Consider the following 72,089-nt stretch of genomic DNA (forward strand, 5'->3'; position numbering starts at 1 on the left):
TAGAAATCACTTGCGATTGTTATCAGATCGCATCAATAAAGGTTTTCCGTGAACATTTCACATTGTACGGTTGGTAACATTTTCTTAAGCCTGTACTCCTGACAGCTTACCATCAGTTTCGGCATATCACATTTAGAGAAATGTTGGGCATGGTGCCAACTGGACTAGTCAAAAAAGACGAATCTGTTTGAAGTAAATAGGGTTTTAGTTCCAAGTGTTCCTATTTTTTTAATGCTATTCGTTTTACCAAAATAAAATCGAGTTATTGTTTTTTTTTTTTTTTTTCAAAACGAGTGAAAATAAATTGGATGGAAAACGAAAGAGGAATCATTGCAGTCAAAGATTACAGTATGAAACTATAAATATGGTCAGCAATTGTTAGCCTCAAGAGTCAGAGAGAGAACTGATCTTCTTACAAAGCCTTCTATCTTTTCGTTTGGTTTTACGAAACGGCGAAAAGAGCAGAAATTTTATTTTTATCAAACAGTTCTAATGAATTTACTGCGGAAGAGATATTATAAGTTATCGTATTTTCTTTGCTCCGTACCTACGAAGTCCAATGTCTCATCTAATCTTCCGATACTTGATTACGCATACTATCTGAGCAAAAAACAAAAAAAAAAAAAAACAATATTTCGACAACACAAGGGAACACAATACTGTGAGATAATTCTACTGCCTCCATCGAAAATGCTGGGTGATCATAGCGAGAATAAGATTAGAAAATTATGAGCAGTCCGCAGCTCGTGGTCGTGCGGTAGCGTTCTCGCTTCCCGCGCCCGGGTTCCCGGGTTCGATTCCCGGCGGGGTCAGGGATTTTCTCTGCCTCGTGATGACTGGGTGTTGTGTGATGTCCTTAGGTAAGTTAGGTTTAAGTAGTTCTAAGTTCTAGGGGACTGATGACCATAGATGTTAAGTCCCATAGTGCTCAGAGCCACTTGAGCCATTTGAATTATGAGCATGTACATGCGCTCGTAGATAGTTGTATGCCCCTCGATTCACACGCACACGAAACAGTACAAACAATTGCTAATACTGGTACTAAATCAGAATGATTGTTATACACTGCAGTGGAGCGTGCGCTGGTTTGAAACTCTCTGACATACCAAAACAGTGTGTCGCACTGGGACTCGAACTCAGATACCCTTACGTTTCGCGGGAAATGTTTGACCAGGCACGACCGACGATCCGTCGCCACAGCGTCAGCTTCGCCAGTACGTCTTTCCTACTCTCCGAACTTCATACTGGTGCGAAGTACTCGCCACCACGCTCTGTACAGAGGTCATCGGGGCATGTAGACGTAGATTTCGTTGTAGGTTTAATTAGGTCAGGGAACTGCTTCTGAATATCTTACTAGCAATGAAAGGGAGGGCTCGTATTTGAAGTTCGACCGTTGTGGACACTGTTAACCGGTCTGTCTAAAAGCCACGCCACTTTCCCGAAGTGTAAGAAGGCTCTATGGTTCTCCTACCTTGCCCCTTCCCCTCCCTCACACACACACACACACTCACACTCACACTCACACACACACACACACACACACACACACACACACACACAGCTCAGCCGCTTCCTTAGTGGGTCCCGACGGCGTCGGTGGTTATACGAAGTAACGGCACAGGTGCAGAAGAAACATGTCATAAAAACGGTCTTTACTTGTGAGTACCGCTGCTTCCAGATCTGTGACGTCGCACAGACATATTACACCAACATTTTAAGTAATGACCTGACGACTTCCGCAGAGTCCCTTTTTACAGCCGTGGAGGAACTGTAACTGTATTTCTAACGTTAAGAGCCACTCACGGAAGGCACTGTAGTTTATGAAGGCACCACAGACGTACACAGCGAGCTGTTGTCTTTCGCAGGAACACGTGTTCGACATTCTGCGTCTCGTATTGGGTGTAGAGTGATAAGCTGACTGCAACGGGCCGTAGGCAGCAGTTAACCCACCCACTATGCTTTCGCCGGGTTGCTAATTACGCAACTTACGAGGGAGGGCCGCCGTGGAATTTGTTCGAGTTAGTGGCAGATAGCCGGTCTGTATTTTACAGTTGTGGCACAAGGTTTCTGGCGTTTAGGAACTGTGCCCGCGTGATGAAATAGCAACAAAAGTGTCGGAACTGTCGTTCTTGTGGAATGCAACTGTTCAAACTACTGTTTCTACGCCACAACAAGACTCTCTTGTCTCCAATAGGGATAACTTCCGTCGTCTACCATCAACGTACGAGGTTAAATTCAGTTGAGTTTCTTGAAGAGATCACGTACTTGACTGTGATTTTGACGTTGTTCTCTCTCGTGACAGATACAGATAATGAAACGTGATATGTTATACATATTTAACCAAGAACACACACATCTACAACGGCTAACACTATACAAACATTCAACGGTTCAGATTACACACGAATGTCTGAAGACTCAATCAAGTGGAGCGCCTCGTCACTCGTGTTACCACCAGGAAAACGTTTGCTACGGCACTCATTTACAATGTGTCTCATTGTCGGAATATCACCACAGTTGCACGTATTGTCGGTGCAGAAGACCCACTTCTGGGAAATGTATTTGCACATACCTTCTCCAGTCTGGGATCTGTTAAGCTGTGCCCACACATCTCTAGGACAATGGAAGCCTGCCACTCAGACATTCAGCATCCTGGTTGCACCCAGTGGAGAGCATTTGGGCTTCTTCATATGTGGATCTTCTACATCTACTGCTATGTGACTACTCTGCAGTTCACAAATGTCTGGCAGAGGGTTCGTCGAACCACCTTCAAACTATTTCTCTATCACTTCACTCTCGAACAGCTCGTGGGATAAACGAACAAAAAAATGGCTCAAATGGCTCTGAGCACTTTGGGACTTAACATCTTAGGTCATCAGTCCCCTAGAACTTAGAACTACTTAAACCTAACTAACCTAAGGACATCACACACATCCATGCCCGAGGCAGGATTGGAACCTGCGACCGTAGTGGACGCGCGGTTCCAGACTGCAGCGCCTAGAACCGCTGGGCCACACGGGCCGGCGATAAACGAACACTTAAATCTTCACGTGTGAGCTCTGATAATCATTTCGCCCTATGTAGGTGGGTGCCAACAAAGTATTTTCGTACTCAGAGGAGAAATTTGATGTTTGAGATTTCCTGAAAAGATCTCGCCGCAACCCACCCCTCCTCGCCTTATAATATCCGTGACACTCTCCCCGCTGTTTCTCAATAAATACAAAACATGCTGCCCTTCTCTGAACTTTTCCGGTGTCCTCCATCAAACTTATCTGATACAGGTACCACATCACACAGCAGTACTCCAGAAGAGGTGGAACATGCGTAATGTAGGCAGTCTCTTTAGTAGGTCTGTTGCATCTTCTGAGTGCTCTGCCAATAAATCGCAGTTATTTGTTCGCCTTTCCCACGTTATCTGTGTGATTGTCCCAATTTAAATTGTTCGCAGTTGTATTCCGTAAGTATTTAGCTGAACTGACAGCCTTTATATTTCTATGATTTATCATGTAAACGTGATTTAACGGATTCCTTTTAATACTCATGTGGATGACCTCACGACTTTTATTATTTAGGGTCAGTCGCCACTTTTTGCACTGTACAGTTATCTGGCGTAAATCATTTCGCCATTGGTTTTGAGCTTCTGATGACTATACTAGACGGTAAATAACAGCATCGCCTGCAGTCAATCTAACAGGGCTGCTCAGATTATCTTGCAAATCGTTTACACAGATATTAGGAACTGGAGGTAGCAATAATACTTTCATGGGGAACTCCAGACATCACTTCCGCACTTCCGTTTAACTCGATGACTTTCCGTCAGATACTGTGATCTGTGACATTTCTGTCACGAATGCAATCGCACAACTTTTCTTCGAGGTAATTCCTAATGTTGGAAAGCAGTATATGCTCGAAAGCCCTACTGTAAATCGTCGTCAGTTACAGTGTCCTGTAATTCAGCAGAGCACTCTTACTTTCTTTTTTCCCGCTGGTGTACTTTACATACGGCTAGATCTACATTTGAAGAGTTTCCTTGGCAGCGAGGGTAAATCTTCTTGAAGGGGGACTGATTCGCATTTAAAAACTTGTTGATAAGGGTAGTAGAGAGACGCCCTTCGACGAAGGTGAGCTGGACAGATGTTCGACAGTATTGGTAGCCAGCATTTGGGTACAGATCTGACTGTGCCACTAACTGTTCTCGTAACTGCATTCAGGTAAACATCAGCTTTCTTCATATGAGCGCTGCAGAAGCGAACTGATGCGCAGTATTCTGCTGTAGAGTATACCATTGCAATGGATGCTCCGCGCAGAAGTGTTCCTAACCCTGGTAGTAACTGCCAGCGTTCTCACCAGGTTCACTCGTGCTTGTACCTTCTAAGCTGTGTTGGAAAGGTGTTTATGGAATGTCAGCGATCTCTTTGATGTAATACCAAGGCATTTTGGCATGAAAAACTGGAGTCAAAGGAGTAATTGTGATTGTTGTGAGACTGGAATGTGTGTGAACAGGGCATTTAGAAAGGTGAATGGATGATAGCTGTTGGTAACCTGTACACTAATTTTCAATTGTCTAATATGTACTGAGCCGGTACTTGGGGCAAGGAGCTCCGAAAATGAACTCTTAATTAACTTTTCTAGTTCCCTTTGTGCTTTAAGAGCGAGCAGCTGCTTTACATAGGGGAAAATTCCCGTTATCACATATCAAGGCGCACAGAGATAAGACCACGCAGGCGGACTGATAGCTTTGGGAGAGGACATCTCTGGCGGAATATCACAGGGAATTCCGAGCTCTCTCGCGCTTGCTAAACTATCGAATTAGCGAATAAACCTTGACGTTGATAATGAGAAGATTTAATTAAAGGTTTCCAGAAATAACTGCAGCCAGTCGCCTTTTGTTTTAGTCTTTAATTTTTATTTTCCATTACCGGTTTCGAATGGCCTAGCCGATTCATCGTCAGATGGTACATATTTTTTGCACGTTTGCAGCGTTTGGGGGAGGAGGGGTGGGGGTGCGTACTGTGGCAAGAAGTAAAAATGAACGTGATGAGAATTAATTACATTATGAGATCGGTTTAACTTACAGTTATTAATATCTGTTGGTATGTTCCTCATTACTCTGGAAAACGTAATGTATGTTTCCCAGTGACATTAGTTTCGTAGCACTTCAGAAAGGTATTCACAGCTGACAACTTGCACGTGCTTCACAAAACGTAAAGAAATCAAAGAACATGACTGTAATTACGTAAAAAGATTTTGTTTTACGGCAGAGACATTCTTTGTTCAGCACTCGCATTGGGCACTGGCGATAGTACGTGTATACCTATTACCATTATATACAGTATTGCAAAAATAACATGTATTTAATTTGGAAAATTGATATATCCTACTTACAAAATCTATCAGGCAAAGAATTTAGGATGATATTTCATCCATAATTTTAGTACTGAAATTAGGTTTGACACTTATCTTTTTGCTTGATAAATATATAAAAATCATTATTTATGAATAAAACGTTACAGCACTGCATGAGTGTTTTTTTTAATGAAATGTTACGTGGGCATTTGGAAGGGTGGTATATGGGGATTGGGGGGGGGGGGGGGGGGGGAATGATGTGTGTGTGTGTGTACGTGTGTGTGTGTGTGTGTGTGTGTGTGTGTGTGTGTGAGAGAGAGAGAGAGAGAGAGAGAGAGAGAGAGAGAGAGAGAGAGAGAGAGAGAGAGCTTTTTGTCCTGGTTTGTTTTGTTTTGCAAGCCTAAAGATTCCTTGAAATTTTGAAAAATGGGTTACTTGCTACGTCATGATGTGGGGTGATTTATTGTTACGGATGAAGATTTGACTTCTTGAAGCTGTCCCAGTGACGTACATGCTACAATAAACGCTGTCTTACGCAGGACAGCTAAGTGATCCACAGATTCTTTTAAAAAAATCTCAGCTCAGGTGGCTGCGGATACTAAAATCCTTCTATGAAGTTGACGAAATGTAAGATCTTCTTTAATAATATCTAGGACAATGTGAGTGAGCCAGTTATTCTTATTAGAACTGGTAAGGATTGTCAGGCACTTATATAATTAAATAACTTTATTTATGTGTAGAAAATGCAATAAAAACAATGGATAGTAACACCATATGGATCAATATCAGTGGGAAACAAATACATTGTTTTCGATTTACTGATGATATAATAGTCTTATGGATGCTAAGAAGGACATGAACTATATATTAATTATTGTGTCCAGCGGTTTGTATAACTACAAACTGCAAATCAACACAAATAACACTAAAATAATGGTGATAGATGAACTGAATAGACTAGTGATGGCAAACATTAAGATAAGAAACAAAATTCTAATGCATATAAATAAATTGTGCTACTTGTGAACTACAAAAACAGATATGACAGAAATATAATGGATATTAAAAGGAAAATTGCAATGACCAAATAAGCATTCAATGTGTGTGTGTGTGTGTGTGTGTGTGTGTGTGTGTGTGTGTGTGTGTGTGTTTGGAGTTTATGGGCGACCAATGCTCAATTATCGGTACCCTTATATATATATTTTTTAAAAAAAGAAACAAATGTGTATAAAGTGGCTAATATTGTTGTCACACAGTGAAGAGGAAATGACACTCATTCACTCACACTGCCACTTAATTGGCGCTACTCTGCCTCACACGTCTTATATTCAGAGAATAATTTGTTAACAGACAATCACCATAATATGGAAACAACAAAGAAATTCATCTAGACATTTATTCTGAGGATTTCAGGTTATAGCTTTGGGAAAACGAGAAACGTAAATTTTTAAACCAACGCCGGTGTGGATATTGAGAACAGCCACAAAACATCCTGGACTGAATGGATATCTAATGCACAAATATTAAAAGAAATTAAAGAGAGGAGAGTATTAACATGATGTAGAGAAGAAAAACTAAATTAACTGGACGCCCAATTGGACGTAGTAGCTTCATAAAAAAATCTTGGAAGGAAAACTTCCGGGTAAAAAAAATAAGAGACAGGCCCAGAAAACCCATATTACAAAGTGTTGTTAGTGGAATGAACTGCAACAACTACAAGCAAATGGTACAGATGGCGACGGACAGAGAAATACGGCTACACCGACATGGTGTTGCCAGATATGAGACGACGGTCTGGCGAGGTGCTTAGAAAAACAGCCACCCCTCTGGTGACGAGACGCGCACGCCACGCGGAGAATTCGCAGGCGCCCCGCCGTCTGTTTCGTGCGTCAGCTCTGGTATCAACAGACGTTGCGCAAGAAGGCATCGCGCGCCGCCAGCTCGCCACATCACCTGATCTTAGCGACAATAGCTCCGTTGTGTTCCGCGGCTGTCCGATCTGATAACACGTCGAGCAAAGGAAACTACGTTCGGTAATCCCACCGTAAGCCGACACTTTGTCCCATTGTTGCGTTCGGTAGTGCCAACGAGTTTCCCCTGTCTCTCGTGTAACGGTCACCAGTCGGGCCCTGCTTGCTGCGCTGGACATGCACTAGGGGAGCTGTTGCGTTGAAATCCCGGGCCTTTTCGACACGACTTGCATCTTCTTAGCATACCCGCATGTATCTCATGTTGGCATCCCCTTTATGTATAGCCACCCGTCTGTGAGCTCGTTCTACTCAAAATCATCCCAAATGGACATTCTCATATATACAGTATTTGTTAAAAACAGTCTTGGTTGCAATTTTATTTTTTATTTTTGAACTACGCGTTTCGCCTTATTTAGGCATCTTTAGGTTATCTCAATTTGGTATTTCTTACAAGGATCCTTCAGTCAGTGTAGCCAAAGGGCATCGTCGAATATATCAGGCCAACAGCGCCTTCGTTAACCTCAGTAAAAACTTTTCTAGAAAGACGCGAGTGACACCAAGATCTGCATAACGCGTTCCCGTTCACGGGAGGATTGGAAGAAATTCTCACATATTTTTAATTTGTCAAAACAGAAACATGCTGCATTTATGTCCATGCTACACAGAGTACACTCCCTTGATTTAGAAGAAAACACTGTCAAGAATGACATAGATACAATAAAGAGCATTGCCATAAGCAGTGGCTACACAGCCAAAACAATTGACAATTTAAGCAAACAAATACACAAAAGCAAGACAACGAATGGACACGCTGTTAAGGGAGAGAAAATATTCGCCAGTATCCCATACCGGGGCCCCATATCACAAAAAATCGCCAACCTTTTCAGAAAAACAAATGTAACAGTTGCATTCTCAACCAATAATAAATTAGGAAACCTACTCACCCATAATGTAAAATCAAATACACAAACGTGCAACAACAGCGAAGTGTACAAAGTATCATGTCCCAGACGTCCTGCCTACTATGTAGGGAAAACAGGCAGAAACTTCAACACCTGTTTTCAAGGACATGTAAATGCTTTCAGGCTCAAGAATGTCGAAAAATCAGTCATTGCACAACATCCTTTGGAAACTAGACATGTCATCAACAGTCTAGAAAACAATTTGGTAATACTACATAACGAACCCAATGGTAAGACCCTAAGTCTGTTAGAACAACTGGAGATATACCTCCACAAAATAAAAAAAAAGCAGAATCTATGTTAAATGAACAAACAGATTTCGCAAGCCATAGTTATTTCAGTAATTTTAAAGAGCTATTCTAAAGTTATTCCTTGCATATGTCAATTGTTTATAGTTATATCTTTAGCACTACGAATAAATTCATCTTTGACAATACAAGGTACAAAAACCTCTGTGAAGTGTCTATAAATGTGTGTGTGCAAATGTACATCCTGAATGAAGTGGAAAATGCTTCCCTTGGACTATGTGGTAAGTTTACACTGTTCATTTTCTACTATTTTGCACATATTTTCTGCGTTCGACTTAACGAAATTCATAACCTAACATTAAAACTTTTCGTGACAGAAATTTGCATTTCACCTCATTCAGGAGAAGAAATAAAACATGTATTAAAACTAAGTACACCTGACGATGGACCCTCAGGGTCCGAAATGCATCGTGTAGTTAGTAAAACACGAAAAAGTTGTGACTGAAGGCGTTGTTTAATTCATGCCTCCAATGTTTTGAATACAGTCACGTTTTAAGTTGCAAAATATGGATAAAATTAAATAAAATTTGTTAGTATTACTAATTACATGTCGCCAATAGTGTAACAGAAGTGTAATGGATTTCTCCGGCTGTTTAGGCGCACTACATTACCTTTATTTATGGCGAGGGTAAACAGCCGGTTCCTGCATCAAGCTGTGATCCTCGGAAGGGCTTACTGATTTCGCTACGATTTCTAGCTTTGCCACTTTCCTATAAACAACAATATCATCCGTGAGGAGCCTCGCGGAGCTGACGACATTATGTTCTATATCATTTACATCTGCACTGCCTGTCAAAAAAGTCAGGAAGACATCGTAGGATGTCAATGTAATTCTGTACGCGTGTACTCCATCGGCAGGTATGGAAATGATGAGAGTTGCAGTTCTCTGCGAGAGGTAGAACGGCCACCGAAGTGCATTTGTGCCGCTTATGTTTATCGTTGTTACAAGACCTAACATGGTATGCGGAGGGGCCCAGAAAGATGTAGACGATCTTTGATAGTCAATATCTTTGGAACAAACTGACATATCGTTGGAAATTTGCGCGATAGCTTAGTCCATTGTCTGCTCAACAGATCTTGGCGCACGTTTTCTAGCAGGTGGCAGTAAAGCAATGAATGAAGCAAGCTTATCGTTTGAGCAACGCAAGACCGCATTGAAGTACTACTGCAAATACGAAAACAATGGCGCAAAGTGTACGGAACTCAGACACCAACACGTACAAAAATTTCTCGTATTTGGGGTAAATTTGAAGCCGATGGTATTGTTCAGGACGTGCAAAAGGAAAGATCTGGCCGACCAAAAAAAAAATCAACAAGTACAGCTGTGTTGCAACATTTTCCTAGGTCACTTCAAAAAGTTGTAAAGCAGAATGCACGTGAAAGCGGGGTAAGCCAATCAAGCGTACGACTAATTCTGAAGACTGCAAAGTGGAAAATGTACATTCCAAGATCGCTGCACACTATGAACGAGGACGACCCGGATCGAAGGATGGAGTACTGCGAGTGATTTTACGGCGTGCTTCGCGAGGATGAACGGTTTGCATGGATGGTTATCTGGTCTGACGAAGCGCAATTCAAACTGAAAAGTGGTGTAAACCACCACCACTGTCTGTACTGGGCCCTTGAAAATCCTCGTTCACGTGGACAAACTTGTTAATCAAAAACTCCGCCCGAGCAAGCCATGATGGCCCAACGGTACCGGCCTGCCGTCGTGACATCCTCAGCCCATATGCATCACTGGATGCGGATGTGGACGGGCATGTGGCCAGCACACCCCTCTACCGGCCGTTTTGTTAGTTTACGAGACCGGAGCCACTATTTCTCTATCAAGTAGCTCCTCAATTTGCCTCACAAGAGCTGAGGCACCTCGCTTTCCGACAGCGCTCGGCAGACTGGTCACCCATCCAAGTGCTAGCTCAGCCCGACAGTGCTTAATTTCTGTGATCTGACGGCAACCGGTCCTACAACTGCGGCAAGGCCGTTGGCGAACACGTTAATCTACTGGGTGTTGAGGTGTATCTTCATACACTGCAAGCATCGATTTTATCTGCCATCCGACAGGTGTTTGGAAATGAGAGCTTTTACTTTCAATAAGATGTGGCAGTAAGGCGTGGTAGTAATGCGTGGTAGTAAGTGCTTGGATGAAAATCTACACCTCTTGACTTCTACCCATGGGGAACCTTAAGAAATGAAGTTTTATGAACAGAAGCCAACTACACTGAACGAGCTACGAGAAAACATCGAAGCGTCCTATGCGGCTGTCACACCGGCAACACTGACAGCCGTAGTTTCGTCAACAGTTCAGTGGCATCGACTGCTAATGGGGGTCACTTTGAACATATAAAATAACCCCCCCCCCCCAAAGGTGCAGGAATTGTAACGGTATGTCATTTTGTTCCGTTATTATTGACTATCAAAGAGTGTCTACATTTTTCTGACCCTCTCTGAATAAGGGGCATGAACAGTGTTAGACGTTGGGTGACACTGTGAAGGTTGCAGAGCTGCCACATAGTCGTTTGAGATTACGTTATCAGCACCTGAGAGAGTTTGAAAGGTGCCTTATTGCAGGTCTCCAATTGGCCAGACTTGTGGGATATACAGATATGACGGTGACCCGATGGTGGACTGCGTGGGAACTTTAGGGCAGGCATACTCAGCGTCAGGGTTCCAGTAGACCACGGCTCAGCATCACAAGTTAGGATCGCCGTATCGTAACCCCTTCACATATGCGGCTGCCATCCGGGAACACACAATGGTCCCCCTGTGTCATTGTGCACGGGCTGGGCTGGGGAATTATCGTCCCATATTAGGCTACCATTAACGCCATAACAAAAACGGCTGCTTCTGGAAGGGTGCTATGACTGGGAAACATGGATTTTGATGAATAGTATTTCATTGTGCACGGCGATGAATTGTGGATCCCCAGATGACCATCATTGGCTAATATGAAGGCGACTTGGGGATAGGTCCCATTCTTCTAATGTTTTGCATTCGGGAGGACGACGGTTCAATCCCGTCTCCGGCCATCCTGATTTAGGTTTTCCGTGATTTCCCTAAATCGTTTCAGGCAAATGCCGGGATGGTTCCTTTGAAAGGGCACGGCCGATTTCCTTCCCACTCCTTCCCTAACCCGAGCTTGCGCTCCGTCTCTAATGACCTCGTTGTCGACGGGACGTTAAACACTAACCACCACATCTAATGTTTTGCAGAGGCACAGTGGTGGTACTCCTGGCATTACAGTACCGGGAACCAAAGGCTGCGTTTTATTGGCAGGACACTTAGAAAATGTAACAGACCTACTAAAGAGACTGCCTACACTACGCTTGGTTGTCCTCTTTTAGAATACTGCTGCGCGGTGCCGGGTCCTTACCAGGTAGGACTGACGGAGTACATCGAAAAAGTTCAAAGAAAGGCAGCACGTATTGTATTATCGCAAAATATGGGAGAGAGTGTCACAGAAATGATACGGGATTTGGGCTGGAAATCATTAAAAGAAAGGCGTTTTTGGTTGCGACGGAATCTTCTCACGAAATTCCAATTTTCTCCTCCGAATGCGAAAATATTTTGTTGACACCGACCTACATAGGCCGGAACGATCACCACGATAAAATAAGGGAAATCAGAGCTCGTACGGAAAGATATAGGTGTTCATTCTTTCCGCGCGCCGGCCGAGGTGGCCGAGCGGTTCTAAGCGCTTCAGTCTGGAACCGCGCGACCGCTATGGTCGCAGGTTCGAATCCTGCCTCGGGCATGGATGTGTGTGATGTCCTTAGGTTAGTTAGGTATAAGTAGTTCTAAGTTCTAGGGGACTGATGACCTCAGAAGTTAAGTCCCATAGTGCTCAGAGCCATTTGAACCTTTTTTTTTCTTTCCGCGCGCTATACGAGATTGGAATAATAGAGAATTGTGAAGGAGGTTCGATGAACCCTCTGCCAGGCACTTAAGTGTGATTTGCAGAGTATCCATGTAGATGTAGATGTAGATGTATGTAGGACTCGATTGGTAATCGTTGAGGGTACTCTTACGGCACAACGGTACGTCACATACAACCCGCGTCCTCATGTTTCACTTCGCATGTCACAGTATCATGGTGACATTTTTCAACAGCACAATGCTTGTCCATACGTGGCGCATATCTTTATGAACTGTCTGCGTGATGCTGAGGTGCCCAGCAAGATCGCCAGATCTGTCGTCTTTCGAACATACGTGTGACAAGCTGGGGCGTCAACTCCATCCCAGTGAAAGTATCCAGAATATCAAGGACCAGTTGCAACACTTTTTGTTTGTCCATCCTTTTGGTTGAAGGTCTGAGGGACTTTAGTTGTTCACTTATGTAATAAAATGGAACACTTAAACCGTTCTCTCGATGTTATTTATTATATAGCTACCAGTTTTGCTGCTTCAGTACACCATCTTCATCTTTCTATATCTACATCTACATGATACTCTGCAAATCACATTAAAGTGCCTGGCAGAGGGTTAATCGAACCACCTTCACAATTCTCTATTATTCCAATCTCGTATAGCGCGCGCAAAGAACGAACGCCGATGTCTTTCCGTACGAGCTCTGATTTCGCTTATTTTATAATGGTGATCGTTTCTATGTAGGTCGGTGTCAACAAAATATTTTCGCATTCGGAGGAGAAAGTTGGTAATTGGAATTTTGTGAGAAGATTCCGCTGCAACGAGAAACGCCTTTCTTTTAATGATGTCCACGCCAAATCCTGTATAACGTCAGTGACATTCTCTCCTCTATTTCGGGATACTATAAAACGACCTGCTCTTCTTTGAACTTTCTCGATCTACTCCGTTAATCCTATCCGGTAAGGATCCCACACCGCGCAGAAGTACTGCAAAAGAGGAAGGACAAGCGTAGTGTAGGCAGTCTCTTTAGTAGACGTGCTACATTTGTTATCTGTTTTGCCAATAAAACACAGTCTTTGGTTTGCCTTTCCCACAACGTTTTTTATGTGTTCTTTTTAATTCAGGTTGTTCGTAATTGTAATTCTTACAAGGGAACCTTCCCATCGCACCCCCCTCAGATTTAGTTATAAGTTGGCACAGTGGATAGGCCTTGAAAAACTGAACACAGATCAATAGAGAAAAGAGGAAGCAGTTGTATGGAACCGTGAAAAAAATTAGTAAAATATGCAAACTGAGTAGTCCATTTGCAAGATAGGCAACATCAAGGACAATGTGAGCTCGGGAGCGCCGTGGTCCCGTGGTTAGCGTGAGTAGCTGCGGAACGAGAGATCCTTGGTTCAAATCTTCCCTCGCATGAAAATTTTACTTTCTTTATTTTCGCAAAGTTATGATCTGTCCGTTAGTTCATTGACGTCTCTGTTCACTGTAATAAGTTTAGTGTATGTGTTTTGCGACCGCGCCGCAAAACCGTGTGATTAGTAGACGAAAGGACGTGTCTCTCCAATGGGAACCGAAAACATTTGATCGCAAGGTCATAGGTTAACCGATTCCTCCACGAGAAAACACGTCTGATATATTCTATACGACACTGGCGACGGCATGTGCGTCACATGACAGGAATATGTTGTCGACCCACCTAACTTGTACACTTGGCGAATGGGTAAAAAGATTCTTCTACCTTGCCCGATTTAGGTTTTCTTGTGGATGTGATAATCACTCCCAAAAAAGTGATGAAAACATAAGAGTTTGTCACATAAACTGAAAATAAAAAATTAAACTTTTCACTCGAGGGAAGACTTGAACCTAGGACCTCTCGTTCCGTAGCTGCTCTCGCTAACGACGGGATCACGGCGCTCCTCGACTGCCAGTGTCCTTAATGTTTACCTATCTTCGCATGGACTACTCAGTTTGTATATTTTACTAATTTTTTTCATAGTTCCACAGAACTTCTTCCTGTTTTCTCGATTGATCTGTGTTCAGTTTTTCAAGGCCTCTCCACTGTGCCAACTTATAACTAAATCTGAGGGGTAGCAATGGGGAGGTTCCCTTGTTAGGTAATTAGTTTAATTGGCGACCTTTGGATTTGACTGATTTCTCTTGTAACCGGAGTTTAACGGATTCCTTTTAGAACTCATGTGCCTGAGGTCAACTGCCAATTTTCACACCATACAGATACCATTTCTAAAGCGTTTTACAATTCGTTCTGATCTTCTGACAACTTTATTAGTCGATAAACGACAGCGTCATCGGCAAACAACCTAAGACGGCTGCTCAGATTGTCTCCTAAATCGTTTATATAGATAAGGAACAGCAAAGGGCCTATAACACTACCTCGGGGAACGCCATAAATCACTTCCGATGACTTTCCGTGAGTTGCTACGAGCTGTGACTACTCTGACAGGAAATCATGAATATAGTCCCATAACTGAGACGATATTCCTTAAGCACCCAATTTCGCTACAAGCTACGTGTGTGACACAATATCAAAAGGCTTCCGGAAATCCAGAAATACGGAATCTATCTGCAATCCCTTGTCAATAGCACTCAGCACTTCATGCGAGTGAAGAGCTAGTTGTGTTTCACAAGAACGATGTTTTGTAAATCCATGTTGACTGTGTGTCAATAGACCGTTTTCCTCGACGTAATTCATAATGTTCGAACACTATATATGTTCCAAAATCCAGCTGCATAACGACGTTAATGATGTGGGCCTGTAATTTAGAGGATTACTCCAGCTACTCTGCCGGCCGGTGTGGCCGTGCGGTTCTAGGCGCTTCAGTCTGGCACCGCGTGACCACTACGGTCGCAGGTTCGAATCCTGCCTCGGGCATGGATGTGTGTGATGTCCTTAGGTTAGTTAGGTTTAAGTAGTTCTAAATTCTAGGGGACTAATGACGATAGCAGTTAAGTCCCATAGTGCTCAGAGCCATTTGAACCATTTTTGAACTGTGCTCCATAGTCGGCAGTCGCCGATAGGATGCCTTTCGATCTTGTCATGTGGTATACCACGCTCTAGTACCGTTAATAGTTAGATTATGTTCATTTTACGGTGTTTGTTAAATAAACCCACCATAATGGTATCTTGTGTAAAAATTATTTGAACAAAAAATTCTTCTTCCCGTTTCATTACATAAAACATAGTAGTATTGCACTTTCAGAATCCCATGACGCTGCTACGGCTCTGCAAGGGGACAAAACTACGATAGAATCTCCACATAACAGGTAGGAAGAATTCCTACGCGGCGGCTCACTAAGTCAGTTCAGGGACGGACTGGCTTAATTATCTAAAAACTCGCGAGGGAAAATTTGGCCAGTCATATCGTACGCCCCGTATACAACCATCTGCGGACTCACCGGCTGAACTGACACGTTCATGGAGGTTTAGTTCGAGTGAGGGGTTCTTGCAAACTACACCAAGAAGGAGTTGGGCGATGTAAACGGAAGTTAACAGGCGCGTTTCTGCATCTGAAAATGGATTATTCAAATTTTGCGCCAGTGGCTTAGGAATGGGGCTAGTTGTGCAGCTATGAGAATGTAAATGAGGTTTGCTTTAAATACACATTACAACGGTCGCGAGCTTTAGTTAGCTTTGAGACTGGACGTGGTAAGGCGACGTTAGTCACGAATGCCTGTAAGGCGAGAAAGACACCATTATCAATATCTCACTGAGTTTGAAAGAGGTCGTGTAATAGGCTAATGTTCCTTCTGAGATACTGCAGGAAGACTTGGCAGAATTGTACATGCTGTAAACCACCACCACTGCCTGGACTGGACCCTTGAAAATCTTCGTCCATGTGGACAAACAAAAAATGGTTCAAATGGCTCTGAGCACTGTGGGACTGTTCAGTTTGAATTGCGCTTCGCCAGACCAGATAACCATCCATGCAAACCATTCTACCTCGCGAAGCACGCCTTAAAATCTCTCGCAGTACTCCATCCTTCGATCCGGGTCGTCCACGTTCATAGTGTCCAGCGATCTTGGAATGTACGTTTTCCACTCTACAGTCTTCAGAACTCGTCGACACTTGATTGGCTTACCCCGCTTTCACATGCACTCTGCTTTACAGCTTTTTGAGGTGACCTAGTAAAATGCTGCAGCATAGCTGGACTTCATTTTTTTTTTTTTGGTCGGCCAGATCTTTCCTTTTGCACATCCTGAACACTACCATCGGCTTCAAATTTACCCCAAATACGATAAATTGTTGTACGTGTTGGTGTCTGAGTTCAGTACACTTTACGCCATTGTCGTTGTATTTCCATCATGTTTTCGTATTTGCAGTACCACTTCAATACTGCCTTGCGTTGCCCAAACGACAATCTCATTCCTTCATTGCTTTACTGTCATCTGCTATAAAACGTGCGACAAGATTTGTTGAGCAGACAATGGACTACGCTATCGCGCAAAATTGCAACGATATGTCATTTTAGAATGAGATTTTCACTCTGCAGCGGAGTGTGCGCTGATATTAGTGACAGATTAAAACTGTATGCCGGACCGAGGCTCGAACTCGGGACCTTTGCCTTTTGCGGGCAAGTGCTCTACCAACTGAGCTACCCAAGCACGACTCACGACCCGTCCTCACAGATTCAATTCTACCAGTACTTCGTCTCCCACCTCCCAAACTTCACAGAAGTTCTGCGAACCTAGCAGAACTAGTACTCCTGGAAGAAAGGATATTGTGGAGACAGGGCTTAGCCACAGCCTAGGGGATGTTTCCAGAATGAGATTTTCACTCTGCACCGGAGTGTGCGCTGATATGAAAGTTCCTGACAGATTAAAACTGTGTGCCCGACCGAGACTCGAACTCGGGACCTTTGCCTTTCGCGGGCAAGTGCTCTACCAACTTTTTTTTTTTTTTTTTTTTAATCTCATTTTGTTCGCTTTTGTTCGTTGCGTCTGCTCGGGGCGGTCGTCGTAAGACATCCGTTTAAGTTCATTGATGATCGATTAACTCTTTTTTTATTATTATTATTACAGAGGGCACGTAACCCTCTGACCGAACACGCTGAGCTACCGTGCCGGCGCCAACTGAGCTACCCAAGCACGACTCACGACCCATCCTCACAGCTTCAATTCTGCCAGTATTTCGCCTTCTACCTTCCAAACTTTACAGAAGCTCTTCTGAGGCTTTACATGACTGTTGGTGGCGGCAGTCATGACAATGTACGGCCGCAAGAAGTTCGGGAATCGTACGGCCATGTGGCAGTACCGAGAGGGAAGACCATTGTGCCCGGTGTATGCCTCTGGCGCTTCTGCACCAGCATTTTGAGCAGCAGTTGCCACCATAGTGACACAGGGATCTGTTACAAATCGATTACGTCAACGATAACTGCGAGCTAGCCGTCCCGTAGCGTGCATTACATCGAACCCAAACCACCGCTACATGCGATTTCAGTGGTGTGAAGCGAGAGCTCACTGGAGGGCAGGGTGGAAGTCTACTGTGTTTTCTGGTGAAAGCTGGTTCTGCCTCGGTGGCAGTGATGGCCGTGTGTTGGTTAGAAGGAGGTCAGTTGAGGGTCTGCAACCAACCTGTCTGTGTGCTAGACACACTGGAGCTGGAACTGGAATTATGGTCCGGGGTGCGATTTCATATGACAGCAGGAGCACTTTCGTAGTTATCCCGCGGACCCTGACAGCAAACTTGTTCGTCAATCTGGTGATTCGACCTGTTGTGCTGCCATTCATGAACAACATTCCAGGGGTTGTTTCCCGATAGCATAACGCCTGCCACATGCTGCTGTTGTAACCGAACATGCTCTATGGAGTGACGACATGTTGGCTTTGCCTGCTCCAGCAGCAGATTCGTCTCCAGTCGAGCACATATGGGTCATCATCGGATGACACCTCCAGCATCATTCACAATCAGCAATAACCGTCCCTGTAGTGACCAACCAAGCACAACAGGCACGTAGCGCCATCCCACAATCTGACCTCTGGCACTTGTACAACACAATGCATGCACGTTTGGATACTTGCATTCAACATTCTGGTGCCTACACCGGTTATTAACGTATCATAGTTTCACAGTTGCAATATATTATTTTTCCCTTGAGCCCACAGCATCATAGATTTGTTGTAATGACCTAAGTACTTACGTTAAAGTAGTTCTAAGTTCTAGGGGACTGATGACCTCAGAAGTTAAGTCCCAAAGTGCTCAGTGTGTGTGTGTGTGTGTGTGGGTGTGTGTGTGTGTGTTATGCTTTTGTAGTATGGAATTATGTATAATAAAATAAAAGATGGTAATGTACCAGAATGCTTCCATAATTGTTAATAGATACACGCTGCACCAAACCAGACTCTGGACTGAAGACCACAACAACAACAACACGTTTTACATTAGCAATAGGCCTATTTCGGCATTATTGCCATCATCAGGGTATGTGAATCCAAATATACTTTGTTAAAAGTTGTAACATTATAACTAATAACAATGTTCTTTTATCGTTTGCTGGTATTTACTTCCATAATGTATCGTGGCGCTGTCGCTATCTTATCATCTTACTGTTGCGTAGGTTGTTTCCAGCTGTAGCCAAGTTCTTAAATATTTATCTTAATCTCTATTAATTGCTGTTGTCCTAAGATGTAAGCTACGTCTTTTATCGCGTGTATATGCTATTGTGGTTTTCACAGCTACGATAGAAAGCTAATCCAGCAGTGCTGTGCGGTTACAGTTTGTTTATTCATTTGTAATTATCTATGGCGTGGTATTATAATCTTTGTTATGCTTAGCCGGTCGGGGTGACCGAGCGGTTCTAGACGCTAAAGTCTGGAACCGTGCGACCGCTACGGTTACAGGTTCGAATCCTGCCTCGGGCATGGATGTGTGTGATGTCCTTAGGTTAGTTAGGTTTAAGTAGTTCTAAGTTCTAGGGGACTGATGACCTCAGAAGTTAAGTCCCAAAGTGCTCAGTGTGTGTGTGTGTGTTATGCTTTTGTAGTATGGAATTATGTACATATCTGTGTTTTTATTTTATCAAGACTAAACCGAAACATGCTGTATGATTCAATAAAGCTATCCAGAAAATTTTTGTTTTAGGTCGGTTTGTTCATTTAACATTTTATCAGCGTCTGTCCGTGAGTCTATACAAATTCCGATTTTTTCTAAAACGTTCATTTTAAATACCTTTTTCGTTATATATAAGATTTACATCGCGTTTCTTATGTGATCAGCTTCACAATTTTCTGTTTTTAAACGATTGAAGAGGGAGGAATGGTTTGTGTCGCTAATTGAAGACAAGCGAGAAAAGACGGGCCATCCCTCAAATGAAATGTAAAAGCTTAGAGATAAGTTTTGCCATCTGTTGCTGGGTACGGAAACTATCAAAATTAACATTGACCTCATCCCTAAACATCACATTAGGATATTTAGGGGTGACACCAATGTCAACTTTGATAGTTTGCATACCCCCAAAAAAAAAAAAAAAAAAAAAAAAAAAAAAAAAAAAAAAAAAAAAAAAAAAGGTTCAATTGGCTCTGAGCACTATGGCACTTAACATCTGAGGTCATCAATCCCCTAGGACTTAGAACTACTTAAACCTAACTAACCTAAGGACATCACACACATCCATGCCCGAGGCAGGATTCGAACCTACGACCGTAGCGGTCGCGCGGTTCCAGACTGAAGCACCTAGAGCCGCTCGGCCACGCCGGCCGGCATACCCAGCAACAGATGGCAACACTTATCTCTAATTATTTACATTTGAGGTTTAGCCCGTTTTTCTGCACATGTCTTCATTTTTTGTGTGTTCTCCGCACCTAGTTTCGAAGTTTCTGCCTGTCTGTCCCATGCAGAATTTATTACGGTTTCCACAATTTATTTTATATATGCCTGGTTGTGTGTGTAGCAGTGGTTTCACTTTATCGGAATGGTTTAGTGTTTTGGGGTTGCATCTGGTTATGTACGCGAATTTACCTGCTGTCTTCTTTAGTAATGTGTTTAGTTCGGCTTACATTTACCTGTGATCTTGCAATGTTAACCACTTAAATATGTCACCTAGCCAAATGTATTCCCGAAATTTCATTACTCTACATTAATTATGTTTTGGTGTTGCGATTTCTTTTCCATCGCGTAATTTCGTAACAAACAATCCTGCGTGAGCCAGCGTACAGTGTTTCAACGACCAGTATGAAGTGAGGAACCAGGGAACTGTTTGACGGCGCTGGTCAGGAGCAGGAATGAGCTGCAATGTATCCCCACGTGCAGCTGCAACGATTAAGATGCAGGACCGCAGCTGGGCTGCTTACGGTCCCCCCCCCCCCCCCCCCCACCCTTCTACTGTGCGAGCACCCAGCCTGGGTGGGCGTGTTGAGCCATGCTGCGCAAAACCCCGCGTCATTCCGTGGCACGGCCTTGCCGCGTGCCAGGACGCCATTTCGTATATCGCATCCGCTGGTGTCGTTCCAAGCCCGCCAGCGATGGCACACAATCGGCACGGCTCGTAAATACCTCTCCACATCACCGTGGCCTTTCTTCCTGCGTCTTCCGCAAATAAATTCGCCTGGTAACGTTTTCAGACGTTTTAGCAGCTGGTTAGAATGTTGGCAGTGGGCTGCTGGATTGTACGTGAACCGTAGCTACGTGCGTTGGACAAAATAATGATAACAACAAATTTTAAACATCTGATTTCCCGGTATCGGTTTTCTAGCTTCCGTATGACATGCGAACATTACACTGCTCCAAAGCGGGTTTTTTTTTTTTTTCTTTTTGCAGAAACGAAAGTAGACGGACTTTATAGGTTTAGATATATTGAACACAAACATCACAATTAAAATTGTCTCCTAGCTCACGTATATTGCTACACTGATCAACAGTATCAATACATCAATTGAACTTGCCTAGTTTCTTCTTGGCGTTCCCTTGTCTTCCTCTTGTCTGGATATCTCTCTGTAGCATCCAGCAGAAATCAGTTAACATAGAAGCAGTCTACCGTCGTTTCGTGAGAGAAATGTCCTGGTGGAGCCACTCGCCATGCTCATCCCTGAGTGCACCACACATCTCTGGGAACACATCGAGCTGGGAGTAAAGGAAATACACAATACTTCGTGTAAATCAATTTGTAAACCCAACAGCACCACAATGACTCTGCAGTCTGCAAATCCTGGCCTTCATGCTTATTGTAATTGACACAGTTTACAACAGATTTCAACATGACATAACTTTCTTTAGGTAAGGCAGTAAACCAGGGAGTACCCAAAAAAGGACGGAATTATTTTTTAAAAGATATATATTTTCAAATTGTTTACAAACCAACCCTATTCCCTTAAAAAATACTCTCCATTATTTACTAATACATTCGCCCCACCAGTGCTTCCGCTGTTCGAAACATTTTTTACAGTCATCTTTAGAAACAGCTGACAGCTCCTCCCTCGTTTTTTTTCTTGACTCCTTCAGTGTCGTCAAATCGGTGTCCTTTCATGCTTATTTTCATGGATCAAATGGCTCTGAGCACTATGGGACTTAATATCTGAGGTCATCAGTCCCCTAGAACTTAGAACTACTTAAACCTAACTAACCTAAGGACATTACACACATCCATGTCCGAGGCAGGATTCGAACCTGCAACCGTAGCAGTCACGCGGTTCCGGACTGAAGCGCCTGGAACCGCTTGGCCACCGCGGCCGGCCCATTTTCATGCATGGAAATTAGAAAAAGTCGCACGGAGCCAGGACAGGACATGACAGGTGCGTGGGACAGCGGAATCGTGCCATTTTTAGTCAAAAGCTAACAGAGATGGTGGTGCGTTGCCGTGGTGGAAGAACCAGTCTCCTGTCTTTTTTGAACAACATAATTGCGCAATCTTCTTAAAACTTTGAAATAAGAGGTTTGATTGACAGGCTGACATGGGGGAACAAATTCTGAATGAACTACGATCTTAGCATCAAAAAAGCAAATCAGCAATTTTCTATGTTTGATTTGACTTGACGACTTTTGTTCGACATGGTGTCGATGACGTCTTCCATTGGCTTGGCTGTTGCTTTCTTCCTGGGTCGAAAAACCCTTTAGCAGCATTTTTACTGTCCAGAAAACAAAATTTCACAGCTGCACATTGTTCACTTAAACTTGCCATCATAAACAACAAAACAGCGGTAGCAAAAACAGTCAATGCAGATGAACCGAATAACCCTGGTCGACATCACAGGCAGCAATGAACTGGTCATGAGTTAACGCTATACACGCCTACTGGCCTACTGGCAGAAATGGGTACTACTTAATCTCCGCCCACGGCAATGTTATACCTTTTTTTTTTTTTTTTTTTTACACACCTGGTTTGCATATAACGTTCAGGTCATCTAACAAGCTGTCCTCTTGTTATTATCGACTCCTTTCCTTAAGAGACATCCACACAAAAATAGCAATCAGGTGCATGATTTATTGATTTACGCCAAATATCAGGCATGGCAATTTCCATTTAGACGTTTTTACCATGCATCCAACCATTCAGTGTCGACCAACGAACACAAGGCGCAACATACACGTGGACCACAGAATTATCTTGGAGTCCTACTCGACCCCTGAAGTACCAGGTGTACGCTTCTTTCAGTGCTTTACCCGATGGTCGCCTTCTTGAACCACAAATAACATTTGCACAAATGTAACAGAAGTTATCAGGTTTGTTACTGCTGGTGATGGGCATTTTTTGTGAAAGCATACGCATGCACAATAACACAGTTCTTCACCTCACATACATTCACTGCCAACCGCCACGACACTCGATCCAATAACAGGGTGCTTGGTTGATTTGGGAGAGTGGACCAAACACCCAGGTCATCGGTCCCAGGGTTAGGGACGGATGGGGAAGGAAGTCGGCTGTGCCTTTTCAAAAGAACCATTCCGGCATTTTCCTTAAGCCATCATGAAATAACTGAATCAGGATGGCCAGATGCGGGTTTGAACAGTTGTCCTCCCGAATGCAAGTCCAGTGTGCTAACCACTGCGCCACCTCACTCAGTCCATAACTAGTGAACTAACGCAGCACCAGAGCACGCAGGCGTGACGAACGACAATTAAAATTGCTTCTGGTTTGCACATTCGACAATGCTCACGTGACTGGACGGTGCGCACGAGGCATGGTGTATAGCAGTGTTGCCAAATTGCACTGGTAGTAACCACCTCACTCATTCACGGCAGAGGAATCCTTGTCACAATGCTTTTGCTTGTAGTTCTTATAATGCGCCATAACTGTGACTGTGAAATGTAGACACCTTATTTGCTTGTAACCCTGCGCTGGTCTTCAGTCCTGAGACTGGTTTGATGCAGCTCTCCATACTACTCTATCCTGTGCACGCTTCTTCATCTCCCAGTATCTACTGCAGCCTACATCCTTCTGAATCTGCTTAGTGTATTCATCTCTTGGTCTCCCTCTACGATTTTTACCCTCCACGCTGCCCTCCAGTACTAAATTGGTGATCCCTTGATGCCTCAGAATATGTCCTACCAACCGATCCCTTCTTCTTGTCAAGTTGTGCCACAAACTCCTCTTCTCCCCAATTCTATTCAATACCTCCTCATTAGTTATGTGATCTACCCATCTAATCTTCAGCATTCTTCTGTAGCACCACATTTCGAAAGCTTCTATTCTCTTCTTGTCTAAACTATTTATCGTCCACGTTTGACTTCCATACATGGCTACACTCCGTACAAATACTTTCAGAAACGACTTCCTGACACTTAAATCTATACTCGATGTCAACAAATTTCTCTTCAGAAACGCATTCCTTGCCATTGCCAGTGTATATTTTACATCCTCTCTACTTCGACCATCATCAGTTATATTGCTCCCCAAATAGCAAAACTCGTTTACTTTTTTGAGTGTCTCATTTCCTAATCTAATTCCCTCAGCATCACCCGACTTAATTCGACTACATTCAATTATCCTCGTTTTGCTTTTGTTGATGTTCATCTTATACCCTCCTTTCAAGACACTGTCCATTCCGTTCAACTGCTCTTCCAAGTCCTTTGCTATCTCTGACAGGATTACAATGTATCTAAATCTATAAAGCATGGCTACTTTTGTTTCTGTAAAAAATGAAAACAGAAAATTTGTGAACGAGTGTTATCTTGTTCTCTAAAATGTGTGACGGTGTTCTAAACACATCTGCAACGATACATGGCAAAGGCCGGTATTAAAGAGGTCCTTTACGTCCAGCACACCACATGTGTGCCAAACACTGACCATGTGTACTTAACGTTTTGCGCCAGTGATACTTCGATTTTCTCTATCTATGATTCACTTTATTAGAAAACACTTCAGTGTATTCTAAAAATTTAAAAGTTTGTCTCGGGTGAACTATTATTATCAGGGGCCTAACATCAAAATCCTTTGAAAGTATTATTGTTCCACCAGAAGAATTACGACGGCAGCCTAAAATATGAATCTGACTGCATAATAAAATATTCAACTCAATGCGCCAATCAAGTTCTCACAAATGCAGAGAGTACTTCCCATTACACCTAAGAATAAACAGTTCTCACACCTTCACATACAAGTTCTATACCAAAAAACAAATTACTGTCTTGTCTGAATAGTCATCTCAAAAACTACTAGCCGAATTTTCATGGCGTTTTCGTAGGTAATTTGATCAAAGCTTGGGGCACAGTATAGGCTTGATTTCACCAAATTCGGACCAAGAAAAAGAAAAGCTATCGTGATTTAAACTTTTATCTAAAACTGTCATATCTCTTTCTTTGCTCAAACACGCTAGTCTCCAAAACTACCAAACGAATTTTCATGGGCTCTTCATAGGTAACTTCATCATAGCTTGGGGCACCGTATAAGCTTTATTTGATTGGAATCGGGTCATAGAAAAAAAAGATACGCTAATTGAAAATGTTATCCATACTACTGTTGTAAATGTGAAAGTAAGTCTGTGACGTTTTCAAGACTAACCCGCTGAACCGATTTCGACTAAATTTAGGTTTGGAGATGGGTTAAATGCTGAGGAAGAACATGGGCTAATCTAAAAAGTGTATGGTACGAGACAGTTATTGATTTGAAGAATATTAGACGAATTAGGCAAAAATATTTAATCTTTGATAACGCTATTTACTCTTTGATTTTTAATCTTTTTCTCATTAATATTTGTGAAAATGTTTTTATTGATTGATGTGTGTTATGTGGTACTTTAAAGTAAGGAATACAATGTTTATGTAATCTTCAATGTGTTTAATCCATACTTAAACACACTATTTGTTTCATAATGTACACGTTGTGTAATATATAGCTTCTTAAATAGCATGATGCACAGATACACACTCCTGGCATTGCCCCCCTGCACGCCCTGCTTGACACGATGCTACACATGCCGATGCATGGAGCATTGGGACTGCTTGAGAGGGGGAGGGTAGAGCGCATATCATGATGCGTGCTTACCCGAACAGGCAGACGCGTGGGGGCAGCTGACGTTGTTGTGTGCACAGTAGCTTAGAGACTCACCATCACTCATGATAAGGAAACTACTGATATGTGAACACAGTCACGGGTAACAGCTAGAGCTAAATAAAAAGAAGCAGTACAGACTGCAATAAATTCAATAAGCACACTAACACTCATATCTCTTCCTTACGAAACAGAAAGTGCCGAATTATTGTCAACACTTAAAATACACAAATATTCTGCAAAGAACAATAAAATCTCATAATATTGACACTAACTGTTTTTGAAAAATACGAAAAATAGCTGCAATAGCTAGCGCACACATACGTCAGTCAGCCCTTATCTTATTAGTCCATCTAATTTCTGCATACTTGTACGGCACCACAGATCGACTGCTTCCATTCTCGTCTTTTTCTGTTTTGGTTCGGTCCATGATTTAGTATCATTCAAGGTGTACTCCAACCATCTGTTCCCAGAAATTTCTCTCTCAGGTTAAGGCCGATGTTTGAGACTATTAAATTTCTATTGGCAGGAATTCCCTCTTCACCTGTGCTAATCTGTTTTTATGCCCTTCTTGCTTGTCAGTCACGTGTTATTTTGCATCCAAGGTAGCAGAATTTCTTAACTTCGACTACTTGATGGTAGCCAATTTTGATGTTTAATTTATCGCTAATCTCATTTCTGCTAGTCCTCATTACTGTTGTTTTTCTTTGGTTACCAAAAAATGGTTCAAATGGCTCTGAGCACTATGGGACTTAACATCTATGGTCATCAGTCCCCTAGAACTTAGAACTACTTAAACCTAACTAACCTAAGGACATCACACAACACCCAGTCATCACGAGGCAGAGAAAATCCCTGACCCCGCCGGGAATCGAACCCGGGAACCCGGGCGTGGGAAGCGAGAACGCTACCACACGACCACGAGCTGCGGACTTCGGTTACCCCTCAATCCGTATTTTGTACTGACTGGACTATTCATTCCATTCAACAGTTCCTGCAGTTCTTGTTCACTTTCACTAGGGTTGCAGTGTCATCAGTAAATCGTATCATTGCTATCCTTTTACACTGAATTTTAATCCCATTCTTAAACCTTTCTTTTTATTTTCGCCATTACTTCTGAACAGTACGGGCAAAATACTACATCCTTGTGATATATTCGGTTTAATTTAAGCACTTTCTTCTTTGGCTTACTTTCTAGTTGTTCACTCATAGTTCTTGTACGTATTATATATTATCCGTCCTTCCCTCTGCGTTCTCCTATTTTTCTCAGAATTTCGATCATGTTACATCATTTTACATTGTTGAATGCCTTTTCAAGGTCGACAAATTCTATGAACGTGTCTTGAATTTCCTTAAGGGGGGTAGGACGTCAAACGGGCAGACTTGGAGCAGGAGAGGCACCACAGGACATTTTAATTTCTACTGTCTATACTTTAACAAATAAATTCATAAAACTTTGTCAGCATGACCAGGAAGGGTTGAGGACTCACACTCATAGCAGTGGAAGTTCAAAAACGTAGAAAAATACCTTTTTTTTTACATGTGAAATTTCATCGTTTTTTTCACTTACTACTGGCTGCATTTGTTTCTGTAGGTACACTTTTCCTCCTAAATAAGAGAGATTCTTCAATGAATTTTGCACAGCATACAAGCAGTACTTACAGGCGTATGAAACTCTAGAATTTTCCAAATCTATTGAAAACCGTGATAAAAATAGAGATAATTAACTATAAAATTTGAGTTTTTTCTAAACATCAAGTTTAAAATGTAACAGTTCATTCATTTTTTCATAAATTAAATAAACTCTAGTTTGTATGCTGTGCAAAATTCATCGAAGAATCTCTCTTACTTAGGAAGAAAAGTGTACCTATAGCAACAAATGCAGCCAGTAGTAAGTGAAAAAATGATGAAATTTCACATTTAAAAAAATGTATTTTGTTACGTTTTTGAGCTTCCACTGCTATGAGTGTGAATTCTGAATCCTTCCTGATCATGCTTTCAAAGTTTTATGAATTTATTTGTAAAAGTACAAACAGTGGAAATTAAAATGTCCTGTGGTGACTCTCCTGTTCCAAGTCGGCCCGTTTGACGTCCTACCCCCCTTAAGTGTTGCTTCCATTATCAATCAGAACCTCGGAACTGCCTCTCTGGTTCCATCATATTTCCGAAAGCCAAAGTGATCGTCATGTAATAGATCCTCAATTTTCTTTTCCATCATATTTCCGAAAGCCAAAGTAATCGTCATCTAATAGATCCTCAATTTTCTCTTCCATTCTTCTGTCTATTACTCCTTGCCGGCCGTTGTGGCCGAACCGTTCTAGGCGCTTCAGTCTGGAACCGCGCGACCGCTAGAGTCGCAGGTTGGAATCCTGCCTCGGTCATGGATGTGTGTGTGATGTCCTTAGGTTAGTTAGGTTTAAGTAGTTCTGAGTTCTAGGGGACTGATGACCTCAGCTGTTAAGTCCCATAGTGCTCAGAGCCATTTTCCGTTACTTCTTTCAGCAACTTGGATGCGTGAGCCGTTAAACTGATTGTGCGATAGTTCACAGCTGTTACCAGCAGTAGTAAAGGAAGAGTGGCTTGCACCTTTGCACTCGGTTTGTTTTGCAAACACTCCTGATGCCTGCGTTCCCGTCGCTGTTGGCGGTGGAGAGAGCCACGGGCTTCCTGTTTGCCGACGCCGACCGCGGTGCGCCCGAGCCGCTGTCCTACTGGGAGCGATAAACTGGGAATAAACAAAAACACGAGCCGACCGATACGGACAGCGTCCGTAACACGGAGGCAGTGCCCGTCCCACTTGGAGGTTTGCCCGCTGCCCGCCGCCTGAGGTTGCTCCAGGTCGTGACACGCCGAGCACTGCTCGTCTCCAAACACTGCGTGTCCAAAGCCACTTACCACCCACGATCAATGCCGCCGCCATGAAAAACTTTGCGCTTCGGTGTCTCTCTGTCTCGTGTGTGTGTGTGTGTGTGTGTGTGTGTGTGTGTGTGTTTTATGCTTCCAGTTCCCTTCTCAGTACCTTGAAGGAAGAAAGATTGAGGTTTAACGTCCCGTAGACGACGGGGTCTTCAAAAATGGATGGACATCCGCTTCCTACACAGTGTTCTGTATCCGTAATGACCTGTTCAATGACGACACCGTAAATTCTGATGCCAATTCTTCTTCTAATGATGATGTCGGCGATGAAACAGCACACGTTGATCTTCGTTCCCTTATGCTTACTGTTTTCTCTAGTTGAATCACTGTCGACGTAATGTAAGCGACGTTAACCAGGAATGTCGCATTTGTTTAAGCATTTACGAGCGCTTATACAGGGTGTCTTAAAAAAGTGTCACCTATTGCTACAGGAGATAGTGTTGGTTGAAAGTAAAAGAAAAGATCTGATAATGATATAACCGGAAATCAAGTCACACAAATCTGAGGGCTGTAAATACAACTAAATACTTAGGGATTACAATTACAAATAACATAAATTGGAACGATCACATAGATTATATTGTGGGTAGAGCAAACCAAAGACTGCGATTCATTGGCAGAACACTTAGAAGATGCAACAGGTCTACCAAAGAGACTGCTTACACTACGCTTGTCCGCCGTATTCTGGAGTACTGCTATGCGGTGTGGGATCCGCATCAGGTGGGACTGACGGATGACATGGAAAAAGTACAAAGAAGGGCAGCTCGTTCTGTATTATAGCGAAATAGGGGAGATAGTGTCACAGACATGATACGTGAATTGCAGTGGCAATCATTAAAACAAAGGCGTTTTTCGTTGCGGCGGGATCTTCTCCTAAAATTTCCATCACCAGTTTTCTCCTCCAATTGCGAAAACATACTGTTGGCAACCACCTACATAGGGAGATCACGATAAAATAAGAGAAATCAGGGCTCGCACGGAAAAATTAATGTGCTGGTTCTTCCCGCGTGCCGTTCGACAGTGGAACGTTAGGGAGACAGCATGAAGGTGGTTCATTGAACCCTCTGCCAGGCACTTTATTGTGAATAGCAGAGTAATTATGTATATGTACAACAGTGGTACATGTTGGGGTATGGGCCGTTGAAGATGCGCAGTAAGCAAATGGTTCAAGTGGCTCTGAGCACTATGGGACTTAACATCTGAGGTCACCAGTCCCCTAGAACTTAGAACTACTTAAACGTAACTAACCTAAGGACATAACACACATCCATGCCCGAAGCAGGATTCGAGCGTGCGACCGTAGCGGTCGCGCGGTTCCGGACTGCAGCGCCTAGAACCGCTCGGCCACAGCGGCCGGCTGCGCAGTTAACAACGTGCATTTTATTTATAGGTGAGGTAGAATTCGCAGGAGATCTCACAGTAAATTACACACATGGGCAGATGGTAATGGTAGAGCAAGCATGAAGGTGAGCCCAGGATCGCGTCAGTATCGATGTATGGGCAGTAACTGTCGGTATCAGCGTGTTGAATTACCAGCGCTGTTGCAGAACGTTGCCCTTACAAAAAGACGGCTGCTGTGGCTTATGCACGGTAGGGCATCATCTCATGTTCTGCGGATTGTCTGAAAGTAGCTCACCACAACATTTCATGGGCGACGGATTGGCTGAGCAGATCCGGTAGCACGATTTCCCGTCATCTCACCGAAATTCTTTGGGTTTCTCGGTGTAGCGAACACTCGTAGACAATAAGATAATTTTCACAGGTGGTGCAGGCACTTAGAGGTGCGAAAGGTATAGTTAAACATCGTATATTCATCAACGACAAGCGCATTGCTTATATTCCCTGTCTGAAATAAGCTCTCCGGACTTAATTTTCGTTGCCACCATAAAACGGGACGCTGGTCGATTTACAACGCTGAAGATGGAATAGAACTTCCAGTGCGCGGTCAGAGCCGCCCTCCTCCCCCTCCTCATCCAACAAGTCATGGCTGCCAAGTAGTGCGTATACACCAGCCTGTTGTGTGGCATGGGTTCAGTAAGACGGGTGCCCGTGGAGACGTAACAGAATGTCAGAAAGGAGATATCGTCTTTGAACGCCCCATGACCATAGTGTGAATAAAGCTTTACCCGATTTTTTGGCATATCAACGCAGACTGGTTGGTGCACGGTTCAGAGGCATGTCAAACACATTCAGAACAGTGTTCGCAAAAATATCCTAACACGGCTGGAGACGCCAAACAACACAGAAACTGGAGGTGTGTGGTGCTGTCTGACAAGTCCCGATTTCGACTCCATTCAAACGTTGCGAGGTTCCGAGTGCAGCGACGGCCTAGTGAGGCGTTTTAACCCGCTTTAAGGGGAGGGAGGGGGGAGGAAGGGGGGGAGGGGGTTAGCTCAGACAAGCGGTGGTTCTGTGATGTTTGCCTGGCGTTTTTAATACCATGACCTGGGCTTGGCCCGCCCGGTTGGCCCGCACGGCTTTCCGGGCGGGAAGAAGCGCCTGATCCCCGGCACGAATCCGCCCGGCGGATGTGTGTCGAGGTCCGGTGAACTGGCCAGTCTCTGAATGGTTTTTAGGCGGTTTTCCATCTGCCTCGGCGAATGAGGGCTGGTTCCCCTTATTCCGCCTCAGTTACATTATGTCGGCGATTGCTGCGCAAACAAGTTCTCCACGTACGCGTACACCACCATTACTCCACCACGCAAACATAGGGGTTACAGTCGTCTGGTGTGAGACGTTCCCTGGGGGGTCCACCGGGAGCCGAACCGCACAATAACCCTGGGTTCTGTGTGGGGCGGCGGAGGGGTGAATTGGACTGCGGTAGTCGTCGTCGGGTTGTGGACCACTGCGGCTGCGGCGGGGACGGAGCCTCTCCGTCTTTTCTAGGTCCCCGGTTAACATACAATACAATACCTGGGCTTACTCGCTCAGGTTGCCATAAACATGGACCAGCGTGTTTAATTCCATATCGTCGGCGACCCTTCTGCGACTTCATGCTGGGGGTGCTCCCGTCTTCCAAAGTTGACAGCACCCGTGTTCACAGGGGTGCACGCTTACGTTCCTGGTTTGATGTACACTCAGGTTGTAACCTTCCGCTTCCTAATCAGCCTACTGGACTGCGATATAAATGACCGTCATCGCATACGCCTAATGGAATTTTTAAAGTGAGTAAGGCTATCCTCACGGAAGGAAAGTAGTACTGCAGCCACTAGGACTTTGTTTTTATAAAAAAGATCTGATGATGGTCATTATAGACCGAAACCGGTAATCTGTTAACAAAAAGTTTGTGGTTCAAATGGTTCAAATGGCTCTGAGCACTGTGGGACTTAACATCTATGGTCATCAGTCCCCTAGAACTTAGAACTACTTAAACCTAACTAACCTAAGGACATCACACACATCCATGTCCGAGGCAGGATTCGAACCTGCGACCATAGCAGCCGCGCGGCTCCGGACTGAGCTCCTAGAACCGCTAGACCACCGCGGCCGGCAAAAAGTTTGTAAACCATAGACGTAAATTAAATGAAATTTATTGTATATACGGGTCACTGTTTTACTCGCGACAATGTCACAGCTTATGAAGGAAAATAACACAGGTTAGAAGAAGGAAAGTGTGCAACTGATCCTTCTAAAGGCAGAATCTATTCTAAACATAATCTAAATACTGATAATAATTTTGAAACGGGTGGAACTGGGTGCACTTTTTCACGAACCGTACGGTTGGTAGGGGAAGGGGGAGAGGGAAGGGTGCCACTTAATATTTAATATAAAAAATACTGATTATGAAAAGGAAGGGATAATTAAACGCCCGCCAGTCCACTAGGGCAATGAATATCAAAATCCTAAGAAAGGTAACTGCAAAGAAAACTAAACAAACGGTCACTGGCGTGAGCAGTACATCATCGCCATCATCATCATCATCAGCCAATTCAATCATTAAATGATGTGGCCTCTGAGTCGTGGATTCAGGTAGGGTTTCAGCAGTCTTCTCCAAGTGGGACGGTCTTGGGCAGTTCTCTGCCAGGTGTTGCTAGCGATCTTCTTGATGTCTTCGTCCCGTCTGTCTGGTGGTCTTCCTCTAGGCCCCCGGTGCTCTCTTGGATTCCAGTACTAACTTCGTCCAGCTGTTGTCTTTTCTTCTTGCGACGTGGCCAGCCCACTGCCATTTCAAGGAACCTACTGTCTCTAAGATGTCATTAACCTTCGTCACAGACCGGATGTCATCTGCCCTTTTGCTATCCTTTCTTGTATAGCCCAGCATTGATCTCTCCATGGCTCTCTGTGCTGTCCTAAGTTTCCCTATTGTGAATGAGTTCAGTGTCCATGTTCGCAGCCATATGTCATCACAGGAAGAATGCATTGATCAAATACTGCTTTCTTCAAATTTACAGTACATGACAAAATAAATGAATCAGAAAGCTCTCAGTTTCTGATACTTATTCTGAAATAGTAAATTTTCAAAGCAAGTTAAAAGAAGTTGCTGCTTAAATAAATGACTGTAACTGAACCTTCGTTACATGAAAATGACTTTCAGTAACTTCAGCGTAGCGCAATAAAAGATTTGGAAAAAGGCAAGCAATTTGTTTTTAATTATTGAAATATTCAATTGAATTTACTTTGAGCAAATGAGCAACTGACCTATTTTGAACATTAGAACAATAAAATACAAGCCAGCAGAAGGCAATCACTAAGCTGCATACAGAATAAATGAAACTGCGCGCTCTTAATTTGAGCTGTATCTTTAGTTATTAGTTTTGCCAGTGAAATTTTACATTAATATGAGTGAAGCTAATACTCAAAATCACAAATTAGTTAAGCCTCTGTTGTGCAGTACAAGAATGAACAGTTAATGAGGCAGCAAAATTTAGACTGAAACTGGTCATTAGCAAACAACCAGAACTGGCAGTAAATAGTTAACGTTTTCATGTCTTACGACGCTCGGTGATAGCATACAATGGAAAGTGACCCTACTTGGTAATAATATCTGAGGACAATGACAACAAGGGTGCCCTACAAGTTTTAACTATTGCACGCTATTGTTCAAGAAAGGTAGTCATCATACTTTGCTAAAGTAATGCCTCACGGTGATGCCTGTACAATATTTAGTTAGTTCTTACGATGTTGTACCTGTGCCGACGACAATACTGGGCTGCTGCTGCTGGTTGAGAACCACGAGTCGTCTTCAGAACCACTGATAATTACAGGGCAGGCAACAGTTTGAATTGCAGCTTCCTCCGCCTGCGCAGTGACTGCCTTCAGCTGTATATGGCTTACCTGAAGAAACGTGTGGACGCTCTTGGTAGTCGAATTGAGACCATTACCTGGGCTGGACGCGGTTTTACGCGGAACTAGCATTATGCTTCGTCTTACTCAAGTGCCAGTAACCTCTTGAAACTAAGTGTTCCTCCCTTCCCTCAGCGGCGTCGTGATTTCGTTTGACACCCAACACCAGAGCTCTCGCTGCCCGCAGCATCTGAACGGGTCAATAAACACTGCGAAGCACGTGTACACTGTATCCACCAATAAAGAACTCAATTACAGGTCGGACACTGTCTGAGACACCAGGCGGGCAGCCGATACAGTGGGGCCCGGACGCTCAGTAAGTGCCCAAATCGCGTATCGCCACGTGCCAACGTAATGAGGTATCTTGAACGGAACGATCTCTTCAGTGCCAACCAGCATGGATTCCGAAAACATCAATCATGTGAAACCCAGCTTGCACTTTTCTCACATGATATACTGAAAGCTTTGGAACGAGGCGATCAGGTAAGTGCAGTGTTTCTCTGTTTCCGACAAGCATTTGACTCAGTACCACACCTACACTTATTGTCAAAAGTACGACCATATGGGGTATGAAGTGAAATTTGTGACTGGACTGAGGACTTTTTGGTAGGGAGGACGCAGCATGTTATCTTGGATGGAGAGTCATCGTCAGATGGAGAAGTAACGTCGGGTGTGCGCCAGGGATGTGTGTGGCGACCCCTGCTGTTCAAGTTGTATATTAATGACCTTACAGACGATATTAATACACTACTGGCCATTAAAATTGCTACACACGAAGATGACGGGCTGCAGACGCAAAATTTAACCGAGAGGAAGAAGATGCTGTGATATGCAAATGATTAGCTTTTCAGAGCATTCACACAAGGTTGGCGCCGGTGGCGACACCTACAACCTGCTGACATGAGGAAAGTTTCCAACCGATTTCTCACACACAAACAGCAGTTGGCCGGCGTTGCCTGGTGAAACGTTCTTGTGATCTTCCTGTAAGGAGGAGAAATGCGTACCATCACGTTTCCGACTTTGATAAAGGTCGGATTGTAGCCTATCGCGATTGCGGTTTATCGTATCGCGACATCGCTGCTCGCTTTGTTCGAGATACAATGACTGTTAGCAGAAAATTGAATCGGTGGGTTCGGGAGGGTAATACGGAACGCCGTGCTGCATCCCAACGGCCTCGTATCACTAGCAGTCGAGATGAGAGGCTCTTATCTGCATGGCTGTAACGGATCGTGCAGCCACGTCTCGATCCCTGGGTCAACAGATGGGGACGTTTGCAAGACAACAACCATTTGCACGAACAGTTCGACGATGTTTCCACCAGCATAGATTATCACCTCGGAGACCGTGGCTGCGGTTACCCTTGACGCTGCATCACAGACGGGAGCGCCTGCGATGGTGTACTCGACGAACCTGGGTGCACGAATGGCAAAACGTCATTTTTTCGGATGAATCCAGGTTCTGTTTACAGCATCATGATGGTCGCATTCGTGTTTGGCGACATCGCGGTCATTGTACATTGGAAGCGTGTATTCGTCATCGCCATACTGGCGTATCACCCGGCGTGATGGTATGTGGTGCCATTGGTTACACGTCTCAGTCACCTCTTGTTCGCACTGGCGGCACTTTGAACAGTGGAAGCTACATTTCAGATGTGTTACGGCCCGTGGCTCTACCCTTCATTCGATCCCTGCGAAACCCTACATTTCAGCAGGATAATGCACGACCGCATGTTGCAGGTCCTGTACGGGCCTTTCTGGATGCAGAAAACGGTAGACTGCTGCCCTGGGCGGCACATTTTCCAGATCTGTCACCAATTGAAAACGTCTGCTCAATGGTGGCCGAGCAACTGCCTCGTCACAATACGCCACTCACTACTCTTGAAGAACTGTGGTATCGTGTTGAAGCTGCATGGGCAGCTGTACCTGTACACGCCATCCAAGCTCTGTTTGACTGAATGCCCAGGCGTATCAAGGCCGTTATTACGGCCAGAGGTGGTTGTTCTGGGTACTGATGTCTCAGGATATATGCACCCAAATTGCGTGAAAATGTAATCACATGTCAGTTCTAGTATAATATATTTGTCCAATGAATACGCGTTTATGATCTGCATTTCTTCCTGGTGTAGCAATTTTAATAGCCAGTAATGTAGTAAAATAAGGCTTTTTGCAGATGATGCAGTTATCTATAATGAAGTTCTATCTGAAAAAAGCTGCATAAATATTCAGGTTTCCATAACATTTCAAAGTAGTGCAAGGATTAGGAACTTGCTTTAAATGTTCAGAAACGCAAAATTTTGCACTTCACAAAACGAATACTATAATATCACTCAGTCACTGTTGTAATCGGCTAACTCATACAAATTCCTGGGTGTAACACACTGTAGGGATATGAAACTGAATGATCATGAGGGCTCAGTCAGCGGCAAAGCATGTGGTAGAGTTCTGCTCATTGGTAGAATACTGGGGAAGTGCAGTCAGTCTACAAAGGAGATTCAAGTGTGTTGGACCCATACCGGATAGTACTAACAGGGGATATTAAACGTACACAGAGCAGGGCAGCACGAATGGTCACAGGTTTGTTTGAACTGTGGACGAATGTCACAGACATACTGAAGAAACAGAACTGGAAGACTTTTGAAGATAGACGTAAACTGTTAACAAAGTTTCAAGAAACGTGTTTAAATGGTGGCTCTAGGAATGTACGAAAGTCCGCTACGTATCGCTCAGATAGGAATGGTGAGAGTAAGGTTAGAATAATTACTGCACGGACAGAGGCATTCAAACAATCATACGTGAATGGAACACTAAGAACCCTAATAACTGGTACAATGGGACGTACCCTTTGCCATGCAGCTCACGGTGCTTTACAGGGTACAGATGTAATTGCAGATGAGAGAATGGCTGCAGACTTGGGCCGATTGTTTAAGCTGTGACTAAACCCATTCTCGCTCAAAAATTAGCGAACGTGTGTACAGGTATCGTTTTGCACGCACTGTATAATTTAGAGGCGGAACGGTTGTAGGGCTGCTTAGTAAGTGTAAAATAAGTTTGTTGAAAACATCGTTAGTGAGTCGACTCTTAACAGGAGTTTGTTGTCTCATTACACCGGGGTCCGTCTGTATCGGCAACACCGGTGTAATAGCTGGTGCGGGCCAGGAGGGAACATTAAAATCTCGGCGCGAGCTTATGCCCCCCCCCCCCCCCCCCCTGCTCTCGCCAAAGCTCTTGGCTCGCCTCTGGTGAGACGGCTTGCACTCGCCGCAGACAAAACAGCTCTCCTTATCGCTGTGCCCGCATCCGGTGTGCGCAGACTGCACTTGCCTGACCCGCCCGTACAGTCCACGTCGTGCCGCATATCGACTCCGCAGGCTTCCACGTTCGCTAGCGAAGCGCGTTTCACACATCTCAAGACATTATCGACACAGTGGATAGGACTAGCAAGAAGAGGGGCGGTGTATACCGCATCAGTGAAAACGAATCGACGAGTCTACGTTTCACAGTGAGGTGGTATCACGTAAAATGCATAACCTAAAATATTTCTTACTATCATTTGCTTGTCAGCCCTCAAAAAATCGTGTCATATTTTGATCGTAATTATTTGCGTCGGTTTATTTCCTTGCGAGCCAAACACACGAAAAAATACAAAACTCCACTTCTGTTTCATCAACATCTATATCTACATGGTTGTCCTGGCAGAGGGTTCATCGAAACACCTTCAAAATAATCCTCTCTAATTCCACTCTCGAATGCCGCGTGGAAAACAAGAACACCTATACCTTTCGGTGCGAGCTCTGAGTTCCCTTATTTTGCTGTGATGCTCCTTCCTCGCTATGAAGGTCAGCGTCAAAAAGATATTTTCCCATTCGGAGGAGAAAGTTGCTGATTGAAATATCGTGAGTAGATTCCGTCGCAACGATAAACGGCAAATATCGCGAGTAGATTCCGTCGCAACGACAAACGGCTTTGTTTCAGTGATGTGCACCCCAAATCCTACATCTTGTTCGTGACTCTCTGTGCCCTATTTGTCGATAATACAAAACGCGCTGCCCTTCTTTGAATTTTCTCGATGCACTCCGTTAATCCAACTTAATAACGATCCCACACCGCGCAGCAATACTCCAAAAGAGGACGGACATGCGTTGTGTAGGCAGTCTCTTTAATAGACGTTGAACCGTCATTTATTTGCAAAGAATATTCTTAAGAATTTATTTTATTTACTATCGATTCATCAAGAACATTAACACATTTAATCACACAATGTAAGCATGGAAGCAGTTGCCAGAGAGTAACTGATGAAATCATAACCAAATTTCTTTTAACAAATGGGAATTTTATTCACTTTAATAGTGCCTAAAAGCATTTTTTAAAGAAAGATTTAAAATTATAATCAGAAAGCACCCTCTAAATATTAAAGTTACAATTTATTCAGAGGCAGAAAGAAACAAGTTTTGACTGTATGAGCTTTTGGGCAGAGAACCTTGCCGCTCCCTTTTGATACGGCCGTAGTTACGACCGCTCACAACAGCCTCTGAAAGACTACACTGGTGCAAATCTGCAACACACCAGATAACTTTAAACTAAGAGTTTTAACAATTTACACAAGCACACAAACTATGCACCCCCCCGTGGGAGGGATGGAAATGGTACAAAACACTAACAATTAAAATATTAACCTTGCCATCGAAGGTGCAACTTGATTTTAACTTCTAAGAAAAGTCTTACAGTGAAAGGGTTGCAACTTTATATACTAAAATGATCATTTAAATAAAAGCTCATGAAATGCAATCTTATACAAAATTCTACAAGCTTGGCCAAACAGTAGTTAAGATGCTCCACAGTACACAGATACCGTCTCTCAAGATCATAGGCAATAATATCAAAGTTTCAAAAGATCAAAACATATTTCAGGTATTAGGGCGTTACACTCCAAGCAATAAATTCGTTAACACACCAAATCCGACAAATATGACAGAGGCAGCTACTAACGTATGGTAGATTGATAGGGAGATTACCGAACAACCCGAACCGCATGTTGCTGTAACCCTAACCCGCCCCTACTCCACGAGGGAAAAACGGACCATCCAATTTATAAACAACCACCTTCCCGTGGGTGGTGTGTCTCAGTGCGCGACCGACCAACTGATCGATCCAACCGCCAATGACCATTGCCTGAGCAAACTCGAGCAGACTGGCGGCCTAACGCGCAGACTCGGATGCAGGAACTCAGCCCCGACCGGGCGACCACTCGCTGAGTTATCTTACTGGAGGAGTGGAAAGACTCTCATTTTGCCAGCTTTAAAGGTTGATCCGAACGACAGACGTACTAGCACCCCGAACGACAGACAGACACTAACTGCCTAACAAATGCGGACGAGAGTCAGACTAGCAAGCTGGGGACGAGAGACTGGCCCAGACTGACCGACTGGCGAGTTTTTTTTTTTCCTTTATTGAATTTCAGTTACTCCCGAAGGGGGCGGGCTGGCAGCAGCTTAGTATGCCGCTCTTCAGCCTACAGACTTTGTTTTAAAAACATGAAGAGAATAAATAATAAAAACAGGCGATAAAATCGGAGACTTAAGGAGTAGAGTAACATGGCGAAAAGAAATCGTGGAACTTAAAACAGAGAACAGAGGGATGATGACGCTAAGAAAATACATACAAAGCAGACAGGTAAAACAATAGACAGACAATTAAAAAAACACGGCGACAGTCTGCTTTCTGTTCGCAAAAGACATAAAATTCACACCCAGCGACAGCATGGTTTCTGTTTGCAACACGAGAAAGACGAACAACACTGAACAGTCACTGGAACACTGTACTAAAAAGTTGGCAAATGGGATGTACCACAGCCGGGAGCAGGTGGGGGGAAACTGGACAGATGATGGGAAAATAAAAAAAGGGGGGGAGCCGGGAAAGGAGCTGATGGAGGATGAGGACCCATAAGAGGGGTGGGGGGGGCGCTGGGCAGACGCGACAGGGAGTGGGGTAGGCAGAGGAGGGGAATACAAAAGGGCGCGGGGGAGGGGGGAGAAGGGAGGTAGGGAGAGGTTTAGTGGGGAGAAAACAGGATGGAAGGGGGGGGGGAAGAGGGAGCCCAGGGAAAGGACAGAGGAAAGGAAGGGGAGTGAGGATCAGAGTTGATAGGAGGGATAAATGGAGGGAGAGAAGGCATCATCCAGGAGGGTGAGTTGATGGAAGCCACCTTGGGAAAGGAGATTAGTGTGTAGAGATGGAGGGTAGGGGGGACAACGGTGAAGACGTGGCAGGGGGCGGGGATGGGAGAGGAGAGGAGCAACCAGGGGGTGAGGGGGTTCAAGATGGCGGGAGGTGTAGAGGATGCGGATATGTTCGAGGAATAGGAGCAGATGGGGGAAAGGAGTGAGATCATAGAGGATCCGCGTGGGGGACGGGAGGCGTATACGGAAGGCGAGGTGGAGTGCACGACGCTCAAGAAGGATCTGGAGGCACTTATAGAATTTGGGGGGGGGGGGGGGGCAGATATCCAAGCAGGACTGGCATAACAGAGGATGGGACGGATTAAGGATTTGTAGGTGTGGAGGATGGTAGAGGGGTGCAACCCCCATGTCCGGCCAGAGAGGAGTTTGAGGAGTCGGAGGCGGTTGTGGGCTTTGGATTGGATGGAGCGGAGATGAGGGATCCAGGTGAGGTGACGGTCTATGGTGAGGCCAAGGTAGGTGAGGGTGTGGGGTGAGGACTGGCGAGCTCATAGCGCCCCTTAAATGCACGTGAACGGGCAACCTTTCCCCTTTCCCACCAGAGGGAGACACCAAAGCTGCGATTGCCACAGCGGCGCCACCGCCAGAAACGGAGGGCGACTGCTTCACACAACGCGCTGCGGCGCGCTCTTCAAAACAGCAATTTTTACCACGGCTCAGACGTGTTACATTTTCTAAGTGTTCTGCCAATGAAATGCAGTCTTTGATTCGCCTTACCGGCAGCATTTTCTACGTGTTCTTTGCGGTTTAAATTGTTCGTGATTGTAATTCCTAGGTATTTAGTTGAATTAACAGCCTTTCGATTTGACTGATTCGTAACCGACGTTTAGCGGATTCCTCTTAGCACTCACGCGGATGACATCACACTTTTCATTATTTAGAGTCAATTGCCAATTTTCGCACTATAAAGACATCTTTTCTAAATCGTCTTGCAGTTTATTATGATTTTCTAATGACTTTGCCAGACGATAAACGACTGCATCATCTGCGAAGAACTTGAGACGGCTGCTCAGATTGTCTCCGTAAACGTTTATATAGACAAGGAACAGCAGAGGACGTATAACACTATCTTGGGGAACGCCAGAAATCACTTCTGTTTTACGCGATGGATTACCATCAATTTCTAGGAACTGTGACTTTCCTGACAGGAAATCACGAATCTAGTCGCATAACTGAGACGATATTCCATAAGCAGGCAATTTCACTACAAGCCTTCCGGGAATCTAGAAATACGGAATCAATTTGAATTCCTTGACAATAGCACTCGACGCTTCGTGTGAGTAAACAGCTAGTTGTGTTTCACCGGAGCGAATTTTTTTTTCGAAATCCGTGTTGGCTGTGTGTCAGTAGACCGTTGTCTTCCAGGTTACTCATAATGCTTGAACACAATATATGCTCCAAAACCCTGCTGCAGATCGACGTTAACGATATGGACCTGTAATTACGTGGATTACTCCTACTACCTTTCTTAAACACTGGCGTGGCCTGCGCAACTTTCCAGTCTTTGTTTCTATCGCCCTCAGCCCAAATCCTGATTTGACGCAACTCTCCAGCCCAGAATATCCTCAGCAAGTCTGTTCCTCTCAGAATACCTACTGCAACCTACATCCGTTTGAACAAAGTCACAATATTCGAGCCTTGGTCTCCGTCTACAGTTTTTATCACCCACACGTTCACTTCCCGCCATTATAAATTTAATTATTCCTTGATGCCTTATAATGTCTACTATTAATCGATCCCTTTTTATAGTCAAACTGTGCCACAGATTTCGTTTCCCTCCAATTCAGTCCAGTACTGTCTCGTTACCTTGCTGATACACTCGGTTAATCTTCTGCACTCTTCTATAGCAACAGACTCATCATCCACTTTTCAGATCCGCATCAGGCTGCACTCCAAAAAGTACTTTCAAAAAATGCTTACTGCTACTTAAATTTATTTTTTATTTTCAAGAATTTCTCTTGTTCAGTAGTTGGTTTCTAGCTATTGCCAGTCTGCACATACGAGGTCTGTTCAGAAAATTCCGGAACTTAGTCCACAAATTTTTTCTACCAACTGCGACATGGTCGCGTATACAAATAGTGATCCAAAACTGTCAAATGTTCTTTATTCCAGTCTTTGATCACAATATGAATTCTTTAGACGATGACCGGTTTCAGTCCGTAATGACCCTACTCAGATATATAATATACAAATATATACACCTAGTGAGCAGTCTGTCTTTCAACATAATACAGCAATACGTATCACAATATGCTATCATACAACCAGGGAGATGTACAGAAAATACGGTAAAACGTACCTTTTTCACACCATGTCCTAAAGTGATAAGGCCATAATGGCATCGTCAAAACATATAAATATAATCAGCATAGCATCGTCATATAGATCCAAAATAAGTTGTAGAATAGGTCGCATCGTCCACACAGTCATTATTGCAACTGGCTACTGAAGTACAGTAGCTACCAGAAATGTGTTTTCCTACATCATCCCTAGATGTCGCTACTGTCGGCTTAGATGTAGTCATCCTTTACGCAAAAACCATAATCTGATAAAAACCCATTATGTAAAATACATGTAGCAAACTTTTAAAATTGACAACTATCATAGAAACTAAATTGTGATACATTAAAAGGCGAATACAGTTACCCATATAAAATTATTAAAAGGAAATATATGAATAGAGTAGGATCGATCCTTTTTTTGGTGAATTTACGGTCAACAATTAATATAAGTATTACATTGCCTGTAGCAACCTACAAATTACCTATGAAAGATAAAATGTCTATACGACAGCTGAAAAAAGGACAGACCAATGATCAGCGCCCTCTGTTGGGTCAGCCGCCGGGATGTTATTTAGGCGTGCACCGATCTTAAGAACTTAACCACTAGAGGGCTTTGCATACAACGTGATATATCTCCCACAGGAAACTTTTAAACAACATATTAACATGGTGTAAAAAAGGTACGTTTTACCTTATTTTCTGTACATCTCCCTAGTTGTATGATTGTATATTGAGATACGTATTGCTGTATTATGTTGAAAGACAGACTGCTCACTAGGTGTACTGTATATATTTGTATATTATATATCTGAGGATGGTCATTATGGACTGAAACCGGTCATCGTCTAAAGAACTCATATTGTGAGCAAAGACTGGAATAAAAAACATTTGAATTTTTTCTGCGCTTATCTTTTACTTACTGTTCATAGTCTCCTTCGAAATACTCTCCTCCACAATTGATACACCGCTCCCAATGCCGTGTCCACTTCCAGAAGCAGTCTTGGTACGCCTGTTGCTGGATCGCACGAAGCTCCGTCAGCGGTTTTTCTTTTATCTCGTCTATCGTTGCAAATATTCGTCATTTCAACGGAGTTTTCAGCTTCGGGAATAAAGGAAAGTCCGCAAGGGCCAAGTCTGGAGCGTACGAAGGATGAGGCGGTACAGCATTTCGTTTTTGTGCAATAGCCACGCGCCAACAGGAATGAATGTGTGGGTGCATGATCGCGTTGCAAGAGCCATGAATTGCCTCGCCACATTTCAGGCCGTTTCCTCCTCACATTTTCTCGCAGGCATCGCAAGACGTCCCGACAGTACCACTGATTAACAGTTTGTGCCTGTGGCACGAATTCATGCTGAACTGGTCCTTCAAAGTCAAAGAAAGCTATCAGAATGCCTTTGGCATTTGACCTGAACTCACGAGCTTGTTTTGGAGAATCTTTCCCGACCCATTGTGTAGTTGAACCTTGGTTTCAACATCGTAACCGTACACCCACGTCTCATCACCAGTTATGATTCTGTTAAGGAACATCCCGTTCTCATCTGCTCAGTCGAAAAGCTCTTCACAGAATGCCAGACGAAGGTCTTGGCTCATGAGCCGTTGGACGAACTTGGCTGCAGTACGACGCAATCCAGGATGGAGTGTCAGGATTTCATGACATGATCGAACGGAAATGTTGCATTCTTCCGCAATCTCTCAGACAGTCAGTCTTCGATTGGCACGCACAGTTTCGTTGGCGTTCCTGATACGAACGTCGTCGGTAGACGTCTAAGGGCGTCTCCAACGAGAGTCAGCTTTAACTTCCGTCCGGCCATTTTTAAACCGTGTGCACCGTTCGTAACACCAAGTACAGCTTAAGTACTCATTACCGCAGGCTTCCTGCACCATTCGGTGTGTCTCTGTAACGGTTATCTCGAGTTTCACGCAAAACTTAACGTAGATGAGTTGCTCCTCTAGCTCTGCCATCTCTAAATTCGCCAACTGTGCGACAGACGTTCTACTCAATACAGCACTGAACTATAACTAACAGACATTCAACAATGAAACTTCGGCAGTTAACGCATTATACACGAGCGTTCTTAGGGATGCCAATCGCATTTCGCTCCAGCACGTCATTGGCGCGAAATTACGAATGTTTCTTAATTTTTTGAACAGACCTCGTACACTGGCTGGTCAAAAGTATCCGGACACTTATTACTGGATCTTAATATGGGATGTGTCCACCCTCGCCTTTACGGCGGCTCGCACTTTGCTGCGGACACTTTCAACGAGATGTATGTTTATCTGTGGAGGAATGGCAGCCCAACCTTCCGTAAAAGTCGAAACCAGAGACGGTAGTGGCGCGGTATGATAGGGTCCGAAGCGAAGTCGATGCCTCTAACTCGTCCCAATGGTGTTCCATTGAGTTGAGATAGGGAGACTCTACGCTGTGCAGTCCATTTCAGGAGTATTATTGGCCACAGACCAGTACCCCAAACAAGCTGCTATACTGCAGGGTGCACTGTGGTGCTGATACAAAAAATAATCGGCTCTGAACTGTTCCTCTACTGTACGCAGTAGCAGTGCTGTAAAATGTGATCATATCCATCTACACTTAGGCTTTTCTTAAGCACGAAGAGGGGACCCACGTCCTAAGCACTAAAAGCAGCCCTGTACCGAAACAGCTCCTACTATAGCTTGTACTAAACATGATGGTTCGTAACCTTCCCCAGGCATTTGCTGGACGCAAACCCTTCCATCAGATTGCCATAGGGTGTGTCGTGACTATAAATCACTCATTTGCAATCGACCACTGTCCAGTGGCGCCTCTCTTCACACCGCCTCAACCGTCGCTCAGCACTGACGACACAAACATGTGGCTTGTGAGCAGTCGTGCACCCATCACACCACATTATTTTCCACTCCCTTCCCACAGTCATTGTGCTATCTGGACTGCTACCAGCAAGCACTTTGGAGATCCCTAGTGTTTTGTTCCACTGATTTCGTACGATTTTTCACAACCATCTGTAAGGTGGCAGAATAATTGGTCAGATTCGCACTTTACACAAGACCTTTACACGTCGCAATGAGAAGGTGAAGATGACACCTAACGTAATTTGGCAGCTATGAGAACATTTGTCTATCAGTATGTAATGCAAAAAGGGAATGACAGCCAATTGACAGGAATTATCACATCATTCCTGTACACAGCATGTCTCTGAGCACAAGATAGAACAGGGAATGCGAGTCGAGTCGCTTTTAGTTTTGAAGAGCCAGCCGCACAACGATGTAGCAAAAGTGCACTGCAGGAGTTACGCCGGAAACCACTTAAAGGGGTGGACAGCGACCCCGGGCCAGGTGATTCAAGCCAGACGACTGAATGTAGTGGGACATCTGAACAAGGGCAGAGAAAAAGGGCGTTTCGGAGTTCCTACGGGATACGAACTAAAGCAAGTGACTCATTTTCGCCCAGCGAGAGTGACACGCGGAAAGGTCAATGTACTTTAGGTGTCTAGAAACAAAGTAAGAGCATATGGACTATCAGAACAATTGTCTGACTCGATTGAAGAGTTCCTAGATAACAGAACACAGCATATCATTCTCAATGGAGAGAAGTCTTCCGAAGCAAGAGTGATTTCAGGTGTGCCGCACGGGAGTGTCGTAGGACCGTTGCTGTTTACAATATACATAAATGACCTTGTGGATGACATCGGATGTTCACTGAGGCTTTTTGCGGATGATGCTGTGGTATATCGAGAGGTTGTAACAATGGAAAATTGTACTGAAATGTAGGGGGATCTGCAACGAATTGACGCATGGTGCAGGGAATGGCAATTGTATCTCAATGTAGACAAGTGTAATGTGCTGCGAATACATAGAAAGAAAGATCCTTTATCATTTAGCTACAATTAGCAGGTCGGCAACTGAAAGCAGTTAATGCCATAAATTATCTGGGAGTAGGCATCAGGAGTGATTTAAAATGGAATGACTATATAAAGTTGATCGTCGGTAAAGCAGATGCCAGACAGATTCATTGGAAGAATCCTAAGGAAATACAATCCGAAAACAAAGGAAGTAGGTTACAGTACACTTGTTCGCCAACTGCTTGAATATTGCTCAACAGTGTGGGATCCGTACCAGATGGGGTTGAAAGAAGAGATAGAGAAGATCCAACAGAGAGCAGCGTGCTTCGTTACAGGATCATTTAGTAATCGCGTAAGCGTTAAAGAGATGATAGATAAACTCCAGTGGAAGACTTTGCAGGAGAGACGCTCAGTAGCTCGGTGCAAGCTTTTGTTGGAGTTTGGAGAACATTCCTTCACCGAGGAGTCAAGCATTATATTGCTCTCTCCTAAGTGTATCTCACGAAGAGACCATGAGGATAAAATCAGGGAGATTAGATCCCACACAGAGGCATACCGACAATCTTTGTTTCCACGAGTAATACGAGACTGGAATAGAAGGGAGAACCGATAGAGGTACTCAAAGGGCCCTCCGCCACACACCTTCAGGTGACTTTTGGAGTATGGACGTGGATGTAGATGTAGATGTAGATGTAGAACGGGCACAAAACGTCCGGTGGGCGGAAACGCACTAGGAAGGAGAAAAATACTGAAGTTTCAACGCAATTTGATAGAAGGGACATTGCGGCTGGTAGAGAGAGTTTCTACAGAATAAGAGGAACGCTCCTATTGGTCGAAAAAAAAGCAATGATATGTAAGAGAAACCTAAGTGGAGGGAGGCAGTTCTGCCATGAGAAAGACAAGAGAGAAATTTTTTTGAGGAAGCTTCCCTGACCTGGTGTCAAGTGCAGAACAGAGCGCTTAATGCTCTGTACGACGCAGAGAAGAAATTTGTGTGGACACTGCGTTCACAGCGGCTGTACTCCAGCTAAAATTAGCTGTAGCAACGTTTAGCTCCAACTGTGGAGAAACGAACCAGCCAAATTAGTTAATTGTTCTTGCGAGAACTGAGAGGGCACTGTAATATGCACGCTGCTCCAACTGTGCGCATGTATTTCGCCACATAATAAGACTATCGCATATCGAGAAGCATAGGAAAAGTTTCTGCTGGAAAGTTCAGCAAAGGCCAGATTAGTTTCATAGGAATTTCAGTGGGAGAGAGCGGCCTTGCAGATAGCAGCACGTCACAGCTTAAGGGAAATACCGTGTGCAGAGGTGTAAACGTTGTTGGTTCAGCAGCTTGCGTCCACTGTAAACTCGAGCGGCCTTGGGTAATCTTGCGCTCAATTTTGTCACTTGACTAACCATCCACCGTAGACTTGATTGTCATCCTAAATAGTACCGAACTTTGAACCGGAATTGGACGATTTTCATAGTACTGACCAACATCATAACGTATGTGTAGGAGCAATTTTGTGAAGAAACTTCCATTTAAACTTTCATATTATTGTGCTTAGGAGTAACGTAAAGAAATTTTCAATTAAATTTTCATAACATTGTGCTTAGGATTCATGTTCTTTCAGAGAGTTAATATTTAACATTGTCGTGCATAAAATTTTGATGTTGGCAAGATGCATTACCCATTCTGCTGCTTTTATGTTAGCGAGCTGAAAACTGTGTAAAAGCTGTAATTTTGTGAGAAACATTGCGGCATTAAACATGTCATTTCACTTTACACGGCTGTTCTCAATCCTAGAAGAAGAATTAACAAACCTAACCTTACAAATGGCCACCATGGCAGGATGGCAATTGGTCTGCCTGGATGAAAATTAGTCAAATTAGTGATAAAAACAAATTATTTGAATTTTGAAAAAAAAATTTTTCAAGTTGTTTTGTGACGAGGTTACCCAACGCATATAAACGTATAGTGGCCAGTAAATGTGTGATCCAAAGTGTAGAAAAGTTGTATTAACACGTAGAATCAAAGTATCATTGAGTAGAAGTAGATTGTGCCTGACCTCGTTGGTGCGCGCGAAGTTGTTCACGGCGTTGTTGAGTTGGGTTGAAATTCCACAAACAGTGAACAGTGTTGCTAATGTTGTGTACGTAATCTAAGAAACTTTCTATGATATTTTGGAAACGTGTAAGGTCCTATAACTTGATGTTGAAGAGAGTGCAGGCTCGCGCAGTTCGTGAAAGACTGAGGTTAGCTAAACGATCAGAAATGGTGGAAGAACGGAGAGTATCGCAGATAGGTCAAACTCAAGATCTTGGCAGGATAGAAATTGATGTAGAACAAAAGGTATCGAGTACAGGTCACGAAACGGGACGTAGTGATAGTTCAGAGGGATTAGTAGCAGTTTCAATATTGGCATCACATTCTGAGAATGCACAAAAAAAATGACGCGGCTAGTGGGTCGGAAATAGAGTCAGAGGACGAGCAACCTCGGTACGTGAACCTAATGTAGTAATTTTGAACCAAGCGGGACAGTTTCCAACAGAAAAAATGTGTGTAAGTGCGTCCGCACAGTGCACTGAAGTCGGTGAAACTCCACGTGCAAGACGGGAAAATTTTCGTAGAATAGTGACAGGTGACGAGGGCGAAGAATCAGATAGTATGTTCGCAGTATTGAACCAACTCACTATGGTCGTAAAGCAGACAAATGCAGGGTTAGCTGACTTGAAAACTGAAACGGCAGATACAAGGACCGAAACGGCGAATTTAAAAACAGAAACAAATGCAGGGTTAACAGATTTAAAGACCAAAACGGCAAAGCTCCAATTTGAAACTTACGCTGGGTTCGAAAAATCCGCGAAGACCAGCAAAAATTACGAACAGAAGTCAATGAACAGTTTAATGAAATCTGGAGAGTGGCGAGAGACTCATGAGAGCCGATACAAGCGTTAATGGCTCAACAGAAAAAGATGCGTTCTGACCTTGACCAGGTGCATCCTGTCCAACGTTAACCAAAGAGTGGGTAAGTTAGCACGTAAGACGTCTCGTAAGGTGCAACAAATCGTGGAAGAGCTCAATGTCAGAAAACGTATCACGCGAGCCGCAGTAAAAAGATTTGACACACGCATTGAAAACATAGTCTCAAAAATCAGAAAGAGTTTGAAGACCTTCGCTCAGAACTGGAACAGTGTATCGAGAAACGTACTGAAAGTAGTAGCGAGACACCGGAATCGGTAGTACCATCCGACACAGTAATGGATAGTAATCCAGAAAGAAAAAAGTTTGTTGCGCAATCTTCCGTAGCAGTAGCGGAAACACAAAAACGCCATGAGATTCCAGTCGTACATCCACAGGAGGTTGCGTCTATAATTACGGAAGCAAAACAAAAACAAATAGGGAAGGAACAGTTAACACAGGCGAGCGAAGTAGGTGATGTGCGGTCACGCCAAACAAGGGAGCGAGAATCGGTAGACGCGCGTGTTCCGGCAGAGCGGCAGCCGACCCTCCGAAAGTACGCGGGTGACGCGAGAGCGGAGCATGCTGCGGCGACACATGTCCCGATTCTACCATTTCCGATTTACAGCACAACAGGTTACAGACCGCAAGTCAATGTAAATCTAATAGAAAGGCAAAACACGGAACAAGTAATGGGAAATGTAAACGTAACTTTCAATCCGATACGCGAGGAATGGTACAGTGTAGGCAACTGCATATCACTGCGTAGCTACGATGCTAAATGGGACATAAATATGTCAGCTCAAGACCCAAATGTGGTAGAACGAGTACAAGAAAATACGACACACGTAAAAGAAACGGGTAATGTTGTGAAAACACAAACACCGTACGGTGGAAGAGAAAAATTTGACAATTATCACTTTTTGACAGTCAGAAAATTTCAACATTACGCACGTTCATAAATCAATTTCAGATCGGTTCGCCAGAGCACCGACCACTTAGCTATAAACTTGACTTCATTTGTGGACATATGGACGGCGCAATAGCGGAAACCATGCAAAGAGTAGCTGCGAACTGTCATTCTTATGAACAATTTAAAACTTCATTCTTGGAGCGGTACTGGTTGACAGAAACACAAAACAGGATAAAGTAGGTGTTGGCAGAAGAGCCAACACCGTGTAGCTAGAGGAGACCGAAATGCACGCGTTTAAGCTCACGCAGGCTGGCGTGAGGTCTGGAACTGTTAAGGGAATTATAGTAGCAAATAAAGTACGTAGTTGATGTAATACTTAACTTTAATCCATAATTGGAGAACATCGCTCTTGACGGTACATTAATAACAATCTCAATATAAACTGGTAATGACGCCTTGCTAGGTCGTAGCAAATGACGTACCTGAAGGCTATGCTAACTATCGTCTCGGCAAATGAGAGCGTATTTGTCAGTGTAGCTTCGCTAGCAAAGTCGGCTGTACAACTGGGGCGAGTGCTAGTACGTCTCTCTAGACCTGCCGTGTGGCGGCGCTCGGTCTGCAATCACTGACAGTGGCGACACGCGGGTCCGTCGTATATTAGCGGACCGCGGCCGATTTAAAGGCTACCACCTAGCAAGTGTGGTGTCTGGTGGTGACACCACATTCCTCCCCCGCAAATCGGCGACGGTTGTGTTATAAGGCTTCCGCCCGCCGTGGGGAGGACCCGATGTTGACGTATGCGACGAGGTGGGGAGCCTAACAACAGGCGAGGCTGTGCCACCCGCACCCTGCCATTCGGTCCGAGGGGAGCTAGGAAACGCCTGAAAACCTAGTCAAGGGTGCACGCCAACATGCGGTGTATGCGCCCGTAGATAGTCAGGGGGGGCCGAAAGGTCGACCTCCATCGAGTCGGTGCACCCGAAGGGGGAAGACGACAGATGGTCCGGAGCGGGCAAGAGTTCCATGGCGGAGGACAACTGGTCACTGGAAGCGATCGGCGTCGCGTGACCCAGGGAGGCGCCGGGTGGTTGCAGCGACGCGTCCACTGCGGGCGTCGCCGACGAGAGAACAGGCGGCGGCGGCGGCGGCGGCGGCGCGTCGCCATGAGGCAAAATGGAAGGCATCGTCGGGAACACCTGGGGCTGAGGTGAGCCAGTAGATGGGTCCCCAAGGCGCTGACCGGACGGCACCGTCGCTGAAAGCAGACGGGGAGCGGCAGAACCCGTGCGACGACAGAGGCGCAGCTGATTGAGATGCCGACGCACCTCACCAGAGGCCCCCAAAACCAAATACATAGCGCGGCCGAGGCAGCGAAGAATGCGCCCTGCGAGCCAACGCCGTGAACCTCGATAGTTGCGATAGAATACAACGTCGCCTGGAGCAAAAGCAGGAGTCTGCCGCTGCACAGGAACCTGATGCGGCGGATGTAGCAAAGACATCAAGGTTCGATGAGGACGACCGTGGAGCAACTCAGCCGGCGAGCGACCATCGCGGGGCTGAGAGCGATACAAGGACAAAAATAGCAATAACGCGTCCTCCCGAGAATGCGACTCTTTCAACTTCAACATCTGTGACTTGAAAGTCCGGACCAATCGTTCAGCGGCACCGTTTGACTGAGGCGAAAACGGCGCGGATGTCAGATGTTGAATACCATTGGCCTTGCAGAATGACTGAAATTCTGCGGACATGAATTGTGGGCCATTGTCGGAAACAATAGTCTGTGGAAGACCTTCAATGCAAAAGATAGCAGATAACGCTTGGATGGTGGCAGAAGACGTCGTGGAAGACATCCGGACAACAAAAGGAAAATTACTGAATGAATCGACAAAAACCAACCATCGAGCATTCGAGAAGGGACCAGCAAAATCGATGTGTAAGCGTTGCCAAGGGGAAGTGGCTTTTGGCCATGCAAAGAATTTCCGCGGTGGTGCGGATTGGTGTTCGGCACACGCCATGCAAGAAGAGCACATATTCGTAATCGCAGCATCGATTCCGAACCAAGTACAGTGCTGACGAGCAAGTTGTTTCGTTCGCACTATACCCCAATGTCCTTGGTGGAGAAGCCGTAAGACAGATGACTGTAATGAACGTGGGACCACGACTCTGGACCGATCATTATCAGAACGCAACAACAAAACACCACGTCGAACAAAAGGTCTCCTTGTGGGCAAAAAATCGGCGAACCAACGGATCCTCGATCCGTGACTTTGACAAGGGCCATTGCGTAGCAACAAAACGCAAAACGGTAGCAAGGACAGGGTCAGCAGCTGTGGCTGTAGCTACACGACGAAAATCAATCGGAAACGATTCGACCACGTCATAGGTTTCCGCATCAATGAACATGCAAGCAAGTTCGGAGGAATCGCATGCTCTATCCTCAGCAACAGGCTAACGGGACAACGCATCGGCGTTGCCGTGCTTACTGCTTAGCAGTGGACCGATACAAGATATCGTAGCGGTACTGCGAGAGGAAAATAGACCAGCGAATGAATTTCTGCGCTGTACGTGGAGGTACAGGCTTGGTCGGATGAAAAAGCGATGTCAAAGGTTTGTGGTCTGTGATGATGGTAAAGTGACGACCATACAAGAAATCATGAAACTTTGTGACACCAAATACGAGAGCCAATGCTTCTTTCTCGATCTGTGAATAATTTCGTTGCGCAGACGAGAGCAATTTGGACGCAAAGGCAATAGGACGATCGTGCGATCCATCTTTGTGCGCAAGCACAGCACCGATCCCGAAATCCGATGCGTCCACCATCAACAAAAGGGGTTTCTGCGGATCGAATGGCGTAAGGCAAGTATTGGAAAGCAACGCCGGTTTCAACTGGCGAAAGGCACGTTCGCATTCCGTCGTCCAGACGAACGGAACACCTTTACGGCGTAAGCGATGAAGCGGAGCTGAAATGGAAGAGGCGTGGCGCACATAGCGATGATAATAATTAATTTTTCCCAGCACACTCTGTAGCTGCTTCCAATTCTCCGGCGAAGGCAAGTCTTGTATGGCACGGAGGTGCTCGGGGCTGGGATGTATGCCTTGGGCATTGATTACATGTCCCAGATATGGCAATTCACGAGCAAAAAACACACATTTGTCCTTCCGCAAGCGAAGACCATTTTGTCGCAAGACCTGAAATAATGTTCGGAGGGTGGCTAAATGTTCTTCTTCCGTCTTTCCGGAGATCACAATATCGTCCAGATAGTTTGCTGCAGTAGGGACCGACGCACAAACAGTTTGTAAATATTGCTGAAACAAGGCAGGGGCGGATGCACACCCGAATGGCAGTCTTTTGATTCGGTACAAACCAAGATGCCTGTTGACCACCAACACTCGCTGAGATTCTTCGTCCACCGGTATTTGCAAGTACTCATCTGCTAGGTCCAACTTCGAAAAATATTTACCCGGGCACAGTTTGTCAAAAAGATCTTCCGGGCGGGGTAAAGGAAAAGTTGCAGTCACTAGTTGTGGATTCACTGTTGCCTTGAAGTCCACGCAAAGTCTCAATTTTCCGGAAGGTTTTTGCAAAATTACTAAGGGTGATGCCCAGAGAGAAGCCTGCACACGTTCAATGACATCTTGTGATTCCAAATCGTTTAATGTTTTTGCGACCTCATCACGCAATGCGTGGGGAACATTGCGCACTCTGAAAAATTTCGGTTGCGCGTTGACTTTCAGTTCCAAATGTGCTTTATAGTTCTTAGCGCAACCAAGGCCCGGTGCAAAAATGTCTGCAAATTCTTCACATAGACGAGAAACACTGGCTGAAGGCACAGTCTGGTTCACTGATAGGACCTGATTTACTACAGACAAGTTAAACAACTGAAATAAATCTAAACCAAACAAGTTCACTGCAGAAGAAGAACGAAGGACGTAAAATGACACAAGTTTTGTTTGTCCCTTGTATGTTGCAAGAAGGCTGCACTGTCCTAACACAGGGAGCGCTTGTCCGGAATAACTATTTAACGTAACATTTGCGGCACGCAACGGAGGTTTGCCCAGCTGTGTGTACGTGTCGTGATTGATTAGTGAAACTGCAGCTCTGGTATCGAGCTGGAACGGCATCACTTTTCCGTCAAAGTCCAAATGTACAAAAAGTTTATTGTCCTGCTGACGACAAGAGCGACTGTCTCATGCAACGTGAACAGACACTGGTACAGAATCACTTGCGACTTGGCGGGATTTCCGGCGATGTCGATGCACACGTTTTGTGGGACGAACACAGTCACCGTTAGAGAGAGTAGCACTGGAAAGAGTGGAATGAACTACATGAATTTCCATGGGCGAAGATTCACGAGCCCGAGTATCCTTGGTTCGATTCCGGCGCGAAGCAAAGGGCCTGGAATGGTTGTGAGTGTCCGATCTGAGCTTTTTCTGGCAAACACTCTGAACATGTCCTTTTTTATTACAGAAAAAGCAAATAGTTTGGCGTGACGGTCAATTCTCACGCGAATGTCGATTTGCACACCGCGGACATGATTTTAGCACTGCATTTGCTTGCTTGCGCGGCACACGTAGCGACACACAGCTGGCGAAGTTTCAAATGATTCCTGAGCAAAGTCAAGTGTGTCCTGCCGATCCAATATGTCTATCACTTGTTGAAGGGAGGGATTGACTAGTTTCAAAATCTGTTCCCTGATACGAACATCAGAAACGTTCTGTGCAATTGCATCACGTACCATGGTATCTGAATAAGGGAGTCCACATTCACACTCAAAAGCACAATCCCTAGTAAGGCCTTGCAAAGTTGCAACCCACTCCCGATTAGTTTGACCGGCCGTACGTTTTGTACGAAAGAACGTATACCTTTTTGCAACTACATTGACTGATTCTTTGAAATATGCATCTAATGCAGACAAAATTTCTTCGTAGGACAGAGTTGCTACGTCGCGTCGGGGAAACAATTTCACTATCACACGGTAGATGGACACACCTACACACGAAAGCAAGAAAGGCTGCCGCTCAATACCTTGAATTCTGTTGGCGGCGAGATGGAATCCAAATTGGCGGGACCACTCCGTCCAGCTTTCCAGTGCCGCATCAAAAGGACGAAAAGGTGGTGCAACTGCGTGTTGTGGCTGCGGTAGCGGTGGAGCGGCGGCTGCCGCATCGTTTTGCATTGCACGTTGACCCTGGACGAGCTGTCCAAGGGCATCCAATAAGGCCTGCGTCTGCTGATTCTGTAAGCGATAAAATTCGGACAGTACATCTGGAGATTGTGACGAAGCCATGACACAAGTAATTTAAGCAAATATAAAGAAGAAGACCGTTTTTACACTCGTCGCCATGTGATGTGTTGGCAGAAGAGCCAACACCGTGTAGCTAGAGGAGACCGAAATGCACGCGTTTAAGCTCACGCAGGCTGGCGTGAGGTCTGGAACTGTTAAGGGAATTATAGTAGCAAATAAAGTACGTAGTTGATGTAATACTTAACTTTAATCCATAATTGGAGAACATCGCTCTTGACGGTATATTAATAACAATCTCAATATAAACTGGTAATGACGCCTTGCTAGGTCGTAGCAAATGACGTAGCTGAAGGCTATGCTAACTATCGTCTCGGCAAATGAAAACGTAATTTGTCAGTGAACCATCGCTAGCAAAGTCGGCTGTACAACTGGGCCGAGTGCTAGGAAGTCTCTCTAGACCTGCCGTGTGGCGGCGCTCGGTCTGCAATCACTGATAGTGGCGACACGCGGGTCCGACGTATACTACCGGACCGCGGCCGATTTAAAGGCTACCACCTAGCAAGTGTGGTGTCTGGTGGTGACACCGCAGTAGGAGTTGTTGCAGAAAGAGTTGTTCGAAAATTCCGGAGAAAAGAAGCCAGTTCGATTTTTCGAAGATATGCCAAAGAAAAATCAGCGTTTAGATAACCCATTCAGTGATGGTGAACTGATATGGATGTGCACAATGAAATTATCGTTACGTTGTGAGCAGTCATTGGTTGGTATGGCAGGAGATAACATACAAGCATTTAAAGGAAAGTTGAGAGAACTTGAATTCATATTCAGTGAAGATGACGCAAGAAAACATCGTACAAGCAGAGAAAACAGTAGTAGGGGATTTGTACAGCACCGGAAGACCTAAGTCGAAATAAGGTTCCGGGAGTAGACAACATTCCATTAGAACTACTGATAGTTGGGAGAGCCAACCTTGATAAAACTCTACATCTGGTGAGCAAGATTTATAAGACAGGCGAAATACCCTCAGTCTTCAAGAAGAATATAATAATTCCAATCCCAAAGAAAGCAGGTGTCGACAGATGTGAAAATTACCGAACTATCAGTTTAATAAGTCACGATTGCAAACTACTAACACGAATTTTTTACAGACGAATGGAAAAACTGATAAAAGCCGACCTGGGGGAAAATCAGATTGGATTCCGTAGAAATTTTGGAACTCGCGAAGCAATACTGACCCTATGACGTATCTTAGAAGCTAGGTTAAGGAAAGGCAAAGCTACGTGTCTAGCATTTGTAGACTTAGCGAAAGTTCTTGACAATGTTGACTGGAATACTCTCTTTCAAATTCTGAAGGTGGCAGGGATAAAATGCAGGGAACGAAAGGTTATTTACAATTTGTGCAGAAACCAGATGGCAGTTATATGAGTCGAGGGGCATGAAAGGGAAGCAGTGGTTGAGAAGGGAGTGAGACAAGGTTGTAGCCTGTCCCCGATGTTATTCAGTCTGTATATGGAGCAACCAGTACAGGAAACATTTGGAGTAAGAATGAATATCCATGGAGAAGAAATAAAACTTTGAAGTCTGCCGATGACATTGTAATTCTGTTAGAGACAGCAAAGGACCTGGAAGAGCAGTTGAACGGAATGGACAGTCTCTTGAAAGGAGGATATAAGATGAACATCAACAAAAGCAAAACGAGGATAATGGAATGTAGTCGAATTAAGTCAGGTGATGCTGAGGGAATTAGATTCGGAAATGAGACACTTAAAGTAGTAGATTAGTTTTTCTATTTTTGGAAGAAAAATAGTTGATGATGGTCGAAGTAGAGAGGATATAAAATGTAGGCTGGCAAGGGAAACGTTTCTAAAGAAGAGAAATTTGTTAACACCGAGTTTAGATTTAAGTGTCAGGAAGTTTTTTCTGAAAGTATGTGTGTGGAGTGTAGCCATGGACGATAATTTAGACAAGAAGAGAACAGAAGCATTCGAAATGTGGTGCTGGAGAAGAATGCTGAATATTAGATGGGTAGATCACATAACTAATGAGGTACTGCGTAGAACTGGGGAGAAGAGGAATTTGTGGCTCAACATAAAAGAAGGAATTAAAGGAATACCAATTTAGTATTGGAGGGAAGCATGGGGAGTAAAAGTCGTAGAGGGAGACATAGAAATGAATACACTAAGCAGATTTAGAAGGATGTAGGTTGCAGTAGTTATTCGGAGATAGAGCGGTATGCACAGGATAGGGCAGCATGGAGAGCTGCATCAAACCAGTCTCTGGACTGAAGACCAGAACAACAAAATCTCTCGCATACATTAAGCAGTGATCTTCCAATATTAATCACTTACACGTATTACCTACACAAATATATTTCCGAAATTTCATTTCTTTATGTTAATTATTTTTTGTTGCTGTGGTTTTTTTCCGTCAGCGTATGCGTGAAAGGGGATGTGAAATATGTCAAAGATATGTGACATACGTGTACTCGGGTGAAGCACTGGGTAAAAAGCTAGTGTTTTAGTAAAGAACTAACATACAGCTACCAGTATTGGGCGAAATCATGGTATTTCACAAATACTTGTATTCAGCTGTGTGTTAACGGAATTAGTTTCCAAAGTCGCAAATGGAACCTCATAAAACTGCTGCAAAACATTTGGCTGTTATAATTCTGATAATGGTTTACCAAAGAGTCTTATCTGGCCGCTGAATTCGACTGTTAGTTGACAGGTGCATATTGTTATAAAATACGGCTGAGAACCTAGGGTCGCACCTAAGCCTCAGTTGGGCTGCATGTTCCCCTCGGGCTATAGTTTGGCGACCCTGACTTAAGCTCTATTTATTTATATCTCTTCTTCGTTTGGCTTTTTAAGTCATTATCGACAGTTTAGCTAGAAAAAGGTGTCACACATGCGAAAATGTTAGTGTATACCCATGGTGTGTTTCCGTTCGTTTTCATTCTACTACTCTTATGATTTGTAAACGAAAACGAACGGAGGGACATAATGTGAGTACGCTGCCATTTTCGTACGTATGGGACCTTCTTTCTAGATAAACACTGAAAAATGACTTAAATGGCAAAACGAGTCCAAAGCAATAATATAAACAGTTGCGGCGTAAGTGGAAAAATACCACACTCATTTCATAAATTTATGGGTGTATGAAAAAGACTGGCTCTGTTGAAGGCAACCTCATATCTTTTCTACGACTTGTGAGGAGAGTTACGTAAGTCGTAGTGGAAATGTGTGTGTGCGTAACGTGTGAGAACTGAGGCGAAATCGTGAGAAGCGGCCAACGTGCCGTGGGAGCCCGTGAAGGGAGAAAAGGGCGATCTGCGAGGAGTTATCCAGTTACGTGGGCGCGCGCATCCACCACACCTCACGATAAGCGACTGTTTTCTGTGCTGTTTTCCTATTATTTATATGTTAATGCACGAAACATTTAGACGCTACAAAACTGCTGCGATACGCTGTACTGATTCAGTTTCAATGTTTTATGTACTAACACTAACAACTCACTGGTTAAGCCTATGTAAGTGTACGGAGTAGTGTACTGTATGTGTCACTGTTACAGCGTCCATTACACTTCTTTAGGACGCATAAAAAATTCACATCTTAAAGAAAAATCAAAACATATCTGGACCACCCTCGTTTTGTTGAAGACATTATACTACAAATTAACTTCAGTAATTAATGGTAGAAATTAACAGAGCAAGTTGGAAAGTAGGCTTGAAAAGCAATTACTGAGAGATTGAAATTCAACATGCTGAAAACTCGTGAAAACTTTAGAAACTGAATTGTCAATATACCGCTAAATGGTGTATATGTTCACGAAATACTCGCTTAATACAACGTCACACATTCAAAATATTTACGACAGCTTGCACGGCGACATAAAATCGGTGGCACCAAATGATATAAAATCCATTGCAGAAAATTGTAATGAAAAGAAATCTGTCAGATCAAGAGTCCAGAAAAAGGAGACGGCGCTTCAGTTAACAAAAAACGTTTACAACAAAAAGAGTCTCTCGTGAAACTGCAAAATACCACACTACACAACAATAATTGAACCCGAAGCTCTCTACGCATCTGAGACACTAAACCTTGAACACAGAACACTGAAAGGGGAATTAGAAGTGAAAGAACGTAAAATAATGAGGAAAATCCTAGGACCAAGAACTAAAGATGGTGTGCATTATTCAAAACCCAATGCAGAAATATATAAAAATATCTTCAAAATAACAGACGCAATGCGCATGAGAATAATCCAATTCATGGGGCATTTAGAAAGAGTGGACTCAAACAGGTTAACCGGCCGGTGTGGCCGAGCGGTTCTGGAACCGCTATGGTCGCAGGTTCGAATCCTGCCTCGGGCATGGATGTGTGTAAAGTCCTTAGGTTAGGTAGGTTTAATTAGTTTTAAGTTGTAGGGGACTGATGACCACAGATGTTAAGTCCCACCGTGCTCAGAGCCATTTGAACCATTTCAAACAGGTTAACACACAAAATCCATGCATTTTTAAAGGACAAAACTACAAGACCAAACTGGTACAAACAGACGGAAAAAGACCTGAGAGAATTAGGGTCTCCAAATCTACATGACAGAAATGAAATCAGAAAAATCACAAACACATGGGGTTTTGAGGAAGAAGAGAGAAAAACTAACCGACATACGTGGACTACGCAACGAAAGCTAGCCCATTCGTTGCTTATGAAGGAATACTGGGCGAAAAGGAAGGCCAACAAATGTTGATTACGCGTGATCCTAAGTGATCCATCCGCGAATAATAAAAAAATAAAATAAAATCCATGATTCGTCATTGGCTATAAAAACACCTAAAGTAACATAACCCACTGTGCCAATATATATCACAAAATACTTAGATACGTAATATAAACTACATCTTCAATGGCGGAAATGTACTAGGCACTGCTCTTCCTCACGTTACAGTAACAGTCAGTTTACATCGCTAAGAGGGGAGCCACTCTACGTACTGCCTACAGTACAGCTGATTACTGTTTACAAGTCGAACCAAACATGATCCAAAGGTCTGCCTACATCGACACCTACAGTACGATTTCAGCGATTATGTTGTGCATGATGTGTGTCACATGTTACTATGAGTAAATGTGACGTCCTAAGTGTAACGTTACATACGTTGAACATAGTAGCACATTATGTGCGTTACAAGAACATCGGTGATGACAGTAACAAAACTGAAGTCTATAATAACTTATATAGTCACGTCTGTGTGAAATAAGTTGCACTTGTAATTTTGAACGTTTATAGTGACTTCATTATGACGTCATTTGTTTCTGTAGAATTCGAAAGCGTTTACGAGAAGAATCTCAACAGCATTACATATCTGAAACTTCATCAAACATAAACAATACAACACCGCCTCAGACCACTGTCTCATTGTCCAGAGAAGAGGTCCGAAAAATGACTGCTCTTGTGCTCCAAATGGAAGCAAACACGTGACTAAGATTCGGTTCAAGTCTTTATTATTATGACTGTCATATCAAGTGTTTAAATGTTGACGTTGAGCGTCAATACAAATTATTAACTTGTCCCAGACAAATAATAATTCTTCTTCTATTTCTTCTTCTTTCTATGTGTATTAGCTACACTCCTGGAAATTGAAATAAGAACACCGTGAATTCATTGTCCCAGGAAGGGGAAACTTTATTGACACATTCCTGGGGTCAGATACATCACATGATCACACTGACAGAACCACAGGCACATAGACACAGGCAACAGAGCATGCACAATGTCGGCACTAGTACAGTGTATATCCACCTTTCGCAGCAATGCAGGCTGCTATTCTCTCATGGAGACGATCGTAGAGATGCTGGATGTAGTCCTGTGGAACGGCTTGCCATGCCATTTCCACCTGGCGCCTCAGTTGGACCAGCGTTCGTGCTGGACGTGCAGACCGCGTGAGGCGACGCTTCATCCAGTCCCAAACATGCTCAATGGGGGACAGATCCGGAGATCTTGCTGGCCAGGGTAGTTGACTTACACCTTCTAGAGCACGTTGGGTGGCACGGGATACATGCGGACGTGCATTGTCCTGTTGGAACAGCAAGTTCCCTTGCCGGTCTAGGAATGGTAGAACGATGGGTTCGATGACGGTTTGGATGTACCGTGCACTATTCAGTGTCCCCTCGACGATCACCAGTGGTGTACGGCCAGTGTAGGAGATCGCTCCCCACACCATGATGCCGGGTGTTGGCCCTGTGTGCCTCGGTCGTATGCAGTCCTGATTGTGGCGCTCACCTGCACGGCGCCAAACACGCATACGACCATCATTGGCACCAAGGCAGAAGCGACTCTCATCGCTGAAGACGACACGTCTCCATTCGTCCCTCCATTCACGCCTGTCGCGACACCACTGGAGGCGGGCTGCACGATGTTGGGGCGTGAGCGGAAGACGGCCTAACGGTGTGCGGGACCGTAGCCCAGCTTCATGGAGACGGTTGCGAATGGTCCTCGCCGATACCCCAGGAGCAACAGTGTCCCTAATTTGCTGGGAAGTGGCGGTGCGGTCCCCTACGGCACTGCGTAGGATCCTACGGTCTTGGCGTGCATCCGTGCGTCGCTGCGGTCCGGTCCCAGGTCGACGGGCACGTGCACCTTCCGCCGACCACTGGCGACAACATCGATGTACTGTGGAGACCTCACGCCCCACGTGTTGAGCAATTCGGCGGTACGTCCACCCGGCCTCCCGCATGCCCACTATACGCCCTCGCTCAAAGTCCGTCAACTGCACATACGGTTCACGTCCACGCTGTCGCGGCATGCTACCAGTGTTAAAGACTGCGATGGAGCTCCGTATGCCACGGCAAACTGGCTGACACTGACGGCGGCGGTGCACAAATGCTGCGCAGCTAGCGCCATTCGACGGCCAACACCGCGGTTCCTGGTGTGTCCGCTGTGCCGTGCGTGTGATCATTGCTTGTACAGCCCTCTCGCAGTGTCCGGAGCAAGTATGGTGGGTCTGACACACCGGTGTCAATGTGTTCTTTTTTCCATTTCCAGGAGTGTATTTCCCTGTTAGGACCTCGTAGTTTAAATTATTGAACTTTCCACATTTTCGTCTGTCTTCTTAAATATCTGTGAAGTAATTCATCATCAATTTTGGTGCTCTGTCATCTTCCATTCCTGTTCTTCTTGTATTCCTTAATTTGCTCACTTAAGCTCGTCACTCCCAGACCTTCTCTGATGACAGAATTACTTCACCTGTTCTTAGCAATCACATCCCTGAAGCCTGTATTCTTTGTTCATTTCTTTTCGTTACGATCAACGATTCACTTCCATATGCCATGGTTGGTACTGACGTCCTTTTTGTAAAGCTTAAGTAGAGTTTCCTGTCTTTGCTTAGTCCTAAGGGTTCTGCAGATTGTTCCATTAACGTAATTAAATCATTCTACTTTCTTTTGTATGTCCATTTCTGTCAAGAATGAGATAGTACACACATCAAAAAAAGTTTTGCATCACCTCGGTTCCGGAACCTGTACAGAAAATTGGAATAGAGATCAACATAAACATTATTTCCACTCGTTTTATTGCTCATGAAAACCACACGTTGCATGTTGTACCACCATACAGCGAGACCTTCAGAGGGGGTGGTCCAGATTGCTGTACACACAGGTACCTCTAATACCCAGTAGCACGTCCTTTTGCATTGATGCATGCCTTTATTCGTCGTGGCATACTGTCCACAAGTTCATCAAGGCACTGCTAGTCCAGATTGCCCACTTCTCAACGGCGATTCGGCGTAGATCCCTCAGAGTGGTTGGTGGGTCACGTCGTCCATAAATAGCCCTTTTCAATTTATCACAGGCATGTTCGATACGGTTCATGTCTGGAGAACATGCTGGCCACTCTATTCGAGCGATGTCGTTGTCCTGAAGGAAGTCATTCACAAGATACGCACGATGGGGGCGCGAATTATCGTCCATGAAGACGAATGCCTCGCAAATGCCTCTTGGGTGGCAGCCCATTCACTTTCGGCGTCTTCTCTAAGCCTGTCTTTTTTTACTGCATTAAATCACCATGCCCTTATAAAATGTTTAACTTCTTCACCTCAACGGGTGCCCACTGCTTTCCCTTTGTGGTGTCACCGCCAGACACCACACTTGCTAGGTGGTAGCCTTTAAATCGGCCGCGGTCCGGTAGTATACGTCGGACCCGCGTGTCGCCACTATCAGTGATTGCAGACCGAGCGCCGCCACACGGCAGGTCTAGAGAGACTTCCTAGCACTCGGCCCAGTTGTACAGCCGACTTTGCTAGCGATGGTTCACTGACAAATTACGTTTTCATTTGCCGAGACGATAGTTAGCATAGCCTTCAGCTACGTCATTTGCTACGACCTAGCAAGGCGCCATTATCAATTGCTATTTATCTTGTGATGCATGTACCGTCAGACCGATGTTCACCAATTATGGATTAAAGTTAAGTATTCCAGAAGCTACGTACTATTTTTGCTACTATAAGACCTTGACCTGTTCCAGACCTTACGCCAGCCTGCGTGAGCTTAACGCGTGCCTTTCGGCTACCTCATAGTGACTTGGCTGTCTTGCCAAGTCACAACACCCTTCCCCGTCAATCCTGACACTTTAACAGTGTATACAGAAACAATGCGTAGATATTATATAAGGTCCCTCAACAAATATAATAAATGAAATCTTCACATCGGGGACATTTCCAGAGCAGTTAAAACAGGCAATAAAGGTAATGCAGAAGACATAGAAAATTACGGTCCCATTTCCCTGCTGCCACCAATCTCAAAAATAATAGAAGCAATTATGAAAGACAGATTAACAAATTACCTGAATAAGTACAATCTTTTAAGCGAATCACAGTTTGGTTTCCAAAGTGCAAAAATACAGAGTCAGCCATACTAGAATTCACAGAAGCTGTACTTGATGCTCTTGACAAAAATGAATGTATCAAAGGCATATTTTTGGATCTTTCTGAGGCCTTTGATACAGTCGACCACAAGGTTCTATTAAATAAATTAGAAGCATTAGGAACAAGAGGGGCAGCTAATGACTGGTTTCGATCATACCTAGCAGATAGCGTACAAAGAGTAGAGATAAGGCATACCTCAAATAGATCCACACATAGTAAAACACTTATCAGAACCAAAATACATTAATAAAGGAGTTCCGCAAGGTAGAATATTAGGACAAATACTATTCCTGATATACATCAATGACTTTCCCGATAGTGTAACTTGTGGCGAAAAGATTCTCTTCGCTGATGACAGCAATATTATAGTCACTGAGAAAGCAAGAGAACTACTTGCAGAGAAAGCAAATGAAACTGTCAAGGAAGTTTATGATTGGTCAATAAGCAATAAATTGACATTGAACATAAAGAAAACTAATACCATGAATTTCAGTTTGAAGAGGAAAAATGACAAGGTTAAATTAAATGTAGATGGCACCTTTATAGACTGTGTAACAAATGCAAAATTTCTAGGAATGAATATTGATTCTCAGCTGAAGTGGTATGAACACACAAAGGTACTTGCAAACAGAATGTCATCAGCATGTTATGCCCTTAGAATCCTATCATCAGTGTGTAACATGCAGTGTCTTTTAGGTACATATTATTCACATGTACACTCAATTCTTAGCTATGGCATTCTTTTTTGGAGAACAAATGTACAAAATATGAACACAATTTTCAAACTCCAGAAAAGAGCCATAAGAATAATAACTAAAAATATTAGTCGAGCTCATTGTAAAGATCTGTTCAAAACACTGGGGATTTTAACTGCTCCATATGTATTGATTTACCAGTCAGTTGTACACATCAAAAATAAAATTGGTAATTACTGCACAAACAGCTTTGTCCATGACCATGCAACAAGAGATAGACTCAACTTACATTTACCAAGAAAAAATAAACATAAAACTGAAAACAGCATTTTCTACCAAGAAATAAAACTGCACAATAAATTACCAAAAGAGATTAAAGAAAAAGGCAGCTAAGAAGTACCTGTTATGCAATGCATTTTATACATTGAAGGATTACTTAGATAAAACAGAGTAGGAGTTTGATAAAAAAATGTTATACAAATAAATAATAATAATAATGATTATAAAACATCCAGCATTCCACATAACACCATAACACCTGCTTTTTTTCCTTCTTTTTTCCTTTCTAGAAATACTTACCCCTAAGCTATGCATAGCAGAATACTAACATCTCTTCCTCTTTCTGAGCTCAACATCTCACTCATTATGGAGGGATACTGACTCAGTTTTTTAGGATAGCAAATGGGAAGTTGCGGTACAGAAAATAGCCCACAGATCACCAGCGTGTGTGTGTGTGTGTGTGTGTGTGTGTGTGTGTTTGTGTGTTTGTGTGTGTGTGTGTGTAGTGAGTGAAGTGTTATGAAACAATGTGTGTGTAGCGTGTGCAGTGACTGATAGTGAGATACGTGTGAACAGTGTGGCATTACATTATTTAATAAGTTATTTGTCAAAAAAGTATTGTATACCAGGAGTAAATCTAATGATTGTCTCTAACTAGAAGTCTGTAAATGTATGTCTATACGAATTAGCTTATTTTAAATTGGTCTAAACTTGCAAATACTTTGACATGTCCTATATCCTTGCAAAAAGAGATCTACAGATGAATAAAGCTACTACTACTAATATGCTGCCGATACGGATACACTAATGGTAGGAGGATGGCATTCACGTATCGTACAGCCCTTACAGCGCCTTCCATGACTACCAGCGGCATCTGTCGGCGGCACATAATGACATTCCAAAACAGCAGGGAAGCTCCACCTTGCTGCACTCGCTGGACAGTGTGTTAAGACGTTCAGCCTGACCGGGTTGCCTCCAAACACGTTTCCGACGATTGTCTGGTTGAAGGCATATGCGACACTCATCGGTGAAGAGAACGTGATGCCAGTCCTGAGCGGTCCATTCAGCGTGTTGTTGGACCCATCTGTACCGCGCTGCATGGTGTCGTAGTTGCAAAGATGGACCTCGCCATGGACGTCGGAAATGAAGTAGCGCATCATGCAGCCTATTTAGCACAGTTGTAGTCGTAACACGTCGTCCTGTGGCTGCACGAAAGGCATTATTCAACATGGTGGGTTGCTGTCAGGGTTCTTCCGAGTAATACACAATCCGTAGGTAGCGGTCATCCACGCCGAAGTGGCGTCAACTAAAAAGACTTGCACCAGGCGACCGGTCTGCCTGACGGGAGGCCCTAGCCACACGACGTTTCATTTCAGTTGTTGGTGGAGCGAAAGGTGGAAAGGATGAAATACACTTGAATGAGTAGTGGAGTGCTGGGGAACCTAGCCCGATTTTGACATTAAACTGATATATTAATTACACAAATTGATTCATTGTTCAATTAATTACCCCCATCGCCTCATGATGTCATGGGTTTTCCCCAATTGTCACATGGGTCCCTTCCCCCTCCCCTCCTCCTACCTTGGAAAGAGTGGGAAATTGAAATTTTGATGGGAAATTCAAAAAATGAGAGATTCAAATTTATTTGTGGGAATATTAAATTTTGTGTGTTCGTCTTGATGTTCAGAGACCAACTGACCTAGTTCACAACACCAGCACCAGAAGCTGCTATGGCCCTGCCCCACTTCCCACTCCCCTCTCCCCACCCTTCTCTCCCCTCCCATACCTTGCCCTCCCCTCACCATCCCTTCAGCCCCCTTCCAGAAATTGGAGGGAAATGGACTCAGTCTGTGCAGGCTGCTGGATAGGACAGGTGTAGATCTTCGTTATTTTGTACACAGTGCAGAATACTGTTTATGTAAACAATTTGAGTTGCCATTGATCGATCACTAGATAGTAGCTCAAATGGAGACATATAAGTAGTCTTATTCCCTCGCTGTATATGCAAGTGGAATAGGAAAAGGATTGACTACTAGGGGTACAGGATATCCCCCGCCTCGCACCGTAGGATGTCTTGCAAAGTAAACTAATAGATGTAAATTTAGTCTACGTATTAAGATGTCAGTCCATCAGGCACACAAAACTTAAAAGAATGTCTCTTGTTTATCTGGGAAAACAAAAGATGGAACTTACGCTGCTGATTGTCTCTCCTTAGAAACGTTCGTGTTAGCCCCTACTTCTCTCATTGCAGTCACTCCGTGAGACGTATGTGAAAGCTGGAGTGTTTGCCCACAATGCTTAGAAGAAACGGTATAGAGCTGACCTCTCAACTCGCCTTCCGTCACATAATCGCTTAACCTGCCGTATTCTACGAATCTTCCAGTCTTTAATATGAGCAACTGAATCGACCTGATTTCGATGAGTAAGAGATGTCCGCCACCAAGTTACAGACTCCTGCTACTTCTCTCTAAATACCATTACGCTCCGACAGCGCCGTACCATTAGTTAGAACCGCCCGCACTGACTGAGTGGAGAGCTATCACAAAGAGAAAAATTGCACAGTAACGTACAGGAGGAAATTCAAATCCATGCAGAGTATACATGGGTTGCACAAAGAACTTCGTAAGCGTAACAGCTATTAATTCAAAATTAGAAGGAAGGTCAGCGTTCACCGTAATACTGGTGGTTTATTGATAGCAAAATTGATTTTCAATCACATGGTGATCATCTTCAGTGCTGTGGTGTACAAATTAAACTCATAGGCACTGGTATCAAGTTATTATTAGTAACCAAAGCTAAGTTATTGTGATCGTTTCTTAGCTTTGGATGCTGATAATAACTTCAAACCAGTGGCTTTGAGTTTAATTTGTACACCATAGCACTGAAGATGATCACTATGTGATTGAAAATCGATTTTGCTACCAATAAACCATCACTATTACGGCCAACGCTGATCTTCCTTCTAATTTCACGTATATGGTCGTTGTGCACACAGCACTCCATGGAGTCGCCAATCAACCTATAATTCATCCATATCGACTGACTGACTATAAATATCTCTCCTGTACATGACCTATCTCCTTTATGATATTACTATGATTAAATACAACAATGTAATGGTGTCTGAATTTTCGTTCACAGCGCAGTCTCTCTCTCTCTCTCTCTCTCTCTCTCTCTCTCTCTCGCTCCTCGTTATTTTTATAACACACAACTGAAATATCATGCCGGACCTCCTATTTCCAGGTGTAGTGCAGTAGTAGTTCGACGTACGACGTACCATGGACTCAACAAGTCGTTCATATCAGCGCACACTCCGCTGCAGAGTGAAAATCTCATTCTGGAAGTCGTTGGAAGTCCGCTGCAGAAATACTGCGTCAGGGTGCCTCTACGGCAGCCCATGATGGCGAAAGTGTGGCCGGTGCAGGATTTTGTGCACGAACTGACCTCTCAATTATGTCCCATAAATGTTCGATGGGACTCATGTCAGGCCATCTGGGTGGTGAAATCATTTGCTCGAATTGTGCACAATGTTTTTCAAACCAGTCGCGAACAAATTTAGTCCGGTGACATGGCGCATTGTCATGGGAACATGGAGTCCATTAATGGGTACAAATGGTCTTCAAGTAGCCGAACATAACCATTTCCGATTAAATATCAGCTAAGTTGGACCAGAGGACCCTGTCTATTCGATGTAAATACAGCCAGCACCACTATGTTCGTCCTATAACCCACATTGTGTTGGGTGTGCGCTTATTTCACGTAGTTTTGCTTCCTTGTTAGCACTGACAACTCTAAGCAAACGTCGCTGCTCCCGGTTGTTAAGTGAAGGCCGTCGACCTCTGCACTGTCCGTGGTGAGAGGTAACACCCGAAGTTTCGTATTCTCGGCACACTCTCGACGCTGCGTATCTACGAATACTGAATTCTCTAACGATTTGCGAAATGGAATGTCTCCTGCGTCTAACTCCAACAAATATTTCGCTTTTAGTCTGTTAACTCCTGTCTTGCGGCCTTAATGATGTTGGAAATCTTTCCAATGAATCACCTGAGTACAAATGACAACACGCCCAATACATTGCCCTTTTATTCCTCAAGTACGCGATACAACCGCCATCTGTATTTGTTCGTATCACTGTCCCGTGACTTTTGTCACCTCGGTGTAGTTTATAATAAAAACAGACAGTAGTTGTTCTGCTGCCTACGTCTTTACAATGTGCAATTATCTGCTTATGGCCCTCACAAACGGACAACTTAACACGAAAAATAGAGTTCTCCAACCTTAGATTACGCCTTCCAGCGCTGACTGTTCTCAAAGTCGTAATAGAAGTATGGTTCTCGGTTACCAAGCGATTCTTGACAGAGATTTGAAAAATTATAATCAGTGGGAGAATACTGGGATATTTTTTGTAGTATTCAAACCCTCGTCAGCTTTCGAGAAAAGCAGCGAACGGTGGACGGACAGGGTTCTCTTTTATTTGCCTATTTTATTTGATATTTTAATTCTTTATATTCATTCATAGTAAGGCTTTCCTCAGCCTGACAGCTTAGGGAATCACGCACGCTAGGTTTGTCACTGATGCGCTAGCAGGCATTGACGATGCGTTGCCGAGGTATTCGTAAATTATTAACGGCGCTTTCAGACACCAAAGATTTCAGTTGTTCCAGAACTGAAGTCTGAGAGAGTCGTTTAATATTACTGGTATTTAAAAAAAATGTAATATTAAAAATTATTGCTTTTGCTGGTGACAAGCTTCCAAAATGGTAAAATGGTGCATAGAAAATTTTTACTTGTGGATAATGAAATTATACATTCCTCCAACCAGCATCAGATTCCCATCAGACCGACGAGAACGTTGACCGACGGCATTGTTTAGAGGCCAGTGACCGATCTTAAAATTACGCAGTTTGCGTAGTTACATTGCCCGCGTACTGACAGAAACGACCGGTAAAAGCGATCTGAGGGATGCTGAAATAAAAGTTTGATCAAGTAAAAGCCGACTGAACACTAGTAGCGTTCGGCTGTGGCCACCAAACAATTCGCCGGCAACTCTCCTTCGCTGCAGCCTGAAAAAGTTCTAAACTGCAGCATAATAATTTGATATGTGGAATCAGTGAAAAGAAAAGTATATTGTTAATTTCAATACGGCTATTTTAATTAAGTTACCGTAATTATTGAACCAAGAGAGACTCTTACATTTTGTGAAACAGTCATCAAAAACAAACGAGAGAGAGAGGCTCACAGCTCCTTCTTCTATATAGTCCAAAAACAAATTACGGCGACTGCCTTCAACTTGCTTTACAGTTTCGATACATAAACATTTCTCTCGATCTCTGTACCGGAACAGCAAAAATAAATAAATAAATAAATTCCTTACATTTCATCGTGACCTTTACTCCTTACTTTACAGATTTATTTACACAGAAAAAATAAATTCTTAATGTATTTTAGCCATTATCTATAATTAAAAAATTGGGGCATATTCTATTAATTATTCAAAAAAGCAACATTTCAGTCGTATAATTTTGGAACGGTGGTGCGATGTCTACGTTTATTGTTGAAAAGAACAGAAATAAAATATCGAAAATCGCTTATTTCAGAAACCGACTGATTTGAGGGGTTCTAAACAGTCAGGTTAAAATGGAGAGTAAAACAACAGGTAACCCAGAACTCGTGTTTTCGGCGATGAAAGCGGGATAATGCGACTGCTGACTCACGTCTCGTGTGTGAAACACAGCCAGCCCAGACTTGCAGCGCCTGGCAGCTGCCCAGTAACGTCACGTACGTGCGCACTCAGACCTGTTTCACGCGTATGCCGTTCCATTTGGTTCGGTTCAAATGAAACCCTTTCACACGTACATATTTCTCACACGGTTCGTATTAGGTTTTTTCTTCTGTACACAGGCTCAGTAGTGATCATGGGAAAGAGGTCAAGTTCAGCCATGTTCTTTTTCCTATAGAAGAATTAAAAAAACGAAGAAGGAATACTAGTACTCATTGAGAGCGCACGTAGTGTTTCTCAAGTTAAAAAAATAGTAAGCGATAGAGATAAGATATTTTTATATGATTTTTGTTTGGTTAGGTCGATATGAATTAATTAATTAAACTGGAATGTTAACAGATTTCATTTCTGCTAATAAACATGACTTTGAAGAAAACAGTGAATGATTAATAAATACAGGTTGAAAGCACTACATGAATGTTTCTTGCTTTGCTGGAGGCTATGCTATTGAAATGTTAAAACATGGCACAGAAAAATTTTACTCCCTTTTCTAATTAAGCTGAATTCTGCCTTCCAGCATCGTCAGTACATCAGACCGGAGAGTGCATTGGTAGACGAAGTTGTTTGGAGGCCAGTGACCGATCTGAATATTACACAGTTCGCGTAATAACGTTGCCCGGATTTTAAGAGAAAAAGATCGGTAGAAAATGATTTCAGTGACGTATGAATTATAATCTGATGTATTAAACGGCGAATGAACACTAACAGCTTCGATGCAACCTGAAACTGGTTTAAAAAGCTGCATAATAAAATAACACGTAATATGAATACCAAGGAAAGGGATCTTCAAATGAAATACTGCTACTTAACATTAAATTAGCATAATTATTTAATAAAAACGTACAAGTGACACTTACACAGCGTATCTC

At 43.9% G+C, this 72,089-nt stretch overlaps 1 non-coding gene across 1 annotated transcript; it reads right to left on the minus strand.

Moving 5' to 3' along the window:
- Positions 1–16,997: 16,997 nt before the first annotated feature.
- Positions 16,998–17,072, minus strand: Trnal-caa. Its single transcript has one exon. It is a non-coding gene; the product is annotated as a tRNA-Leu (tRNA).
- Between the last annotated feature and the right edge of the window lie 55,017 nt (positions 17,073–72,089).

Source organism: Schistocerca americana, chromosome 4 (genome assembly GCF_021461395.2).
Source record: "Schistocerca americana isolate TAMUIC-IGC-003095 chromosome 4, iqSchAmer2.1, whole genome shotgun sequence".
Classification (NCBI taxonomy): Eukaryota; Metazoa; Arthropoda; class Insecta; order Orthoptera; family Acrididae; genus Schistocerca; species Schistocerca americana.